This window comes from Panthera pardus, unplaced genomic scaffold (assembly GCF_024362965.1).
Source record: "Panthera pardus isolate Hobbes unplaced genomic scaffold, ASM2436296v1 HiC_scaffold_6, whole genome shotgun sequence".
In the NCBI taxonomy this organism is placed as follows: domain Eukaryota; kingdom Metazoa; phylum Chordata; class Mammalia; order Carnivora; family Felidae; genus Panthera; species Panthera pardus.
Genome location: NW_026526991.1, coordinates 66,254,763 through 66,326,851, shown reverse-complemented (window position 1 = coordinate 66,326,851; position 72,089 = coordinate 66,254,763). Strand labels below are relative to the sequence as shown.

Here is a 72,089-nt window from a genome sequence, read left to right as displayed (position 1 = left end):
TTGCTTGCATGGTTTTAATGGGAATTCTCCTGTAATTGTTTTATTTTTCCTTTAAAAGGTTTTTAGTATTGAATTTTTGTCTTTTTATTTTTTGACCCCTACCTGTTTCTCCCATTCCCCAACCCCCCACCTCTGGCAACAACCAGAGGCTGCTGTTATTCTTATATTTGTACCTCCCAGGTAATGTATATTTTTTCTCTGTCTAGCACAAATTCCTGCTCTTTTCCCATGGGTAGTACTCCACTTTTCCCCCTCTTTTATTTTCCCCAAGGTGCAAAGAATTTTACCAGTGCCCTCAACTACAGGTTTTGATATACTCTGTGCAGATTAAGGTTTTTGTTCCATAAGGGAAATAGAGAAGGGTCTAGGTGGAGTTTCTGCAATGACTGCTATTCCCTTACCCCCACCACAGGGAGGCTTTTTTACAGTACTCTTTTTTCTTTACATTTCTCAGAGGAAAAGTCTGAAAGTGTGAACCTCCAGTGTCTGCCGCCCCCAGAGTCTTCATATTCTCACACTAGCCTACACTCAGTCTTTGGGAATTGATAAAAATTATGTTGTATTTATTCTTCATACCAGTTTAGATGGTTTTCAGTAGTATCTATCCTAGTTAAACCTTGTTACCCTTGCAGGTGTTTGTCTCTCTCTAGATTTCAAATTAGCCATTTGCCCTGTAACCTGCTTAGGGGCTCAAGAAGCACAGGGGCACCTGGATGGCTCAGTGGGTTAAGCTTTCAAACTTACAGTTCGTGAGATCAAGCCCTGAGTCATGCTCTGCACTGACAGCATGAAGCCTGTTTGGGATTCTCTGCCTTCTCTTTTCTCTGCCCCTCTCCTGCTCTCTCTCTCTTAAAGTAAATAAATAAACTTAAAAAAAAAAAAAGAAAGAATTGCAGTTGTTAATCTGAAGTGTGTCCAGTTATTTTCTTCTTGCAGTGATAGGAGCAGCGTTCTTTCTAGCTCTCTATCTCTGGGCTGCAACAGGAAATTCTCTCTTCATCAGTCATCCACCATTTCACTCTATTTAATGTGAATTTTTCTCTTTCCTTGAAATACTTGACAAGTTATATCTTTCTTAAATTATGCAAAATTTGTTACAATAATTTCTTCAGATTTTGCCTCTTCAGATTTTATCATTTCCTTGATTCCCTTAAATCCCTCTACTAGAAGAATTCTGGAGTCTCTTAATAACTCATGTATATCTTTAGTATCCTTGTGTCAGTGTGCTTTATTATGTATGAATTTCTCACTATGATTGTCCTGTCTTTGGCAACATTGAGGTAGTCTAATAATAAAATGCAATCTAGGGCTTATTTCAAATATTAATATTTTTATTTCACTGGTCACATTTTTTCATTTCTAAAATACTAGTGAAATATTTTATATCTCTTTGATCATGTTTTGTTTCTTCCTGCTTTTGTTAGTAATTATCTATTTGTTGAAAGTGGAAATTATGCTTTTGTTTAACACTTTTGAGTGTCTTAAATATATCTTTTAAAATATTTTTTTTTCAGAATAGGTTATAATATGAATTTCTTATAGAGTTATTCCTCTTCTGATTATTGATTTTTTTCTCTGTCATTCCTATTATGTTTTGGAATTATGGCTTACAAACTAATTTGAACTTTTTTTGTTTTCCTATTAATTTTTTAATTAATTCCAGTATAGTTAACATACAGCATTATATTGGTTTAAGGTACACAATACAGTGATTCAAAAACTCTATACATTACTCAGTGCTCATCATGTTAAGTGTACTCTTTAATCCCCATCACCTATTTCATCCACCCCCCACCCACCTTCCTCCCTATGGTAACCATCAGTTTCTTCTCTTTAATTAATAGTCTGTTTCTTGCTTTGTCTCTCTCTCTCTCTTTTTCCTTTTGCTTGTTTCTTAAATTCCACATATGAGTGAAATCATATGGTATTTGTCTTTCTCTGACCAACTTATTTCATGTAGCATTGTACTCTCTTACTCCATCCATGTTTTTGCAAATCGTGAGATTTCATTCTTTTTTATGGTTGAATAGTATTCTCTTTTTTTATATACACCATTTCTTCTTTATTCATTTATCTACTGATGGACACTTGAGCTGCTTCCACATCTTGGCTATTGTAGATAATGTTGCAATAAACATAGGGGTATGTGTATCCCTTTGAATTAGTGTTTTGGTATTTTGGTGGTAAGTACCCAGTAGTGTGATTATTGGATTATAACGGAGTTCTACTTTTAATTTTTGAGGAACCTAAATACTATTTTCCAGAGTGGCTGTGCCAGTTTGCATTCCCAACAGCAGTGCAAGAGTGATCCCCTTTCTCCATATCCTCCCCAAAACTTGTTTCTTGTGTTGTTGATTTTAGCCATTCTGACAGGTGTGAGGTGATATCTCATTATAGTTTTGATTTGTATTTCCCTGATTATAAGTGATGTCAAGAATCTTTTCATGATGTATCTGTTAGCCATCTGGATGTCTTTGTTGAAGAAATGTCTGTTCATCTCTTTTGCCCATCCCATTTTTAAATTGGATTATTTGCTTTTTGGGTATTAAGTCATATCAGTTCTTTACATATTTTGGATACTAGTCCTTGATCAGATATGTCACTTGCAAATATCTTCTCCCATTCAGTAGGTTGTCTTTTAGTTTGTTGATTGCTTCCTTCACTGTGCAGAAGCATTTTATTTTGATATAGTCTTAATAGTTTATTTTTGCTTTTGTTTGTCTTGCCTTGGTAGACATATGCCTGTGGTCTCTTCAAGGATTTTTATGGCTTCAGGTATCCATTTAGGTCTTTAATCCATTTTGAGTTTATTTTTGTATATGGCATAAGAAATTGGTCCAGTTTAATTCTTTTGCATATAGCTGTCCAGTTCTCCCAACGCCATTTGTTGAAGAGACTTTTTCCTATTGTATATTATTTCCTCTTTTATGAAAGATTAATTAACCATACAATTGTGGGTTTATATCTGGGTTTTCTATTCCATTGCATTGATCCGTGTGTCTCTTTTTGTGCCAGTACCATACTGGTTTGATTACTACAGCTTTGTAATATAACTTGAAGTCTGGAATTGTGATAACTCCAGTTTTGTTTTTCTTTTTCAATACTGTTTTGGCTGTTCATGGTCTTTTGTGGTTTTATGCAAAATTTAGGATTGTTTGTTCTAGTTCTGTGATAAATTCTGTTGGTATCTTGATAAAGATTGCTTTAAATCTGTAGATTACTTTGGGTAGTATAAACATTTTAATAATATTCATTCTTCCAACCCATGAGTATGGAATGTGTTTTCATTTCCTTGTGTCATCTTCAATTTCTTTCATCAGTGTCTCATAGTTTCAAAGTACAGGTCTTTCACATCTTTGGTTAAGTTTATTCATAGGTATTTTATTATTTTTGATGCAAGTGTAAATGGGGTGGTTTTCTTAATTTCCCTTTCTCCTACTTCATTATAAATGTATAGACATGGAGATGCCTGCATGGCTCAGTTAAGTGTCAAACTCTTGATTTCAGCTCAAGTCATGATCTTACAGTTCATAGGAACGAGCCCCATTGTCAAGCTCTGCACTGACAGAGTAAAGCCTGCTTGGAATCCTCTCTCTCCCTCTTTCTCTCTGCCCCTCCCTAGCTCATGCTCTCTCTCTCTCTGTGTGTCTCTCAAAATAAATATTTTAAAGAATGTATAAATGTATAGAAATGCAACATATTTCTGTCACAGACTAATTTGAATTTGAGTTTTGTTTGTTTGCGTTGTTTTGTTCCCTCTCTCTACTCTTCTTATTTCTCTGTCTGGCAATTGCCTTTACATGGACCTTTGTGACTTCTTCCACAATCAATTAGACTATTCAGTAGGGTATTGACTCAATGGCAGAGAAAATTAAACCTTGACTAAACACTACTCTGGTTTTACCTAACAAAGTTTTAAAACAAGACCTGAAAATAACCTAACTGCTCCCAGAATAAAGCTCAATAATACTTTTAGGAATTCAAAAATATCAACCATCTGGCAGGGTAAAATTCATAATACATGGTATCATAATATCACAATAAAAAGCTCCTAGACACGGCAATCCCTATCAAAATAACACCAGCATTCTTCACAGAGCTAGAAAAAACAATCCTAAAATTTGTATGGAACCAGAAAAGACCCTGATAGCCAAAGAAATATTGAAAAAAAAACCAAAGCTGAAGGCATCACAATCGCGGACTTTAAACTGTATGACAAAGCTGTAATGATCAAGACAGTATGGTACTGGCACAAAAACAGACACTCAGATCAATGGAACAGAATAGAGAACCCAGAAATGGACCCACAAATGTATGGCCAACTAATCTTTGACAAAGCAGAAAAGAATATCCAGTGGAATAAAGACAGTCTCTTCAGCAAATAGTGCTGGGAAAACTGGGCAGCGACATGCAGAAAAATGAACCTGGGCAACTTTCTTACACCATACACAAAAGTAAACTCAAAATGGATGAAAGACCTGAATGTAAGACAGGAAGCCATCAAAATCCTTGAGGAGAAAGCAGGCAACAACCTCTTTGACCTCACCTGCAGCAACTTCTTACTCAACACATATCCGGAGGCAAGGGAAACCAAAGCAAATATGAAGTATTTGGACCTCATCAAAACAAAAAGCTTCTGCACAGCAAAGGAAACAATCAGCAAAACTAAAAGGCAACTTATGGAATAGGAGAAGATATTTGCAAATGACATATCAGATAAGGGTTGGTATACAAAATCTATAAACAAGTTATCAAACTCAACACCCAAAAAACAAATAATCCAGTGAAGAAATGGACAAAAGATATGAATAGACACTTCTCCAAATAAGACATCCAGATGGCCACTGGATCATCCGGGAAATACCAGATGGGAAATCATCTGGGAAACACCACTCATCATCCAGGAAATACAAATAAAAACCACAAGGAAATACCACCTGACACCTGTCAGAATGGCTAACATTAACAACTCAGGCAGCAACAGATGTTGGCGAGGATGCAGAGAAAGAGGATGTCTTTTGCACTGCTGGTGGGAATGCAAACTGGTGCAGCCACTCTGGAAAACAGTATGGAGGTTCCTCAAAAAATTAAAAACAGAACTACCCTACAATCCAGCAATTGCACTACAAGGTATTTATCCAAGGGATACAGGTATGTTGTTTTGAAGGGGCACATGCACCCCAATGTTTATAGCAGTACTATCAACAATAGCCAAAGTATAGAAAGAGCCCAAATGTCCATCAATGGATGAATGGATAAAGAAGATATAGTGTGTGTGCGTGTATGTGTGTATATATATGTGTATATATATATGTATGTATATATACACACATACACGCGCACACACACACATACATGGTATATGTGTATAATACATACAATGGAGTATTACTCAGAAATCAAAAAGAATGAAATCTTGCCATTTGCAACTACATGGATGGAACTAGAGGGTATTATGCTAAGCAAAATTAGAGAAAGACAAATATATGACTTCACTCATATGAGGACTTTAAGATACAAAACAGATGAACTAAGGGAAGGGAAGCAAAAAGAATATAAAAACAGGGAAGGGGACAAAACTTAAAGAGACTCATAAATATAGAGAACAAACAGAGGGTGGCTGGAGGGGTGTGGGAGAGGGGATGGGCTAAATGGGTAAGGAGCATTGAGGAATCTACCCCTGAAATCACTGTTGCACTATATGCTAACTAGTTTGAACATAAATTAAAAAATAAATTAATGTTAAAAAATTATAAACATTAAAAAATAAAATTAGAAAATAAAAATTTAAAAAAACTCCTAGGTATGTAAAGAGTAAGGAAAATACAACCCATAATGAGTAAAAAAAAAAAATCAGTCACTTGAAGCTGATCCAGAAATAACAGAGTTTTTAGATTACTGGAATGTTGGCCAGGTGTGAAAAGGAAGGATCACAAAACAGCATGAGGACACATTTCAGAGTGATGGATATGTTCATTATATTTACTGTGAGGATGGTTATGTGAGATAGATATAGAATAGACATGGATATAGATATCTCATAGCTTATGAAATTATATAGTTATTATATACAAATTATGACTCAATAAAACTGTTAAAATTTAAATTGTGTAAGACTTTGACCTAGAATTTTTACTTCTATAAATCATTCCTAAAGCAATAGCTACCTATATATGAGAGGTGTATGGTCAAAATACATTAGTAATTTAGTAAGAACAATTAAAAACAACCTAAAAATATGAGTAGATTAGATTAATTAGTTACTGTACATCCATGTAAGTATATCATGCAGTTATTAGAAAAATTGTTCCTAATCTATATGTGGATGAAACACGTTTACAAGAAATAGTAATGGTAAAGAAAGGAATTTGAAGAATACCCTTTTCTTGCTGTATAGCAGCCTAGATACCCTCCAGTGACCATTGTGACTGACATAGTACATAAGCATATATACTATGTATAAACATATATATATATATATGTATGTATATATACGTATGTATATGTATATATGTATAACGTACCATTTTCCATCTGCCTCTTCCCCCTCCCCAAAATAAAATTTTAAAATATTAAAAGGGGTGCCTGGGTGGCTCAGTTGGCTGAGAGTCCAACTCTTGATTTTGGCTCAGGTCATGATCCCAGGGGCATGGGATCGAGCCCTGTGTCAGGCTCCAGGCTAAGCATGGAGCCTGCTAAGGATTCTCTTTCTGCCCCTCTGCCCATCTCCTCTGCTCAAGCGCTCTTGCTCTCTTAAATTAAAAACAAAAACAAAAAAAACAAAACTTACCATTTTATATACATTTCTGAATTTGCAAAAAGAGGATTCTGCAAAGTCAAAAACAAAATGAAATCTGAAATCCAATGAATTAAATGAATACCAAACCTGACTTTTACCCCAAGGATTTCTGTTGAATCCCAGAAGGTCCACTCTAATGACTATTGTTAACCATGGCCGTCCCATAGTAGGGACTTTAATTTAGACTCCTGTATAACCTGAGACCCCAAAGATGGTCAGTAAGTGACAGTGTCACCATTAGTTCTGAGTTAAAAAAAAAATTTAATCTTCGTAACATCGAAGCAAGTTTCAAAATTCCAGCTTCTGATATGATTTTAAACATGTCAAGCGGGAAATTTAATTTAAAATAGTTCCTTCAGGTGTTGTACACTGAGCATGGAGCCTGCTTAAGATTCTCTCTCCTTCACCCTCTCTGTGTTCCTTTCCCCAACTCATGCTCTATCTCTCTCTCTGAAAATATAAAACAAACAAACAAACAAGAAAGGATAAGAACCATATGATCATTTCAATACATGCAGAAAAAGCATTTGACAAAGTACAACATCCACTCATGACAAAAACCCTAAACAAAGTAGGGACAGAGGGAACATATCTCAACATAATAAAAGTCATATATGAAAGATCCACAGTTATTACCCTCAATGGGGAAAACCTGAGAGCTTTTCCTCTACGGTTGGGAACAAGACAGGGATGTCCACTCTCACCACTGTTATTTACCAAAGTACTGGAAGTCCTAGCCTCAGAAATCACTATTCACTATGACATGATACTCTTTGTAGAAAACCCAAAGACTCCACCAAAAATTGCTACAACTGATACACGAATTCAGCAGTCACAGGATACAAAATCAACATACAGAAATCTGTTGCATTTCCACATACCATAAGAAGCAGCCGAAAGAGAAATCAAGGAATTGATCTCATTTTCAATTGCACCAAAAACCGTAAGAAACCTAAGAATAAACCTCACCAGAGGTAAAAGATCTGAATTCTGAAAACTATAGAACACTTATGAAAGAAATCAAAGATGACACAAATAAACAGAAAGGTATTCAGTGCTCAGGGATCAGAAGAACAAACATTGTTAGAATGTCTGTACTACCCAAAGGAATCTACACATTTAATGCAATCCTTATCAAAATGCTAACACCATTTTTCACAAAGTTAAAAAAAAAATCCTAAAATTTGTATGGAACCACAAAAGACCCCAAATAGTCAAAGCAATGTTGACAAAGAAAAGCAAGGCTGGAGGCATCATAATTCCAGACTTCAAGCTATATTACGAAGTTGTAGTCATTAAATAGTAGACTGGCACAAAAACAGACATGTAGATCAATGGAACAAAATAGAAAGCCCAGAAGTGGACCCACAGCTATATGGCCAACTAATCTTTGACAAAACAGGAAAACTATCCAATGGCAAAAAGACAGTCCGTCCAGCAAGTGGTGTTGGGAAAACTGGACAGCAATATGCCAAACAATGAAACTGAACCACTTTCTTATACCATACACAAAAAAATAAATTCAAAATGGATGAAAGGCCTAAATGTGAGACCAGAAACCATCAAAATCCTAGAGGAGAACACAGGCAGCAACCTCTTTGACCTCAGCTGCAGCAAAATCTTACTAGACATGCTGCTGAATGCAAGGAAAACAAAAGCAAACGTGAACTATTGGAATTTCATCAAGATAAAAACTTCTGCACAGTGAAGGAAACAATCAACAAAACTAAAAGGCAACCTTTGGAATGGGAGAAGATATTTGCAAATGGCATATCTGATAAAGAGCTAGTATCCAAAATCTATAAAGAACTTGTCAGACTCAACACCCAAAAAACAAATAACCCAGTAAAGAAATGGGCAGAAGACATGAATAGAACACTTTTCCAAAGAAGACATCCAGATGGCTAACAGAAACATGAAAAGATGCTCAACATCACTCATCATCAGGGAAATACAAATCAAAACACACTGAGATACCACCTCACACCTGTGAGAATGGCTAAAATTAAGAACACAGGAAACAACAGGTGTTGGTGAGGATGTAGAGAAAGGGAAACCCCTCTTGCATTGCTGTCTGTGAGTGCAAACTGATGCAGTCATTCTAGAGAATGGTATGGAGGTTCCTCAAAAAAAAAAAAACTAAAACTAAAAATAGAATTAACCTACAATCCAGCAATTGTACTAAGTATTTACTCAAAGGATACAAAAAATACAGATTCGAAGGTGTACATGCACCCCAATGTTTATAGCAGCATTATCAACAACAGCCAAACTACGGAGTGAGCCCAAATGTCAATCAATTGATTAACAGAAAAAGAAAATGTGGCATATATATACAATGGAACCTTATGCAGCCATCAAAAAGAATGAAATCTTGCCATTTGCAATGGTGTGGATGGAGGTAGAAAGTATTATGCTAAGTGAAATAAGTCAATCAGAGAATGACAAATACCATATGATTTCACTCATATGTGGAATTTAAGAAACAAAACAGATGAACATACGGGAAGGGAGAGGAAGAGAAGAGATAGAAACAAACTACAAGAGACTCTTAATGATAGAGAACAAACTGAGGGGTGATGGAGGGGAGGGAGGAGGATGGGCTAAATGGGTGATGGATATTAAGGAGGGCACTTGTGATGAGCACTGGGTGTTTTATGTAAGTGATGAATCACTGAATTCTATTTCTGAAATCAATATCACACTATATGTTAACTAAAATTTAATTTTAAAAAAAAGTCCTACCTAAAAAATAGCATGGAACAATAGGAAACTAACTAACCCTAGGTGAAAGATCTGAGATGCAGTAAGGAATGGTGAAGTGATACCAGTGATCATCATGAAACAGGGCTGTTGCTACATAATAGGAATAATGGAGTAAATGTGTGGCACTCAGCTGAACCTCTAGGACATCTCTTGGCACTGCAGTTATAGGAACTACGTCTTGATAAGGACATAGAAACGAAGTTCTCATCTGCCTCAGGGATGAAGTTCTTATTCACTCAGCAGAAATGTGAGCTGATGGTGACAGGAACCTTAATGAGTGTTAGAGAAGGGAGATGATGAATATAATTTATGGTCTAGGGACTAACCACCACAGCAAGAACTGTAATTCCTACTAGCCTTATCCTTGTAGATTACGACAGACACAGAGATAAACTGCCCATATTCCACTTCAACAAGACCTACTTACTGCCCAGATGCAGGTAGTGTAGTCAGTACACACATTCCAGCTGTTAGATCCTTCAGTGTCTGCCTCAAATGCAGGGGGCCAACTTGCCTAAGGTCATGTCCTTCTAGGGACAGACAATACCACTGATTGAGTGAGATGGTAGCATAAGACCTGGCTGTTTTGGTCTGATCAGAGACAACTCTGATGGTCAATACTCACAGGCTTCCTGTGGATTGTCTAAACCTTGCATCACTGTCTAACTCCTCCTTATGCCCAATCATGTTTATCCTCTAACTTTCATAGGTGTTAATCTCCGATAAACCACCTTGCCCCCCAAACTCCAACACAGCATCTGCTTCTAGAGAACCAAAATTATGATAGAAGTTTTCCCCCAAGAAATTAGGACCCAAATAATTTTTATAGGGTTTTGGCACAGTGGAATTAACTTAGTATAAGGAGTATGTAAATCTGAGTGGTACAATGGATACCCTATAGTGGGCACTGTCATGTACCTCTTAAGAACCTCTTGGATTCTTGTTACATATTCTCTGCACCTTTTTCTCAGCTTCTATGTGCTTTCTAACAGTGTGCACCTTTAATCTTTGAAGGATTCTCCTTGGGTCACAGGAGCCATTTCACTCAGATACATAGAAAGTTGGAATTACCTGGGAATTTATACCCTGGTTCTTCTCATTTTTTAATGTTTATTTATTTTGAGAGAGACAGAGAAAGTACAAGCAGAGGACAGGCAGAGGGAAAGCAAGAGAGAGAATTTTAAGCAGGCTCCACATTCAGCACAGAGCCCGATGTGGGGCTCAATCTCATGACCGTGAGATCATGTCCTGAGCCAAAATCAAAAGTCGAATGCTTAACCGACTGAGCCACCAAGGCACCACTTTTCTCACTTAAACAGTTTCTCTCAGGCTCATTTCTTTAAAAAAAACACATTTACATGAATCTTCATCTCAAGGTCTGCTTCTGAAGAATGAACTTAAATTACATCAGCTATAATTTTGGACTTGATGGACCCACCCTGCTTCCAGAACATCTGGTAGATAAAATGGCATACATAATCTAACAAAAACACAAGAATATCCTTGAAACACAAATGGAATAGAAATGCAAAACACTGCATTGCACTTAAGTAATAAGTCTTCCAATCTCTAGGTACAGCTCTGATTAAGTTCATATAGGATACTGGGAATTAAATGTGCTCAGCATGAGATAGATGACGAGATTTATTCAAACTTGAAGTGAGTGTGTGGGGTGGAGTCACCCTATTCCTTATAGAAAGCTAAGAACAAATGAAACTTGCCAAATTTCTAGCCAATAACTTTATAGGAGTTTCTGGAACAAGCATGTCAGGAAATCATAAACAAAACCTCATTAGGAAGCACTGAGACAATCTGCTCACTGACAGGAGTCTTAATTAGTCATCACCTAATATCATCACCAAGCAAAAGCTCCAAAAGGAGTGAAAGCTGGTTGTGGATTCGAGGCTGGGGCAGGGGCAGGGAGACACAAACTGACAGGGAAGAGTTTGCACAGAGAAGGAGAAGGAGAAGGAGGGAGAGGGAGAGTGGGAGAGAGAAGAAGGAAGAAGGACAAAGAAGAAGAAGGAGGAGGAGGAGGAGGAGAAGACGAAGATGACAAAGATGATGAAGACGATGAAGACAAAGATGAAAGAAACAATCAAATCCTGCCTATTAAATGAGTCAGTCTGCTTACCAAAATTCCAAAACATATGAAAAAAGTTAGTGCTAAAATTCTAGCCAACAAAATCATCAATTTGCTACTATTTTGGAACCTTATCACATAGACATCAGCATACATGTTTTTAAGATACAAAAAGGGATTGGGGCGCCTGGGTGGCTCAGTTGGTTGAGTGTCCAACTTCAGCTCAGGTCATGATCTCATGGTTCGTGAGTTCGAGCCCCGCATCAGGCTCTGTGCTGACAGCTCGGAGCCTGGAGTCTGCTTCAGATTCTGTGTCTCTCTCTCTCTCTCTGTCCCTCCTTCGCTCGCACTCTCTCTCCCTCTCTCTCTCAAAAATAAATAAACGTTAAAAAAATTTTTTTTAAAGATACAAAAAGGGATAAATGAATAACACAGTTTAAATATTACAATTTTCTGAAAAATTGAGGCAAAATAAAACAAAATCAAACAGCTACTAAGATAAATTATTAGCTATCTTTAAAATTATTCTCATTAAAATTAAAACTATAATGGATGGAATAATCTCTATACTACATTGCTTATATATTAATGGGTGATTGTGAAGATAGTACTATGAAATTCTCTCAGAACACAACATAGAAAAATAAAACATAAGAAATTAAAGCTTTAAGAGACATAGAAAATAGGTTGAGAAAATGCACATATTATAGAGCCCTAACGAGACTGTTCAAAAATTCCAAAAGGCAAATAAATGAAAGAAAATTCATACTTGAATAACCAGAGAATTTTCCATAAATAAAGATATATTTTATTCATTTTAGAAAGTATATTATCAACATCAAGCAAGATAAATAAATATAAATTTATAGTAAAGCATATTCTGGTAACTCTGAACATCAAAGATTTTGTTTTGTTTTGTTTTGTTTTGCCATTTTAGTCATTTTTAAAAGTATGGTTCAGTGACCTTAAGTACATTCTCAGTAGTGTGCAACCATCACCACCATACATCTCCAGAACTTTTTCATCTTAGCAAATTGAAACTGTAGTTATTAAACAATAATTCCCCATTCTCTCCTCTCCCCATCCCTGGCAACTAACTAACATTATACTTTGTGTCCCTATGAATTTGGCTATTCTAGATACCTCATGTGAGTGGAATCATACACTATCTGTCCTTTTGTTCCTGGCTCATTTAACTTAGCATAATGTCCTCAAGGCTCATTCATGTTGTTGCCTGTGTAAGAACTTCCTTCATTTTTAAGGCTGAATTATTTTCCATTGTATGTATATCCACATTTTGTTTATTTATTCCTTTCTGGACCAATATTTGGGATGCTTTGAATTTGGGCTATTATGAATAATACTGCAATGAACATGGGTATAAAAATATCTGTTCAAGTACCTACTTTCAAATTCTTTTGGGCGTATAACCAAAAGTGTGATTGCTGATCATATGATAACTCTATGTTTAATTCTTTTGAGCAACTGCCATCCAAACTATTTGCCATAGTGACTGCACTATTTTATATTCCCACCAATGGTACACAAGGGTTCCCTTTTCTCCACATCCTCACCAACATTTATTTCTTGTCTATTTAAAAACAAAAATTTTTAATAATCTCTACTCCCAACGTGGGTCTTGAACTCACAACCCCAAGATCAAGAGTTGTATGCTTTACCAACTGAGCCAGCCAGGCACCCCTCTTGTCTTTTTGATACTAGTCATTCCAACAAGTATGAGGTGCTATCTCACAGTGACTGTGATTACGCATTTCTGGTCTGATGTGTCATCTAAGGCCAATGTCATTTGTGTATCATTTGTGACAACATGGATGGACCTTGGAGGCATTATGTTAAGTGAAATAAGTCAGAGAAAGAAAGACAAATGCTTTCATACAGTGATGACACTGTATGACTCTGTTTATATGATTTTTGTAAAAAGCAAGACCAGTCTATAGTGGAAAACGCAGTTCAGTGGCTAACAAGTGGTGAACAAGAATTGACTGGAAATGGATATGAAGTCATCTACTTGGGTGTTGGTAACTTAATATCTGAAAAAGGCTGACTTACACAGCAGTTTACATTTATTAAAATTAACTGAATAACACTCTTAACATTTCAGCATATAGATTTCACCTCAAAAGAAAAAAGAAGTAGTCAAATTTTGAATTCTAGTTAATGATATACATGCTGAAATATTTAGGGTGAAATATACTAATTAGGGTGAAGTGTACAGATATAATTGTAACTTTTTTTGAAATGCATTTGAAAAAGGTACATTGATGAATGGATAGACAGGTAGATGATAAGGCATGCATAAGAAAATGTTAATAATAAAATTTAGATGTGATTTTGTAGATGTTCACTTGTAGAATTCTTTCAACTTTACTGTATGTTTGAAATCTTTTATTTCAAATTAAATGAATGCTGGAAAAGCTTGAAAACAATATTTGAATTTTATAAGTAACAAAATACCAATGAAATTAAAAACATTAAGAGAAAATAGAGAAAAATTAGAAATCACTAAAATTGATTCATGTACAAATATGAAACCCAAATATACCATTAATTACTAAAGAAATTAAACTGGCAATCAAAATTTCCCCTCCCTAATAACAACAAAAAGCTAAGTCCTCAAAATTCTAAAAGCAAATTTCATAAAACCTTCAAGGAAGTGATAGCTCCTTTTTTATGCAACTATTTTAAGAAAATACAAAAATGAAAGAAAGCATACTACTAATGCCAAGATTAGATGTCTAAACAAATTTATATAGGCAAAAAGCAGATTAGTGACTGCTCATGGCCAGGGTTGTGGGGAGGGAATGGAGAGCAGCTGTCCATGGGTGCTGAAGTTACTTGAAGTAATGAAATGTAGTGATGGCTGCACAGCTGTGAATGTGCCAAAGACCATTGAATCGTATGCTTGGTTTTCTTTGCTTGTTTTCTCCTTTCAGAGATTCTCATTTATTATAAAATGGTTTCACAAAATTCCAAAAATATGCCAAACTTCCCAGTTGCCACCATGTGTGTGAGACCATTTAAAATACAATCCTGCTGCGAGACACCTGGGTGGCTCAGTCGGTTGAGCATCTGACTTTGGCTCAGGTCATGATCTCACAGCTCATGAGTTTGAGCCCCATGTCAGGCTTTCTGCTGACAGCTCGGAGCCTGGAGCCTGCTTTGGATTCTGTGTCTCCCTCTCTCTCTGCCCCTAACCCACTCGCATTCTGTCTCTGTCTCTCTCAAAAATAAATAAACATAAAAAAAATTTTTTAAATACAACCCTGCTGCCACTGACCATTCTGTGTCCCATACTGGCTGAACCCCAGAACTATGGGCACATACACACATGCTTGAGACCAGAACTTCCTTTTGGAAACTCTCAAGCCAAAAGGTGACAATCAGGTACCCTAGCTCAAAGGAAATGAGTGGCAGGAATTTGCATATTTTAAAAACTTGAGGGGCACCTGGGTGGCTCAGGTAGTTAAGCCTCCGACTCAATTTTGGCTCAGGTCATGATCTCATGGTTTGCGAGATCGAACCCCATGTTGGACTCTACACTGGCAGTACAGAGCCTGCTTGGGACCCTCTGTCTCCCTCTCTCTCTCTCTGCCCCTCCCCTGCTCATGCTCTCTCTCAAAATAAATAAATAAACATTCAAAAAAAGTTGAGTCAAACTCATCTGGGCTATAGCCCAAATTTTTTTACTCTAACTGTGCAAAGAACAGGACTTGGATTTGGAGTGGGAGGTCAAGACTGTCCTTCACAGAAGCAAATGAAGGCAACTGTACCTTGCAGCAACAGGCTCAGAGTCTCCCTCCAAGGCAGGGTCTGCCCAAGAGGCTACAGGGTTGGGGGGGGTGGGCGGGGTTCCTAACATCAATCTTCCCTGGGCTGGCTCTGTGCAGGTCCTGCTGGGGTCAGGCAACGGCTCAAAGTCCAGGACAGACCTACGTCACCCATGGGTAGCACCTGCCCCACAGGGCCTCAGCAGTCTCCCCTGCTGCAGCTTCTCTGCAGAGCCCTGCTCCTCACGGCACAGGCTTGCACATTTCTAGGTTAGCAGTGGTGCTGGAGCTCCTCTGGTAGCAGCCCCTCCCTGAGGGTGCTCCGGGTGCCCAGGATGAGGTGCGGGACTGGGTCCATGCCCCACTACCATAACCTGAACTGTATGCTTTGAATAGGTGATCTTTGTGATTTGTGAAACATAATCTCAGGAAAGCTGATGAAAAGACAACACCAGGTGAATGTAAGAAAAAAATCATACTATCTGATTTATGAACATAAATGGGAAATTCCTAAGTTAAATATTGGCAAAAGTTCATTCAGTCTTTACTACTCCACCTAAATAGGGTGATTTGAGGAATGCAACGATTCTTCAATACCAGAACACCTACTGATACCATTTAGCATTAAAAAAAATAATAAAACCATATAAATTTTAGGATTGTTTGTTCCAGCTCTGTGACAAATGTTGTTGGTATTTTGATAGGGATTGCATTAAATGTGTAGATTGCTTTGGGTAATATAGACATTTTAACAATATATGTTCTTCCAATCCCTGAGCATGAATGTTTTTCCATTTATCTGGGTCATCTTCAATTTCTTTCATCAATATTATCAGAGTATAGGTCTTTTACTTCTTTGGTTAGGTTTATTCCAAATAGCTTATGAGTTTTGGTGCAATTATAAATGGGATTTATTCCTTGATTTTTCTTTCTCTGCTTCATTATGGGTGTATAGAAATGCAACAGATACCTGTACACTGGATTTTGTATTCTGCAACTTTACTGAATTCGTGTATTAGTTCTAGCAATTTTTTGGTGGAGTCTTTTGGGCTTTCTATGTAGAGTATCACATCATTTGCAAATAGTGAAAGTTTTGCTTCTTCTTTGCCAATTTGGATGCCTTTTATTGCTTTTTGTTGTCTGAATGCTGTGGCTAGGACTTCCAGTACTATGTTGAATATTAGTAGCGAGAGTAGACATCCCCTGTGATCCAGTAATAACACTACTAGGTATTTACCCAAAAAATACAAAAACACTAATTCAAAGGGATACATGCACCCCTATGTTTATTGAAGCATTATTTATAATAGCCAAACTATGCAAGAAGCCCAAGGGTCTATCAACAGATGAATGGATAAAGAAGATGTGGTATATAAACATACAATGGAATATTAGTCAACCATAAAAAAGAATGAAATCTTGCCATTTGCAACAACATGGATGGAGCCAGAGAGTATAATGCTAAGCAAAATAAGCTAATCCAAAGAAAAACAAATACCATATGATTTCACACATATGTGGAAACAAAACAAATGAGCAAAGAAAAAAAAAAGAGAAAGAGGCAAACCAAGAAATAGACTCTCAACTATAGAGAACAAACTGATGGTTACCAGAAGGGTGGGGGGCACAGGGATAGGTGAAACAGGTGATAGGGATTAAGGAGTGCACTTGTTGTGATAAGGACCAAGTGTTGTATGTAAGTGTTGAATCACTAAATTGTACAACTGAAAATAATATTACACTGTATGTTAACTAACTAGAATTTAAATAAAAACAAAAAATAAAATAAAACTATATGACTATTTCAATAAACTTATTTTTATTCAACATGTATTTATTGCATGCCTATTATGTGACATATACTATACATTAGTAAACAAAAGAGAAAGGGTCCCAGTCTTCAATGGAAACAGAAAAAGCATTTGATAAAATTTTACACCAATTCTTAGTAAAATGTAGTTAAGAGAGAATTATTATAAGTGAATTCACTTATAAGTGTATTATATATCTTATAATGTAAGATATATTGATCAATAACAGAACAAACATCATCCTTAATGTTGAAACATAAGTTTTTTCACTGATCCCAATAAAAAGATGTTTGTACCAGAGGTTCTGGCCCATGGATTAACTTTAAAAATGAAAAACGTACAACTCAGCACCAAATAAATAATCCAATTAAAAATGGGCAGAGGACCTGAATAGACATTTTTCCAAAGAAGACATTCAGATGGCCAACAAACACATGAAAAGATACTCAACATCACTAATCATCAGGGAAATGCAAATCAAAACCACAATGAGATACCACCTTAAACCTGTCAGAATGGTTAAAATAAAAAACACAAGAAATAACAAGTGTTGGCAAGGATGTGGGAAAAAAGGAACTCTCTTCCACTGTTGGTGGGAATATAAACTTGTACAGCCACTGTGGAAAACAGGATGGAGTTTCCTCAAAAAAATTAAAAACAGGTGTGGCTGGATGGCTCAGCCAATTGAGCATCAGACTTTGGCTCAGGTCACAATCTCACAGTTCATTGGTTTGAGCCCCACATAGGGCTCACTGCTGTCAGCACAGGGCCCATTTCGGATCCTCTGTCCCCTCTCTCTCTCTCTCTGCCCCTCCTGTGCTCATGCTCCCTCTCTCTCAAAAATAAACAAACATTAAAAAAAATAGGAATACTATATGACCCAATAATTTCACTACTGGGTATCTATCCAAAGAAAATGAAAACACTAATTCAAAAAGATATATGTACTCCTATGTTTATTGCAGCATTATTTATAATAGTCAAGATATGGAAGCAACCTAAGTGTCCATCAACAGACAGACACACACATACACACACACACACACACACACACACACACACACGAATACTACGCAGCCATAAAAGGATGAGATCATGCCATTTGGGACAATGTGGATGGATTCAGAGAGTATTATGCTAAGTGAAATTGGCCAGACTGAGAAAAACAAATACCAGATTCACTCATATGCATAAACTAAAAAAAACAAACAAATGAAGAAACAAACAAAAAAGAAGAATCAGACTTAATAAATACACAGAAGAAACTGATAGTTGCCAGAGGGGAGTGGGGTCAGGGGATGGGCAAAATGGGTGAAAGGGAGAGGAATATATGAGATTCCAGTTTTGGAAGGAAAAAGTCATGGGAATAAAAGGCACAGCATAGGGAATATGTCAATGATATTGTAAAAACGTTGTATGGTGACAGATGACAGCTACACTGTAGTGAGCATAGCATAACACATAGAGAAGCTGAATCACCTCTGTGTTGTACACCTGAAACTAATGTAATACTGTGTGTCAATATACTCAAATAACTTTTTTAATTTAAAAATAATAAACATAAAAAATAAAAATGAGATACATAAAAATTAGAAACAGAAAAAGAAAATTATTTGCTTTTATTCAAGATGAAATCATTAAAATGTAATTTTAAAATCCAATAGTATTTATAAATAAGCCATTAGAAATAGGAAGATAGTTCGACAAAGTTAACAGATATAAGATTAGTATACAAAATATCACAACTTTCCTATGTACTAGAAATAACCAAGTAGTAAATGTAATTGAATTTTTAATTCATAATAGAAACAAATAATGGAAAAATATCTGGTACTATATCTAACAAAATTTGTGTGTGTCACCTTTATGAAAATAAGTTTTGGGATGCCTGGGTGGCTCAGTTGGTTGACCATCTGACTCTTGATTTCAGATCAGGACATGATCCCAGAGTTGTGGGATCAAGCCCTGCATAGGGCTCCACACTGGGCATGGAGCCTGTTTAGGATTCTCTCTCCCTCCCTCCCTCTCTCTCTCTCTTTCTCTCTCTCTCTCTCTCTCTCTGTCTCTCACTCCCTCTTCCCTCTCTCCCACTCTATAATTTAAAATATTTCTAAACAACAAAAAAAAAAGTAATAAGTTTCATCAATGGTAACTGCAGAATAGCCTTTGTGAATGAAAATGTTGAACCTTTGCATAAACACCATGCCCAGCCATGGCTACACTGCAAATTCATGGACCAGAACTAGGCTCACCAGGAAGGAAGAGATTGGCATTCACATGGTAGACTATTCTACGCATGATTATTTCAAACTGCTTTGGCAGTGGAGTCCTTCTGGTGAGAACTCACCCTATATATTTTCTCAGTTTCTTTGCCTATAATTTACACAATCAAAATACATTTACTGTGAAACATACATGTTTGAAACTATTTTATATTCTTGAAAAAGTAGTGAAGATTGGCAGAGATCAAGATTGCCCTTGATCTCTTTAAGTTTATATTTTCTGCTACTGGGCAGTACAAAGTGAAGGGTAAGTAAGTAAAGTAAGTAAGTAAAATCTAAAAGGTAATTTCAGGGTCGTCTGGGTGGCTCAGTCAGTTAATCATCCGACTTCAGCTCAGGTCATGATCTCCCGGTTCATGAGTTCACACCCTGCATCGGGCTCTGTGCTGACAGTTCAGAGCCTGGAGCCTGCTTCAGATTCTGTTTCTCCCTCTCTCTCTGCCCCTCCCCCACTCGCACTCTGTCTCTCCCTCTTTCAAAAATAAGCAAACATTTAAAAAAATTAAAAGGTAATTTCAGAAAGAAATAATGATTTTTGACCTTGATAACTTTAATCTCCCAAATCTCCTTCTCAGTAATCCTCCAATTGTATTTCATGATCCAAGGGGCTTTTGCTGAAAATCTATTGGTTTCTTTTTAGAGTTTGTCATAGGCACAGTGCAGCATTTGCTCTGCCATTGACTCTCTCACATTCTGCCATTTCTGTAGCATTATTAGGGCTGAGTGGCAGAGCTACTTGTCCAGCAGTGTCTCCCTCTCACAGCTGTAGAGACTACAATATATAGAGATAGATAGATAGATAGATAGATAGATAGATAGATAGATAGATAGATATAGATGATATAGATATAAATATATAGATATACATATAGATATACATATACATATCTTTTCTTTGCAAATGACAGAATCTAACTCTGACTCACTTAAGTGAAATAAAACAAAACAACAATAACAAAGCATTAAAAGGGAAATTCATGAATTGGGTCTGGGGTAGCTCATAGCACCAAAGGGACAGTCAGTGTGTCAAGGTAGTAAAGAAAACAGGCTTTGGGATAAGTCTATTTGATTCCAAATTCCACCCCCACCACTTACCTCTCTGAGTCCACATTCTCTTTTCTGAACAAGGATAACTAAAGTATTTACCCAAAGCATTTGTTGGGGTATTTAAGTGAGATAATATATGTACAATACTTAGCACAGTACCTGACATGATGCAAATATCTAATCACGTGCTTTTAATATAATTCGTTTATCAATCTTCCTTGAAAGTACAGAATCTAGGATAACAGTGATCTTAGCAGCAGAGGCACTGGGATAGGCTATCAGAGTGCTGCAAAGAGAAAGGCTGACCTCTGTCTCTCTGAATCTATCCTCAAGATTAAAATTTCTAAGGGAATGGATGGTCTGGCACTGACCATGTGCTCATTCCTATACCAGCCACTGTCTCAGGAAGAATGAGTGAATAATGAGTGGGGGAGGAAAGAGGATTTGGGGACACCATAATTAACAGTCTCTCTAGAACTATATTGAACAACATGGAGTTTAGTTACTGGAAGGATAGTAAAGATAGTTTAAGCAGGCAATAACAAAGTCTACCTTACTGTCTATAATAAATTAAATATTTTGTAAGAAAAATTGTAAGACAAGAGGTTTATCCATCCATTTTTCTCTGACTAGGACAGAACAACTATCATTCCAAGAAAATAATCCCACCTTTTCTTGAGCATTTTAAAGAAACAATGTAAGGTATCTTGCAAATCATGATTATCAGAAAATTCTCCTTAATATTCATGCACTATTTATTGTGGTTCTATTCATTTCTTCCCTCATCGTTCTGATTTTGTAGTCTATCAATTAGAACGCTAGACACGTTTTCTCAAAATTCTTCTCACAGCTGCCTTCACCTCTTTGTTCTTTAGGCTGTAGATGAGAGGATTCAGCATAGGAGTGACCACACTGTACTGCAAGGAGAAGATTAACTCTTGAGTGGATCCTGAATTTGGCATGAGATAGCGGAGTAATCCTGAGCCATAAAAGAAGATCACTGCAGTGAGGTGGGAGGAGCAGGTCGAGAAGGCCTTGTTTCTGCCTGTGGTAGCATTGATACTCAGGATGGTGAACAAAATGCAAACATAGGAGAAAAATATCAAGAGGAAATTTCCAAAGAAATGCAGGAGGCTGGAGGAGAGCAGGGCAGTAAAACTTGCAGACACATCAGAGCAAGACAAAGGGTAGAGAGAAGGCAGTTCACAGCTGAAGTGGTATATATTTTGAGCCCCACAGAAGTCTAAATTGAGAGCTACAAGGATATTGATAAGAGCATCCAAAAAAGCCACGCTCCATGAGCCCCACACCAGCCCCATACACAATTGTCTGTTCATCATCTGGCCATAGAGCAGAGGGGAGCTGATGGCAACATAGCGGTCATAGGCCATGACAGTGAGTAGGCAGGATTCAGTGCCCCCAGTGGCAAACACAAAGAAGGCCTGAGCCAGGCAGCCCTCTACTGAGATGGTTTTCTTCTCAGACAGGAGGTTCTCCAACAGCTTGGGCACAGTGACAGAGGAGTGGCAGAGATCCAGGAAGGACAACTGTCCCAGGAAGAAGTACATGGGGGTATGGAGGAAAGAATCAGCCTTAATCACCAGCAGCAGCGTCAGGTTCCCCATCAGGGTCAGGAGGTAAATAACAAGGAACAGTACAAAGAGGAGAGCCTCGATCTGGGGGTCAGCAGACAGCCCGAAGAGGATGAACTCAGAAACAACACTGTGGTTTCTCATTGCCTTCAATATTTCCTTTAGAATGTAAGAAATAAATCAGATAAAGCCTCTTCTTCTAACAAATATTCAAGTGTTTTAATGTTCTTCTCCACTCAGAAAGTTTCATACCTACTCAAAAATTTATGCTCTGAAATGATAAACTTCCTTAAGTCTCTAGATTTCCTAAAATCTGAAATAATCTTTTCTACAGGATTCCAACCCTAGATCAACTCCCTGTTCACTTTTATTGTTCTTCCTTTTAATGTCTTAGAATTTATTTTTTGTTGTTGTTTTATTATTAAAGCTACTGGATGATGTTTTGTAAACTCTTGGTAATAATCCAGTAGAGAGGGAGAAATGGCAGGAGGAATAAGAGAAAATTGCAGAAATAGTGTCTGAGAGCAGCTGGGTTGCAGAGCAGAAGCAGAGCATGGCCTTAGGTGGGAGTGGGTTTACTTCATCCATCAAACATACATAGATTTGTTGTTGGGAAGGAGCAGTTCCCATCTAATGGCTTGTTTTTTCAATAAATATTTAAATGGGGTCATTAATGGGAACTGAAGATGAGTAGTGACTAGAGATTTGCAGAGTGAGGAAAAAGTTCATGAATTAGAAAGAAGGGAGCATACAGATATCCCAGATGCAATACAACTGATTAAGGGAAACTGTTGATGAATATGGGAACATACTCTGGTAATAATCTCTATCCCCAGTTTGTGTCATCTATTCAACTTCAGCTCTAGTCTGTTGCCCTTATGCCATTTGAAAATATAGACTACCTACTCACTTTCCAAAGCTTAGCTTTCTCTATTTCCTACTCTGGACTGACAACCCAGATTATAACTACAGACTCAGAATGACTCTCCAACACCACTGACTATATCATCTTGACCCCTCATGTCCTGCTCTGTCTCTTGCACTCATACTCCAAGACTGGCACATTGAATTTCTCAAAGAACTTATTATTTCTTTCCCATTATTTATACAAACGACACCTAGAATTAAAGCTACTCTTAGGAATCAAGTCCCCATCACCTGTACCTAGGTGACCAATAACTAGCACAGAATTAAATGAAAACCTTTTCAAATCCAGTGATCCAGAAGACAAGTTTGAATGTCAGTGTGAGAATTCAGTGTTAAGGTGGAGCTTGAAAATTCCTGTTGGATACAGACCTCTCCCTTGATTTCTAAAAGAGGGAATAGTATATAAACCACAATTTCTTTATCCATTCATCAGTTGATGGACATTTAGGCTCTTTCCATAATTTGGCTATTGTTGAGAGTGCCGCTATAAACATTGGGGTACAGGTGCCCTATTGGGGGAGGGGAAGGAAAAAAAAAAAAAAAAGAGGTTAGAGTGAGAGAGAGCCAAAGCATAAGAGACTGTTAAAAACTGAGAACAAACTGAGGGTTGATGGGGGGTGGGAGGGAGGGCAGGGTGGGTGATGGGTATTGAGGAGGGCACCTTTTGGGATGAGCACTGGGTTATGTATGGAAACCAATTTGACAGTAAATTTCATATATTAAAAAATAAAAAAAATAAAATAAGAAAAAAATAAAAAAATAAAAAAAAAATAAAAGAGGGAATAGTAGGCTAAGTTTTGTGTATTATTTCTAAAAACCTAAATACTTCCAATCATGTAATGATTGCATTTTCCATATAATTTTTTTCTTTTACTCACCACTGTAGTTCTAGCTACAGCAACTTGGATTCATCCTGAGAGCAGAACATCATTGGCAGAAGATGCCGGAAAAGCAAGGAACCAAACCATGAAATGCAGACAGAGAACCACCCATTATAATTTTGGAGGGCACCAAAAAGAAAGGCTCCTCATCTCTAAATGGAGCCCCACTTACTAGCACTAGAAACTCCTTAAACTTTGGGGAAATTTTCTCTCTTAGAAATAAAGGCAAAAGGACATTTTCATGAAAGATAAACCTAGAAAGTATGCCCTATCAGCAGCCATACTTCCTCAAAAGTATATAGGTGTATTGTAGTAGAGTTATTTGAGGGATCACATAAATAAATAAAATCACTTCTATTTTTACCTGGTGCTGCAATTTCATTACTCTCGATGTTTCATTTATTCAGACTGTGAGTACAAATTTAGAACAGAAACAGCTCTGAGAACATTACCGCTATAAGTTTTCAGTTATTATCACAATTAGGTGGAGTTAGCTGACTAGATAATTTCCAAAGAATAGCTGCCTAAGAGGAGCTTTTTTTAAGATGAGACATACAAAAGTACCTAGCATTATAACTGCTCCAAAGGATAAAAATGAATATGTGAATGAATGAATAAGTGAGTGAAGGAAATTTAGGGGAAGAATAGTCTAGGGTTTTACTACTCACAGGGAACAGATCTGATTAGGAACCAGTAAGGGATTTGGACGGTCGAGGCTTGCATGAAACCAGATGTATGAAGGGCACCGAAAAATTTTGCCAACTGGAAATGTTTGCCCCATTATAGTGTCTCATGCCCTGGTCTGAACCTCCACATACCTCAGAGCATATAATTACAGAGAATACCTATAACTAAAGATGTAATTAGTTTCTGGACCCATACATTTGGAGTGCTTGAAGAGAGTTATTTTTGAGTCACAAAGTACCCAAAGTCTATCATTGATGTCCTATCCCTTCTCACCTCTTACAGACAGCTCTCAGCCTTCCTGAACTTCCAGGTTTCTGGTATAATGTGGCCTTTGAGCACCCCCAAAACAAGGAATAAAGCTAGATATAAAAAAGATCTTGTCCCAGTTGTCCCATATGTAAAATGAAAGCTAAAAATTATTACCTTGAAGAGTTGTGAGGACTTAAGAATCCTGAAATGTTGAAGACTCATTAGATTCTCTTTTCTTCACACCCAATGCAAGCGTTTAATTTTCCCAAAAGAAGGAAGAGAGGTGATTTTAAGGAGCAGACCAAACATTTCAGGTCTCAGAAATGAATGCCATGTCAGAGAGAGACGGGGAGGCAATTATATCCAGCCCAGGGGAACAGAGAGGAGATGAGAGCTATAAGAAAGGAAGTGCCTGATGAGGGGGTAACAAGAAGCAGCAGTAATTGAAGCAGAAAGGATCCTATACAGGGAGCACAGAAGCAGATAAATTCATCAGAGAACAGATGAAAAATATTACCACGTGTCTGGGTTTTTCTGGTGCAGAATATGTCCCGTTTTTCTGAGTTGGTGGGCATGCCACTGAGCTCAGGAGAAATTCACAAGAGAGAAAATGTGCCACAACTGTCCAGTCATGTGAACTGGCATTGCTTTTTCTATTTAAAAACTTTCTGTGCATAAAGAGAAACATGTAAGCTCAGTCCTCAAAAGCCTCTGCAAATAAAGGCTTCAGAAAACTCTTCTAAATTTTGACAGCATCTTTACACCTATCCCTTAGTGATTCCATAAAATGACAAAGGAAAACTTGAAAACTTAAAATTCCTAACAATAAAGCAATTTCTTTCGTATTTCCCCCAGCATAATTACACAATAATTTCTGCACATATCTCTCTGTATGAGCGTTAATATATTGCTCAGAGCACCATCCTGACAGAAGAGGCTTAGGTCTAGCCTTTCAGAAGGGATTGTGGGTTAAGGTGGCCAATGAGATGGCAAAGTATGACCTGACAGCCCAGGGGACATTGTGGGTCCATCCTGATTGCTGGAAAGCTCAGCTTGAAGCTTGCTTTAGACTCATTAGCTAAACATGGTTACTGAATGATCCCTCTGGGAATTCCTACTAAAGTGATTCACAGCTTCCCTTTAGGTCATTTTTCTAATGTTGTCATGTATTTGATTGTTACATTTATTCAAATGTAATTATTATATATGACATCATCATTGTTACTACCACCGCCACCACCACTACTACTACAACAACAACAACAACTACTACTACTACCAACTACTACTACTACTACTATATGGTCAATGATAATTTAAATTTACCAACATATTTGACTTTTATTTGCTCAATTTTTTCTATGGCACAAAAACAGACACATAGACCAATGGCATAGAATAGAAACCCCAGAACTAGACCCACAAATGTATGGCCAACTAATCTTTGACAAAGCAGGAAAGAATATCCAATGGAAAAAAGACAGTCTCTTTAACAAATGGCGCTGGGAGAGCTGGACAGCAACATGCAGAAGATTGAAACTAGACCACTTTCTCACACCATTCACAAAAATAAACTCAAAACGGATAAAGGACCTGAATGTGAGACAGGAAACCATCAAAACACTAGAGGAGAAAGCAGGAAAAGACCTCTCTGACCTCAGCCGTAGCAATTTCTTACTTGGCACATCCCCAAAGGCAAGGGAATTACAAGCAAAAATGAACTACTGGGACCTTATGAAGATAAAAAGCTTCTGCACAGCAAAGGAAACAACCAACAAAACTAAAAGGCAACCAACGGAATGGGAAAAGATATTTGCAAATGACATATCGGACAAAGGGCTAGTATCCAAAATCTATAAAGAGCTCACCAAACTCCACACCCGAAAAACAAATAACCCAGTGAAGAAATGGGCAGAAAACATGAATAGACACTTCTCTAAAGAAGACATCCGGATGGCCAACAGGCATATGAAAAGATGCTCAACGTCGCTCCTCATCAGGGAAATACAAATCAAAACCACACTCAGACATCACCTCATGCCAGTCAGTGGCCAAAATGAACAAATCAGAAGAGTATAGATGCTGGAGAGGATGTGGAGAAATGGGAACCCTCTTGCACTGTTGGTGGGAATGCAAATTGGTGCAGCCACTCTGGAAAGCAGTGTGGAGGTTCCTCAGAAAATTAAAAATAGACCTACCCTATGACCCAGCAATAGCACTGCTAGGAATTTACCCAAGGGATACAGGAGTACTGATGCATAGGGGCACTTGTACCCCAATGTTTATAGCAGCACTCTCAACAATAGCCAAATTATGGAAAGAGCCTAAATGTCCATCCACTGATGAATGGATAAAGAAATTGTGGTTTATATACACAATGGAGTACTACGTGGCAATGAGAAAGAATGAAATATGGCCCTTTGTAGCAACATGTATGGAACTGGAGAGCGTTATGCTAAGTGAAATAAGCCATACAGAGAAAGACAGATACCATATGTTTTCACTCTTAATGTGGATCCTGAGAAACTTAACAGAAACCCATGGGGGAGGGGAAGGAAAAAAAAAAGAGGTTAGAGTGGGAGAGAGCCAAAGCATAAGAGACTCTTAAAAACTAAGAACAAACTGAGGGTTGATGGGGGGTGAGAGGGAGGGGAGGGTGGGTGATGGGTATTGAGGAGGGCACCTTTTGGGATGAGCACTGGGTGTTGTATGGAAACCAATTTGACAATAAACTTCATATATTGAAAAAAAAATTTTTTTTCTACTAAAATTGGAAAGTTTGATAGCTGAAACTGCAATGGATGAGTTCAACACAAATCAGACAAAGCTGAAGAGGTATTAGTGAATCAGAAGATAGGTCAGAGGAAAATAAGAACTCACACCTTTGAGCATTTTCTTTCTCCTAGAACTTCTTTTAAGTTTCATTTAGTGCAATTCTTCTTCATGACGTATTTATCGCATCTTCACTCTTAAATGATGTTTGACCAGGCACAGAATCCTAATGGGGAAGCTTTTGTTTGTTTATTTGTTTATCCAGTACTTTGAAGATATCTTCTGTCATCTGTCTTTTGTCTTCTTGTTAGTCTAATTCCTCTCTTGTGAAGGCAGTTGTTAATCTAATTGTACTTCTCTGGAGTTCATTTGTCTTTTTTCTCTCTCTCTCTTTCAGGTTTTAATATTTTCTCTTTTGATTTTTAGTAACTTTATTATGATATGACAAAGTGTGACTTTCTTTTTTTAATTTATTTATTTAAATTCAAGTTAGTTAACATACAGTGTAGTATAGGTTTCAGGCTTAGAACCCAGTGATTCATCACTTACATATAACACCCAGTGCTCATCCTAACAAGTGCCCTCCTTAATGCCCATCACCCATTTAGTCCACTCCCCTCTGGCAACCCTCAGTTTGTTCTCTGTATTTAAGAGTCTCTTATGGTTTGCCTCCCTCTGTTTTTATCTTTATTTTCCTTCCATTCACCTATGTTCATCTGGTTTGTTTCTTAAATTCCACATGAATGAAATCATATATTTCTCTTTAACTGACTTATTTCACTTAGCATAATACCCTCTAGTTCAATCACATTGTTGCAAATGGCAAGATTTCATTCTTTTTGATTGCCAAGTAATATTCCAGTGTGTGTGTGTGTGTGTGTGTGTGTGTGTGTGTGTGTGTGTGTGTGTGTACACCACATCTTCTTTATCCATTCATCAGTCGAAGGACATTTGGGCTTTCTCCATGATTTGGCTATTATTGATAGTACATAAACATGTATAGATAGATACATATAGATACATAGGTAGAAACATATACATATTGATAGATAAACATAGGGGTGCATGTGACCCTTCCAATCAGCATTTTTTTTCTTTTCATTTAACATACTTGGGATTTACTTATAGGGCTTCTAGTATTTGTAGTTGATATACTTTTTTAGTTTGGAACATTTTCATCCATTATCTTACATGTTGCCCTATTTTCATATATATTACCTTATTCTCTCTCCCTTCTCTGTAATTCCATGTACATGTATGTTATCCTTACCATTCTATGCATTAGGTATTTTATATTCCCTTGTTTTTTTCTTTATTCTTTCTGTACCTTACTGAATACGTTTTCTTCTTACCTACCTTACCTACTAATATCCTTCAAACTTATCCATTAAGATCTTAGTTTCAGCCACTGAATTTTCTAGAACTTTCACTTAGATTATTTTTATAGTTTCCAGAAATATTATGCCAAATTCTCAATCTTGTCTTTAATCTCCATAAATATTTTAAGTTTATTTGTTTTAAAGTTATGTGTCTGGGTCTGTTTCTACTGTCTTTAGTTTTTGTCTCCCCATATTGTTTATTTTTTTCTATTGAGAACAGGATGTTATTATGAAAATTATAGAAATAATTTAAAGCTCTGGCTTATATTCTCTTCCTCCAGAGAAAATTTTCACTAGCTTCTGTCAGACAGCCATGGATATTCACAGTCCTGGATCATTCTCATGTAATTCCAGGGGCTGAGATGAAGCTGGGCTTCAGTCCTTATGAAGTTGGGCTGCTTCCAATCCACTTTTATTTCAGGGTATTGCCCTTCAAGGCTCCAACCCACCCCCTTGGTGGTCCCTGCATTCCATTTTTCCCACTAACTTTAGGAAACTGTCAAAATAACTTTTCACATTCTCAACGACCTCTTCATGATGCACTTATGTGAAAAAGAGATCCCCGAATGCTGAGCTTGCTTCTCTAGATTTTCTTTTCTTTGGGATGATGGCTCTAAAATTCTTCACTGCTTTCTTAGTTTTAAAATATCTTCAAAGCATATATTAAAAATATGCTTTTCAAATAAAGATCCCAGAAATAAACCCATGCTTATATGGTCAATTAATCTATGACAAAGGAAGCAAGAATATACAATGGGAAAAAGACAGTCTCTTTCAATAAATGGTGCTGGGAAAACTGGACAGCTACATATAAAGGAATGAAACTGGGACACTTGCTTACACCATACACAGAAATAAATTCAAACCAGATCAAAGACCTAAATGTAAGACCTGAAATCATAAAAATCCTAGAAGAGCACCAGGCACCAATTTCTCTGACATTGGCTGTAGTAACATTTTTCTAGATACCGTCTCCTAAGACAAGGGAAACAAAAGCAAAAATAAACTATTGGGACTCCATCAAAATAAAAAGGCTTTTTACACAGCAAAGCAAACTATCAACAAACAAAAGGACAACCTACTCAATTGGAGAAGATACTTGAAAATTATACCTGTGATAAGGGGTTAATACCCAAAATATATAAAGAAATTATATAACTCAACACCAAAAAAATAAAATAAAAACAGTCCAACCAAAAATGGGCAGGGTACCTAAATAGACGTTTTTCCAAGAAGACATACAGATGGCCAACAGACACATGAAAAGATGCTCATATCACTAATCATCAGGGAAATGCAAATCAAAACCACAATGAGATACCTATCAGAATGGCTAAAATCAAAAACACAAGAAATAACAGGTGTTAGCCAGGATATGGAGAAAAAAGAACCCTCTCGCACTGTTGGTGGGAATGTAAATTGGTACAGCTACTGTGGAAAACAGTATGGAAGTTCCTCAAAAATTAAAAATAGAAATACCACATGATCTGGGGTGCCTGGGTGGCTCAGTTGGTTGAGGGCCCAACTCTTGATTTTGGCTCAGGTCATGATCTCATGGTTGTAAGACTGAGCCCCATATAGATTGAGATTCTCTCTCTCTCTCTCTCTCTCTCCCTCTGCCTCTCCCCCAACTAAGCACATGTTATCACTCCCTGTCAAAAAAAAAAAAAAAAAAGTTCCCTACTGTGCCCAGTTTGCAGACTTCTATAAATAATCACTGAACTTTTTAAAATTTTTCTTAACATTTGTTCATTTTTGAGAGACAGAGACAGAGTGCAAGCAGGGGAGTGGCAAAGAGAGAGGGAGACACAGAATCTGAAGCAGGCTCCAGGCTCTGAGCTGTCAGCACAGAGCCTGATGCGGGGCTTGAACCCACAGACCACAAGATCATGACCTGAGCTGAAGTTGGCCGCTTAATTGGCTGAGCCACCCAGGCGCCCCTCACTGAATTTTACTGAATGTCTTTTTGTGTCTGTTGAGATAACGTGGTATTTTTTTCACTTAAAGTTTCAATTAGTGGGTTTAAATAAACTTTTTTAAAGCTTGAATTAGAAAAGTCTTGCATTCATGGTATAAATCCAACCACTTTAAAATTAGAGGATTGGAGAAAAAACAATTCCTTCTAAATATATTCATAGTCAAGGTTCAAATAAATTAATTTTCCCAAACCTTGTAACTAGAAATTGAAAGGTATTAAAGAGCAAGGATTAAAGTTTATTTACATCTAAAATACTTTTCATGTTGCCTGTCTCAAACACACACACCATTATATATGAAACATGTAAGTGAAATATCATATACCTCTCTATCCATCTCTCTCTCTCTCTTTCTGTCTCTCTGATCTATCTGTGTATCTACACAGACACACACACAGAGACACACACACAAACGTCACTTGTAGCTCATTTGCTCTGTCCTTGGGAAAAAAAAAAAAAAGGAAGGTGACATTTCATTCTTCCGCTAAACTGAAACCAGAAATGCCTTATTTTGATTTACATAAATTGGCATTAGAGGCTGCTCCTGTAACCCTGGAGCATAATGGCATTATCAGGTCACACAACTCCTGTTGTTGTTGAGAAATAAAGCAGGGGCTCTAAGTTACAGGAAATAAAATGAAGATAGTTCCTCTAATTAAATCAATCAGATTCAACAGGTGGCACAGCCATTTTTACCTGAGAAAGAAACAAGAGAGAAATGATCACAAACTGTAAGCACATTAGGAAGGTCTGGGAGATACACGGAGTTTGGCTGAGCAAGTCTGATAGCTGAGAATAAAGCCCATTGACTACTTTTTCTCTTCCTACCCCTTTTTTTATTTCCTTCTTCTCTTAATGCAACCTAAAATTAAAGGTAATTAGAATAAGCTAAGAGTTAAGAGAAAAATACAAAATTATACCTTGACTTCCTTTTTTAAATGTTTATTTATTTATTTTGAGAGAGAAAGAGACAGCACAAGCAGGAGAAGGACAGAGAGAGGGAGAGAGAGAATCCCAAGCAGGCTCCATGCTCAGCCTGAAGCCAGACACGGGGCTCATTCTCAAGAACCCTGAGATCATGACCTGAGCTGAAATCAAGAGTCAGACACTTAACAGACTCAGCCACCCATGCACCCCATTGACTTCCTTTTTAACACTTAAATAATTCCTTTTTAACATTAATTCCAAATATCATATTTTAAAAATAGTGCCTGAGTAACCACTGCAACAGATTTACATTTTTTTTGTAAATGACATACGGGAAGCTCAAAGTCATAAATCATGGAGGCATGAGAGTAAAGAAACCAGCTGGTTCAGACCAAATGACTAAGACACCACTGCCTCCTCGTGGCACAATTCCAGAATGACAAGTGATGATTAGTGGAAGGTGTTTTGTTTTTTCAAATCAGAGTTTCGACAGCCAATGTCACAGAAGCCATGGCTTGGAGTAGAAAGAGAGTTGCTATAAAGATCCCAGAAAGACATGAGAAGAATAGCAATTCTGAAAAGAGACAAAACCAGAGGAAAGTTATCCAGGTTTTCTTTCAGGTCTCCCAGGTATGGGGGCAGAGAGGTTAAAAAAGACTTGAGTAATAAGAAAAGCTGGACTTCAGTAGTTCCAGAATGGTATGCAGTAGAGGGAGATTGTACAGAAAAACCAATAGACACTTAAATCAAGTCTACATTACAGGCGTTGCTCTTTTCTGTATCATGTAAAATTATATATATACACATATACACAACCTGGTATTTCTTCATAAATATATAAAGACCCAGGCTCAAAAACAATGTCATTTATTGTATGTTTGCCTATGAATAAGTTACTTAATCCTCTATTAGTTTTCTTATCTATAGGGATAATCATAGTAACTACTTCAGTGAGTTTTTGCAACTCAGTTTAGTGAGTTTTGCAGTTAAAAATGTTAAAAAAAAATGTTAATAATAAAAATAATGACATGATTGAGTCTTTACCATGTGCCACAGGCTATTTTAAATGTTTTACTTTATCTTATTTCTTCTCAAGACATTTATAAAGCATGCAAAGCTCTTAGCTAATACTATGTCAGCAGTTTGTACTCAATACACAATATTTTTAAAGTCTGTAAAGCATCCTCTATATCTCAGGTCAAGTAGGAGGAACACGTTTGTTTATACAGTTCAGCCAATAAGACACGTTGTCCAGGCACTGTACTGGGCTCTGGGAATATAAGGATGAGTAAGACAGAGTCTCTTCCTTTAAGACATTTATATTGTGTGGAAGTTGTAGTAACAGCTATAACGCAACATAGTAATTTATATTACAACAGTGTGACAAGATTGCTATGGGAGTTCTGAGGAGGAAAAAAAAATTATTCTTCATCAGATACCTATTTGACTTTGCCTTGTCTAGATCACTTAATTTTAGGAAGAAAAGAAAAAAAATCTTCCTGGAAAAAGAAACACTTTATAGTAAAGGGAGAGAGATGTAGACAGTAACATTTGAGATTAAGAGGATGAATTTTGGAATTAAACAGAGTTGAACTGAAATCCCAGCTCTGCTCTTCACCTGCCTTCTGACTTTGGACAGGCTACTGCTCTTTCTCCTGTTCCCTTGCCTATAAATAGGATGTGACAATCGTGCCCTATCAAAGGTTGGTTGTGAGAATTAAATGAGATGTTCACATAACATTTGGCACATTGTCTAGCCCATTAGTGTTGCGTTGTTATTAATATATTTCCCTCTAAGTTGTCATTTGCTGAAAAAGGAAAACCACCTACTAATTGCTAATTTTTTTTTGACGAGCAGAATTAACCATGTTAAATGGACTGTAAGATGCATTTGTATTTCAGAAACACTAAAATATGAAAAATGTCCATCTTAGAATCAAAGAAGATTACATTATCATAATTATGAGGACAGTCTGCAAAGAATCTTTAATGCTATCCGGAATATTCAGATTTGAGCCTACTGTTAAAATCCTTCCCTTGTTGGTGGTTTCTAGACATTTTGTTTATAGTTCTTAAATCACACCTTAAGGTTAATGTTAACTTTCTGTTTCGTGTGGTCTCTAACATGTCCTCAGCAAATAGTGGATATTCCAAAGAGTATGGAATTAAATGGGATCTGACCAACCCATGAAAGGTGACCATCAGGTTCTCATCTTCGAACTCAAAGGAATAAGCCATAAGATCAGTACAAAATGAGTACAAAAGATGCAGTTTTTGCCTAAACCCAATAGCTGATAGATAACTCACCTCCTCCCACTGTGTGCTTGTTTGTTTAACAAAAACAAAAAACAAAACCAACTACAGCAGTGGTAACTACATGTTAGAGTGCCTCTGAATCATGTGTTGTTAATACATGGATTGCTGCCCACACCCTAAGAGTTTCTCCTTCAGTAGGTCCAGGGTGGAGCCCCAGAACTTGACTTGTTAAACCTGGTAGGCTAGTACTGATGAATCTAGTCTGCTACACTTTGAGAACCACTCAAGTAGAGGCAATTGGGCCTCCAGAGTCTCAGCCAGGCACAATTATTCAGAAAGGTCCTTGGCTCGTCTGACCTTCTCTCTGGTGGGTTGGGTAAGTCTGCCTCAATGCCCAGAAGCCTGTGAGGCCTCTCCAGTCAGCTGCCTTCTCTGGTTCTGGCTCTTCTCTTTGTTTGGCATTCTCTACATCCACGATAACATTAGATATTGTCCTGGGGAGAAGGAACTGTGCTCCCACTGAGCATTATTAGCCATAGAGAGAGATGAATGGGAAGTGAGATTCTGCCAGGTATCTCGGGGTCTTGTTACTGCAAACTACACTTGTCTCTTTAGACTCCGGCAGCTTCTGCCTCCTCTGACAGATCATAGGAGGCTTAGTTAAGGAAAATTTGTGGAAGGAGCTCCCCAGTGTCCAAGCTCAGGAACAACTGCTGAACTTTAGCCTCCCTCATCTAGAGACCTCTGAAGAAATTGGCCAGCTGCCCACTTTGTCTTCAGCTTCCTCTCAGCAAAAGTATTAGAAATAAAAGAGAGGGGATACCCTTGAGGCATTCCTAGTGAGCTCGAACCTGACCTGCTACAGCCAAATGCAAGCATAAATTGTCTTCAGCCTCACTAGCTGGGATTGTTTAGAAGCTAGCTGGATTTAGAAAATATTTGTTAACTGCTACAGGAGAGGGATCACACCAGTTAAAACCCTGAATTATAAACATTTAAAACACATAACTCAAGTAATTAAACATACATGGCATTTTGTTATTGGGATGTCTGAACAGAATAGACTCCTCCTTTCCATTATAGTTCACACATCCTTTCTACTGCTTTGTTATTGTAACAGTGACCACCCTATTGACCTCCTCCCCATTAACATGGACATTTACTGCATAGCTCATCCAAACATTACTGCTTAACTACAAAAGAGCTACTCAAGGACTTGGACCACCTCCTCCAGCTATTTTACTCCCAGTTTCCATCCTAGTAGCCAAGACACAGCAGGTGCTTAATAAACATTTACAGAACAAATAATGTTAACATCAACCTCCTGATCTCTCTTCATTGTTGTTTTATCCCTGATACCCTTTCCCTCAGGATACCTCATTGTTTTTTTTTTTAAATAAAACCCCTATCCTGATACCTCTTTTCCTATTTTAGAAAGATGATTGAGATGTTTCAGCATGAATGAACAGACTCAAATACTTCTAGTCTTTAACAAAACATGTAAATCTTTTAGTTTTCAAATACAGATTTTAAGCAGTTTAGCAGACTTATCAAATCTTTCTCTTCTTTCTGTTGCTGTGTTTTTCAACAGCATGTCCAAGTATAATGACATTACTTCCCACCCATCAATTCTTTTCTTAAAGCCCATTTTCCCTGAAAGCTGGCTTCCGTCTCTCCTCCTTCTCGGGAACTACACAGTCTGTGCACTAAAATCTTACTCTTGACAAATCTTAACTACCACTTTCTTCTTTGATTTCTATACCTTCATGAATATTACAAAATTGCACTTTCCCTGTTTCCTTATACTTCTTGTAATTCTTTTTGTCTGCTTAATAGATCCTATTTTAAATGGTAGATGCCTCAGGCCAGGACTTTTAGAGCTTGCAAACGCTGAAGTAATTAGCAACGCTCTTCACCAATACTCCAGTTTTCTATCTAACAGCATGATAGGAGGGAATTTCTGAACCACCTCAAAGCTAAGAGTGTCTATGTCTTGCTTGAACCAATGAAATATGAGTTGGGGGGCCTGAGTGGCTCAGTTGGTTGGGCATACGACTCTTGATTTCTGCTCAGGTCATGATCCCAGGGTCGTGGGATCCAGCCCCACATTGGGCTGCACACTCAGAGTGGACACTGCTTAAGATTCTCTCTCTCTCCCTCTGCCCCTCTCTCCTGTTCCTGATCTAAAACAAAATGAAATAAGTGGAAGTTACATGTTTAAGGAAAATGTTTTTAAAACAGGCACAATTCATCATGTTTCTAGTTTGCTGCATCAGAAATTGCTGAAGCATGAAGAAGAAACTTCCTCAGCTTGATTACTTGAGTGAGGATGATACAGAGTAGGGCCTTTCCCCTAAAGCTCCCCAGAAAGGACAGGTAATGTGAACAAAACCAAAACTTCCCAGTTTTAAACTGCTGAGATTCGGGCGTTATGTTGGGAGTCCCAAGAGTACCCTCAGGCTTGATGACTCACCAGAAAGACTCACAGGACTTCAGAAGTGGTCCTAATTATGGTTACAGTTTATTACAGGGTTAGGATACAAATGAAAATCAGCAAAGGGAAAAAGCACATGTGGCAAAATCCAAGAGAAACCAAGCACAAGACTCCAGTTGTTCCCTCCCGGTGAAGTTGCATGGGGACCCGCTTAATTCTCCCAGGAATGATGTGTGAGAACACACGTGAAGAGTTGCCAACCAGGAAAGCTCACACAGGCTATGAAGTCCAGAGTTTTTATTGGAGGTCAGTCTCATGCAGTGCCTATGTGACCAGCCTCAACTACTCAGACTCAAGTCGCCTCCGGATCAAAAACATTCACCATAAATGTAAACTTATTTGGTCAAGCTAGTACACCATGGCTCAAAGCCTCCGCCTACAAAAACATTCTTGTCAGGCAGAATATTCCAAGGATTTGGAGATTATCTCCCAGGAGCCAGCCAAGGAGTCCTAAAGACAGGCCTTTCTTTGGAATATGTAGGGAATGAGAAACCCAGGCCAGCGGAGTTAACTCTTTACTGCCCAAGGAGTTAATCTGGGGGGGCATACAGTCCCCAAATCATCCAAATCATCCAAATTCCAAATCATCCAAATAATTTCCACTTTTGAAATACTTGTTAAACTAGAAAAATTAACAAATGTCCAAAAGTTTAAAAATATCATTACCAGGAGATCTGTACCGCAAGAAATTTAAAGAAAATTCCTTTGGTGAGAAGGAAATGATACCATATGGAAATCTGGATCCACATAAAGAAATTAAGATATCAGAAAGGATATTTACATGAGTAATTATAAAAGACTGCTTATTCTTTTTAAATCTCCTTTAACAATAATTGACTATTTAAAGCAAAAAATATAATGTATTTGGGGGGTTATAACAAAAGACAACAATAGTATAAAAGCATCAGGGGATAAATGAAAGTATATTGTTATAAGATTCTTATACTACACATAAAGTGACATAATGTCACTTGAGGGTAGTCCCTAATATGTTAAAGATATAAACTATAAATCATAAAGCAGCCCTTAAACTAAAACAAAAAGAGCTACAGCTAATAATCCAACAAAGGGGATAAAAGAAAATCATAAAAATACTCAATTCACAAAGACACAGAAAAAGAGGAACAAAGGAACAAAGAATAGCTAGGACAAATAGAAAACGTAGAGCAAGATGGCAGCCTTACACCCAAATGTATCACAAATCACATCAAATGGATGAAAAACTGGACAGCAACATGAAAAAGAATGAAACTGGACCACTTTCTTACACCATACACAAAAATTAACTCAAAATGGATGAAAGACCTAAATGTAAGACAGGAAGCCATCAAAATCCTCAAGGAGAAAGCAGGCAAAAACCTCTTTGATCTTGGCCTCAGCAACTTCTTACTCAACACGTCTCCAGAGGCAAGCTAAACAAAAGCAAAAACGAACTATTGGGACCTCATCAAAATAAGAAGCTTCCGCACAGCGAAGGAAACAATCAGCAAAACTAAAAGGCAACCGACAGAATGGGAGAAGATATTTGCAAACGACATATCAGATAAAGGGTTAGTATCCAAAGTCTATAAAGAACTTATCAAACTCAACATCCAAAAAACAAATAATCCAGTGACGAAATGGGCAAAAGACATGAATAGACACTTCTCCAAAGAAGACATCCAGATGGCCAACCGACACATGAAAAAAAGCTCAACATCACTCATCATCAGGGAAATACAAATCAAAACCACAATGAGATACCACCTCACACCTGTCAGAATGGCTAACATTAACAACTCAGGCAACAACAGATGCTAGCAAGGATGCGGAGAAAGAGGATCTCTTTTGCATTGCTGGTAAGAATGCAAGCTGGTGCAGCCACTCTGGAAAACAGTATGGAGGTTCCTCAAAAAACTAAAAAGAGAACTACCCTACGACCCAGCAATTGCACTACTAGGTATTTATCCAAGGGATACAGATATGCCGATTCGAAGGGACACATGCACCCCACTGTTTATAACAGCACTATCAATAATAGCCAAAGTATGGAAAGAGCCCAAATGTCCATCAATGGATGAATGGATAAAGAAGATGTGGTATATATATGCAGTGGAGTATTACTTGGCAATCAAAAAGAATGAAATCTTGCCATTTGAAACTATGTGATGGAACTAGAGGGTATTATGTTAAGCAAAATTAGTCAGAAAAAGATAAATATCATATAACTTTACTCATATGAGGACTTTAAGACACAGAACAGATGAACATAAGGGAAGGGAAGCAAAAATAATATAAAAATAGAGATAAAAAATAGAGAGGGGGACAAAACATAAGAGACTCTTAAATATGGAGAACTAACAGAGGGTTACTGGAGGGGTTGTGGGAGGGAGGATGGGCTAAATGGGTAAGGGGCATTAAGGAATCTACTGCTGAAATCACTGTTGCACTATATGCTCACTAGTTTGGATGTAAATTTTTAAAAAATTTAAATTAAAAAAAGAAAAAAAAAGAAATTGAAAGCCAAATTTTTCAGACCCTGTTTTGCAATTCAAAGTTAAAGGTGGATTCTGCTAAGCTCCTTCCTGCTGTCTCTCAGAAGCACTGGATGTTTAATGCAATGGGTGGAAGGCAATGAAGCAGCCAAAAATCGTAGAAATTAAAATTTTACATTTTCTCATTCTTTCATCATTATCATTTAGATTGAATGGAACCCGGGCTGAGGCGGGGGGCGGGGGAGAGCCAATTGTCTCAGATCTATGATGTCACAGCTGAAGTCACAGAGAGTTGAAAAGGGCAAGGTAGATGGGGAGCAGATGAGATGGGATTGTTGTGAAATGGGGTTCAAAGAGGAGAAATTCTAGGGGGAAAGGGGTGGGACAAAGTATGACTTGGGCAGCGGAGCTGGGTAACTTTCTGGGCATAATTGGCCTAGTTCTGACTGGGGTTTGGAGGAGGGGAGGATAAGAGCAGGAAAAGGGGAGGCAACTTTTCAGAGGAGGGTTGAACTCTTGTCTAGGTCACTGCTTTGGCCTTTCAACCCCATGTGTTTTTGACACTATCAACTATGAGGTTTCCCTCTTCCTCCACAAAGCACTTGAAGGCTGGGGCTGCCAGACTTCCAGCCTGCAGTGTTACCCTTAGATGACCATGAAGATTCTGACTGTGGGGTAGAATGGGATAGGGAATTTTCCTATCTTCAGTTCATTACACACTACTTCCTATCCTTGCTTTAAAGTCCATCTTCACCTCAAGGGGACTCTAGCCAGCTTCTTAGCCCCAATCTCAGCCAGCTATTATTTTTTACTCAGGTTCTTTTTTTTTTTTCACCTACCTTCTCACTGGAACTTTCTGTTCTTACTTACTGAAAAAGACTTACCTGGGGCTACACTTCCTTCCTCTCACCCTTATCTTTCTTTACACTTATGTGCACGTGCACACACACACACTCACACACACACACACACGCACATTCAAAACACAAATGCTTCGTGTACTACTGAGACCTCTGTCCTTGTGGGTAAGTGCTTCTCTTCTCACTATACACCTGCCCTCTCTCCCTATCATTTGTGCCTCCCCAGGGCCTAGAGCTATCTCCAACTTCAGCTCCAGAGTCTCTGGTTTCTGTTCAAGGACAAATGGCACAGCATACTTTCCAAGATCAAGAACAAAGGACCTCCATACAGCAGAATAGGTAAATGGGGGTAATGATGATCGTCAAAAGTCTTTAGATTAGATATGCTGCGTGGGAGAAAAACTAGGGTCACCTGTCTACCATCCCCCTTCTGATACACTTACTTCCTGACAGAGGAAGTTGGGGGGGGGGGGGGGGACTTTCATGTATCCTCTCTTCTCCACCTCCTCAATGTTAGAGACATTAGTAGACCTTTGTCATTTCAATTTAGAGGGTTAGCTTCAATCTGAAATCCCTCTAGGAGTTAGTTGAGTATACAACGTAGGGACATTTATCCCAGGGTAAACGTTTGTTAAGAAGTCCTTATGTGATCTACAGTTTAAATCAAGGCCAGCCATCCAAAACCATGCTTCCCTTGGACTAGGGTGGAGAGGAGGGCCAGAATCTGCTGTATGAAACTGAGTATGAGACCCAGGCAATGTTATCCATAAAGTCAGAAGAAAGGAGGCTTGCTATGAACTTATGGGTCAAGAAAGCTTCAGAAAGGAATTAGGACTTGGCTTGAGCTTTTGAAGTATGCAGATGTTTTGACTTAAGAGTTGGTAGGGGGGCGCCTGGGTGGCGCAGTCGGTTAAGCGTCCGACTTCAGCCAGGTCACGATCTCGCGGTCCGTGAGTTCGAGCCCCGCGTCAGGCTCTGGGCTGATGGCTCGGAGCCTGGAGCCTGTTTCCGATTCTGTGTCTCCCTCTCTCTCTGCCCCTCCCCCGTTCATGCTCTGTCTCTCTCTGTCCCAAAAATAAATAAAAAACGTTGAAAAAAAAAAAAAAAAAAAGAGTTGGTAGGAAGTCAGGAAGAAAGAGAAAGTGTCTTCAAGGTTTCCAAGTTACCTATCTCTAAAGTGCTCAGAATGGTCAACTGGACCTCAAGTCTGAGAGCCAGTGAGGAATTGAGAAGCCTGAAACTTGTAGGAAGATGAAAATCTGTTCCAAGAGTATAAAGTCTCTTGAAGACAGCTGCAGGACTATGAGGAGAAATAGTGAGTAGATATTGGAGTCTCTGCGAGTTCTATATAAGAAAGCATAAAAACCACACCAGAGATGTCTGCTGACAGGTGTTCTGACGGTAGAAGCAAGCAAGACACTGAAAAATAGTGATAACAATATTTAAAATGAACTTTACAGTTACAAAGGCTTTTATATAATCTAACCCCAAACTCAGTAAGGTAAAGATCATTTCTCCTACTTTTTTTACATGCGGAAATAAATTTATACAAAGAGACTTGACAAAAGTCCAAGAACTAGAACACAATGAAGCTGGAATTCAGACAAACTCTTCTTTCTCCAAACTCCAAATTCTTCCTACTGCAGTGTAATTAGGCTTTCAATAACTCAGTATAAAACAAGGAGGACATGGGGTGCCTGGGTGGCTCAGTCGGTTAAGCAGCCGACTTCGGCTCAGGTCATGATCTCGCGGTCCGTGAGTTCGAGCCCCGTGTCGGGCTCTGTGCTGACAGCTCAGAGCCTGGAGCCCGTTTCAGATTCTGTGTCTCCCTCTCTCTGACCCTCCCCCGTTCATGCTCTCTGTCTCAAAAATAAATAAATTAATTAATTAATTAAAAAAACAAGGAGGACATAATATATGCTCTCTTAGAGAAGCCATAACAAAGAATATATTCAAACTGACTGAGTGGGAATTAGCTTTTTTTATTACTATTACTTAGCATGACAGAGCTTCAGTTTGCTGTAAAGTAAAATGCTTCCCCCACACAGCAGCCCTGTTTGAGGATAAAAAATGTGGATCAAAGCACCCACCTCAGTGCCTGGTTCATGGAGGCTCAATCTTCCTCAGCCCCAACTTCCAAGAATAAATTGCTAAAATTCTACCATGACTGCATCTTTTCTCTCTCCTCTTTCTCCCTTGTTGCCCTCCTTTCTCTTTCTCTTTCCCTCTATCTCTCTCTCTTTAGATAGATAGGTAGATAGATGGATATTGTTTGTTTTAATTTATTTAGCCATTGTTTATTAAATAATTTAATCAATTTGTGCTTATCCAATGATCATTACATAGCAATAATTATTTACTATTGCCATTTTGTTGTATCCTGAACATATTGTAATTCCATTGCTTCTCTCCTCTTGCTATCTTTGTGATTTGTTGAATCTTTCTTTTAGAACAAAATAAGCTGTTTAGTTAGGATTATATTTTCAGAAATTGCAAATAAAATTGTAACATTTATAACAGGAATATATATGAATACACACACACACATACACAGAGACAAAATGTAATTCATTCAGTGGAGACAAGAATGTTCATTTTTAGAAGAAGTTCATTTTAGCCTAATCAATAAGTATAATGGCAAGTACAATCACCTACAATACATAACAACAACAACAAAAAAACATTTTACTAAACCTGTCAACAAATTCCGTGAAAAATGTTCAATAAAAAGAAGTTGCCTAAAATGACCCATAAGTAAACAAACCTAAAACTAATAGGACTAATATTCACTGTCAAATAACCAAAGGCCCTTTCTGCTTCCATATATTCTGTAAGAACGATGAATTGTGAAAGAAAATCAAAGTTTGGAATTTCAATAAAATGTCATTTAAAAACTTTACAAAAATGGCTCTTATATATTAATAAGAAAATAAACTAGGTGTACAATCCCCATTACTACGTTAACAAAACTAGGAAATGACTGGGAATGAATTGTTGAATTTTTCTAGTGATATACTTTGATTCCTTTCTCTTTATCTTTTGTGTATGTACTAGAGATTTCTTCTTTGTGGTTACAAGGAGGTTTACATAAAACATCTTATATAGTATAAGTCCATTTCAAGCTGATAAATTTGATTGCATACAAAAACTACATTTTACCCCTCCCCTATGTTTTATATTATTGTTGATATTTACATCTTTTTTTTTTAAGATTTTGTTTTAAGTAATCTGTGCATCCCACGTGGGGCTCGAACTCACAACCTGAAGACCAAGAGCCGCATGCTCTACTGACTGAGCCAGCCAGGCACCCCAATACTCACATCTTTTCATAATGTGCATCCATTAACAAGTTATTGTATCTAGAGTTATTCTTAATACTCTCGGGTTTTAAGGTTTATATTAGCATTAAAAATGATTTAAGCACCAACATTACAGTATTAAAGTATTCTGAATTAGACTATATACTTACCTTTTCCAGCAAGATTGACACTTTCATGTTTTCATTCTACTGTTTAACATCCTCTCATTTCAATTTGAAGAACTCTCTTTAGCATTTATTTTTTTAAATTTTTGTTTTTACATTTATTTATTTTTGAGAGACAGAGCACAAGTCGGAGAGGGGCAGAGAGAGAAAGAGACACAGAATCCCAAGCAGGCTCTAGGCTCTGAACTGTCAGCACAGAGCCCAACATGGGGTTTGAACCCGCAAACTGTGAAATCATGACCTGAGCCAAAGTCGGATGCTTAACCGACTGAGCCACCCAGGTGCCCCTAGCATTTATTGTACACCAAGTCTAGTGGTGATGAACTTGCTTAGCTTCTGTTTGTCTGGGAAAGTCTTTGTCTCTCATTTATTTCTGAAGGATAGCTTTGCCAGGTAAAGTATTCTTGGTTAGCAGTTTTTTTCTTTTGATACTTTGGTGTGGGATGCCTGGGTGGCTCAATTGGTTAAGCATCTGTCTCTTGATCTCAACTCAGGTTGTGATCTCATGGTTTGTGAGATAGAGCCCCACTTCAGGCTCTGTGCTGACAGTGCAGGGCCTACTTGGGATTCTCTCTCTCCCTCTCTCTCTGCCCCTCCCTTGCTCTCTCTCAAAATAAATAAAGAAACTTAAAAAAAAAATACTTTGGCTATTTCATCCTACTACCTTTGGCCTGCAAGGTGTCTGCCACGAAGTCTGCTAATAGTCTTCTGGAAGTTCCTTTGTATGTGGCAATTCACTTTTTCTTGCTGCTTTCCAAATTCTCTTTGTATTTGACTTTAGACAATTTGATTATAATGTCTCAGTGAAGATCTTTCAATGTTCAGCCTTTCTGAGATTTTTGAGTATCCTGAATCAGGATGTTTATTTCCCTTCCTAAATTTGGGGATTTTTCTGGCATTATTGTTAAATAAGCTTTCTGCCCCCTTTCTCTTTCCGTTCCTTCTCTCAAAATGTCATTGTGTCATTTGATGGTATCCCATAAGTTACACAAGGTTTCTTCCCTCTTTTGCATTCTTTTTTCTTTTTGTTCCCCTGCTTGAGTCTGCTGTTGAAGTTCTCCATAGAATTCTTCAGTGCAGTCATTGTATTCTTCAGCTCCAGAAAGTGTTTGGTTCTTTTTTTTTTTTTTTTATGGTTTTTACCTCTTTGTTGAACTTTTCCTTTTGTTTATGTATTGCTTTCCTGATTTCCACTAATTGTCTGTGATCTCTTGTAGGTCACTGAGCTTCTTTAATATGATTATTTTGAATAGTTTTCAGACAATTCCTATGTTTCCATTTCTTTGGTGCCTGCCACTGGAGCTTTGTTCTTTTAGTAACACTCTTCCTTGATTCTTCATGTTCCTTGAGTTCTTCCATTGCTGTCTTGGCATTTGAAGAAGCAGTCCCCACTGCCAATCTTTACTGACTGGTTTCAAGAGTGAAAGACCTTCACCAATAGCCCAGCTAAAAATGGGGGTGGGGGGTGTCTCTCAGGCCTTTTTTATGGATGCACTACGCTTACCTTCTTGTTCCCTCTTGTGGAAGGTTTAGGATTTTGTCTTCTCTTCCCATAAAGCTAGTCTGGGTACTGAGAGCCTCCTATTTATTTTCCCCAGGATGGTGCCCTGGTGCATTCCAAGATTGTATGTCTTCTCTCATTCCTACATTATTGAGCCAGCTGCTGACATCTACATACTGTAAAATGCTTGCACTTGCCATCTGCAAAGGCCTATGTGCACCATCTTGGGGTGTGTGCAGAGTACTGTGGGCATTTGTCAGCCAATTCCAGGGGTAGGGGGACCTGCAGATAAGGAGTCCCATAGAGTTCATGCGTGGTCCTCTTGGTAGAGCCTACAAACCAGCTAGTAGGATCTGCAGCTGGTTTCTGAGATCCATGTGGTGGCCTCTGTGAGTGTCCACTCCTTTTCTTTGTTCCCAGATTCCCTCAAACTATTTAGCTGTGCCAATAACCTCAGTGACCTGGGTGAGGTGAAGCAGAAATTGGCCTCTTATGCAACGTCTCACAAGGCTGGGGAATCAGACTGCTCATTTCACTCTCACTTTTCCCCATGGGAGAAATCACAGGCTAAGAGTGTTTCTTTTGACACTGAGTTATGCTGCCCTTGGGGAAGGGTGACATAGGTAAAGTGAAACTGTTTTTCTTAACCTCTTTAATGCATCTACTTACGGATATTTTGCTCCTGCAAGGTGCTGGAATCTCTCCACTAGACTCCTGGTTTCCCACAGAGGTTTTCCCATTCATGGTGGTTGTCAAAATTGATGTTTCTGTGGTGGGTATGAGGACTGGAATCTCCTTTTCTGCCCTCTTGCTGACATCACCTACCCAGTGCCTCATCAGATTTATATTATTCTTTCCAGAAAATCCACTGATGACACCATGCAACCAAAGGTAGGTAAGACTTCCAAATAGACTGGTTCCTTTCGGGTTTCTCATTCCTGGGGAAAATGGAGAAGGGACTGTAGCTAGGAGACAGGAATGCTGCCTAGTAAGGACCATATCTTGGAGGACTTGGGCATTATAGTTCAGAGTGCTCTTGACCAGCTGGTGGATCACTGTCTACCAAGACTAGGTAATACCTTCAATGCTACTACTACACTAGATAACTCCAGGGGCTATGTGGATGTTCATAAGGGAAAAATATGAGACTATTTATACCTGTCACCCACCAGATAGATCAAGAGATGACACAGGAGATATGGCCTGAAAATGACTCAGTAGGGCTGAAGGAGACTTTGGGATGTCTGAAAAAATAGGGTGACTTCAAGTGTCCATCTCAATTCCAAAAAAATATCTTGTATTATATCAGTTTCAGGGTGTGTCTTCTGATTCTGGGAGGATTAGGGTAATATTCCCAAGATATGTCTCTTATTTCAACAGGAAATACAGCTAACAATAACTGAAGCCCTCTGGGACCAAGTAAGTACAAAGGGGTCATCTTCGACAGCATTGTGAGAGGCAGGAGAAGGGACAGAAGACTTAAGAAAGGAGCAAACTTCTTTCTTTCCCCTTGAGTAATTACTGATTGATAGTGAAGGATTCCCATGCTCTCTTCCATCTTGTTCTATTACCCATCCAGTCCTAAATCCTCAGAGACTCCTCAAGTTTGTGCACTTCAGCACTCTTCTAGAGATCCACCTGTCCATTAGATAATCCCAGCGTTTTAATGACTGCAAAATGAATAATTTAAATCTCATCCACGAGCAAGAACCTTAGGGGAAGTATTGAGAAAGCCATATACTTTAAATCTCGGATGAGAAGAAGGCAAATTTACCATTTTGTTAGGAAAATTAAAGATCTTAACTCCATTTATGATCCAAAAGAAAGTTATTTTATCTTTGGAGCTACTCAACTTGTCCAATAACTACTTGACTGTGGCCCTTGATTCCTATATCATAAAATGTTTTCTGAAAGATTTGGCCCCTCCAGAATAAGTTAGCTCCAAAATAACTGGAGAGTGTGATGCTAAGTGAAATAAGCCATACAAAGAAAGACAGATACCATATGGTTTCACTCTTATGTGGATCCTGAGAAACGTAACAGAAACCCATGGGGGAGGGGAAGGAAAAAAAAAAAAAAGAGGTTAGAGTGGGAGAGAGCCAAAGCATAAGAGACTCTTAAAAACCGAGAACAAACTGAGGGTTGATGGGGGGTGGGAGGGAGGGCAGGGTGGGTGATGGGTATTGAGGAGGGCACCTTTTGGGATGAGCACTGGGTGTTGTATGGAAACCAATTTGACAGTAAATTTCATATATTAAAAAATAAAAAAAGAAAAAAGAAAAAAATATATAAAAATATATTCAAAGACAAAAAAAAAAAAAAGTTAGCTCCAAAATAAACGTCTCAAAAAATAAATGAATCAACCTGAAGAATAGAAGTATTTAGTTTTATCCATTTGAATGCCAAATTAAGCCCATTAAAAAAATACTAAGTTTCCTATAATTGCTAGTGAGTTTCAGAGAGTAACATGCCAAGTGATCCCATTGCTTCTAAAGGTCTTGTCTGGAACATGATTGGGGTTTTGTCATTAGCACAGAGGAGGATTATTTTTTCCCATTGGCTATGGCTGGCAGGTCTATATCAAGACATTAAAAGACATTAAAATTAGATTGTCATTCAGATACAATTTCAATATTTGGGATGCGATTCTCCTCTGCATTATTTATAATAGGAAATTGCGTTATTACTAATGCATTTCTAGCTGTTGTGAATTTCTTTAGAGTATTTTAATAAAGATTTTGGAGAAGCACAAATGCCAGATTCATCCTGTGGGATCAGAGGCTGCTAATAAAAATGTTTTAATGCTCCAAACTGTCCTACACATTCCCAAATTTATTGACAGTAGTTTAAATGGGAATAATGGCTAATAGTAGAAAACCATGCTGAAGCTTTCCTGTTCTTTATTAGATTTGAGAGATTCAGACCCGCTTTTTGTTGATGACTTCTAAAGTGTTGAGAAGTAAATAAATAGAAGTCTGTACTTTGGATAGGAACATGAATTGCCATTTTTGTGGTTAGGAAAAGAATGGTCAGGAAAACCATTTAAGTTGATTTAAAGAAATCCAGTCAAAAAATGTCTTCCTTTGTTAAATCAAATGTTCTATAATAATGAAATTGTTGAATCCAATTAAGAGTGTGTTTTGGAATTTGACAACTATGAGTTGAAAACAAAAATAGGCCCATTAGGTCACCAATCTGAATTTGTTGCCTTCAGTCTTCTAATGAAGCAATGCGATGAGTGGTTAGTCTCAGAATCTACATTATTAAGTCTTGCTTTCTGAAACTGCTTTACAATAGACATGAATTTAATGAATTTGAAAGTAGCTTCTTTTAATTCTATAAAAACTGATGCCTTTTCCATTTTCACGAAATGTCCTTGGTTTCCCAGCTATATGAAAACAACAAGGTGGCCAATTCTCAAACATGAAAATGCCAGGTTTCACTTTATATTTCAATGGCCTATCAGTGCAGAAGCTAAGTATTCCCACAAGGCAGCCAGAGCAAGCTGTTGTGAATTCAAGAACACAGACGCTATCTGGAGTTTCTCAGGACTTCCCAAAAATATCAACTACTTCAGCTTCCAAATCTTGACATTCTAGTTGCATATACATTTAAACTGTTAGATAGAGATGGGAATTAGAGGACAATTGATCACTTTGAACTTATATGTTTCCCATACTGCGCCAAGCAGGAAAAGACAATTAAATTAATGACTCTGGATTTTTTATCAAAAAATGAGAAGTCTCGCTAGCCTCTCCTGCAAGCTCCCAATGAACAATATTATATGAAATGAGTAATGTGATCAACTTTTTTATTCTCTGTGATTTACAATGACTCTTCCTGTAAGTTTTACAGAAGAAAGTAATCTTCTTAATTTAAAATGGATAGAATAACTAATGTTCTTATAATTATTGTATTAAAAGAGTGAGTTGCTTATGAAAGCCTCAGAAAACCATCCTGTTGAGAACCAATACATAATTGGATACCTATGACATAAAAAAGGATATGATAAAACAAAGAGTGAACAAAGGTAGTAAGCTGGTAACTGGCATAGTCTACCCCGCTGACCATCCAGCTTCCATATGCACCTGCACACACCTGTTGAAACTCCTGAATTTCAACAAAAACAACTCTATATTTCTACCAAACAAGACATAACTATCTATCTCAAAGGCTTCATCCTTCTCCCAAAATGATGCAACTCAGATTTCTAACAGTCATTCTATCCATCCATGGCTAGGTGTGAGGGTAGGTACATAGTCAGTTTTACAAGAACTGCCAAAGCTTTTTCCAAAGCGAATATACAATTCCACACTCCTTCCAACAATGTAGGAGAGTTCTGACTGCTCTGTATCCTCACCAATATTTGGTGTTGTCCTCCAATACAAATATGTGTTGACTTTAATAGCTATGCTTAGCTTCAGAACAAGGACCAATTAAACAAAGTATAATAGGTTTCACTTATATTCCTCTCACAACTCAGCCCTCTTTAAATAACTTCCTGCATTTCACCCATTTACCATATGGAGAAATGGTGGCCCAGATATATGTAGAGAAGTCAATGGGATCTATTGCTAAAGCTAGGAGGCCATGGTCTCTTGGCATTCACACCCTACAGCCTAATAGCTGGAAGATTCTATATATATAATCCCTTTGTAATAAAGTCTATAACATTAATTTTTTCACAAGTTTTGTGTCTTCTTTCAGGTACTAATGGCTTTTAGGGATATACAAAAAGAGGTGAGATTAAATTTCAATTTTCTAAATTCCCTGGCCACGTCACTTTTCCCTTGCTCCCATGTTTTCCATACCCTACTGTGATGTTGACTCTGATCAAAGTTTAAGTTTCAGTCCTTTATCTAGTGAATTCTCCCTTTAAAGAGCAGCACTGGCTTGTCAATTCAGGAAGCTAAGGGAAGAAGATGCCTAACAATCCCCTCGTGGAAATATGACAATAGAGAAAATTGTATCTACCAGAACTTCTCTGAGCAAGAATACTCTGTGTAATTATATGAAACACTGATAAGTGACTGAGTTAGGAAGAGTCCCCAAGTGATGTGGTAAATTCCTTATTAGACAAGTATGTCTATTCACTGTAGGGAAGTGCAAATTAGAGGTCAGAGCTAAATGTCTCTGCTAAACAGAAACATTCCTCCTCCTCTGCTCTTCCTCCACATAGATTTCAGTCTTTTTCTATACAAATACTGATCAAACATTTTAAAAATATACTCAAACATGCACTGTCCCCAGCTTGCTCAAGGTGGTGATATATCTGGGTCCTACCAAGCCTGCTGTCCCGCCTTTTTTTTTCTGTCTGTTACAGTGGACAACAATAGGCACTGTCTACACAATTACCTATCAGTAGACTATTTACATAGGTAAACACATAACTTAGGACAGGTACTAATATTATAAAACCAAAGCAAATGGGAAACTTCTACACAGATTCTTAACTTTTATTCCTCTGAATAAAGACACAATTTCATTAAAATTAGCATCTAAGTATAATATGAGCTTCCAGGGGTCTCAGAAACAGTATCTCTCTTTCTAGTTGGCCAGAAGTCATGTATAAATTGATTGAGAAAGCACTGAAAATAAACCTCTTCTAAATCACTATCTTCGCCTTAGAACTGAGCCCCTTCTATGGTCCCAGGAAGCTATGTCATTGTATCCTGCTGCTATGTCCAGGACTTACTCTAGGGAAAATTAGAGCAGTCTTTGCCTCCACCTGGCTGCAAGTAAAAGGCGGCACCAGGTAGAGATAAGAAACTTGATATTTTCACCCAAGTTTTGCCTTAGGGTCAGGGTGCCTCTACCCTCCCCAGAACTTTAGTCCCCTTAGGCCTGAGTCTCCTCCAGATAACACTTGAATTAGTAAGAGGAGAAGCCTATCTATAAGTGAGACTTGTGTGTGTTGATTTCCATCCTCACAAGGCTTATATATTAAGTTAAAAGTCCCCTCTGATGTCCTCTATGCTGAAGCTCTCTTCTAGCGCTTCTTCATGGGATCCACCAGATAAATCCCTGTCTTCATAAATTCCCCCAGGCTGATACAGGCAAACATACTCCTTACTTACAGACTTATTAAGAAAAATTTGTATACTTAAATACTGAGAGAAGAATGTCAAACAAAAGATAGCAGAGAGGTAGAATTAGAATGTACTTTCTTTTTGATTAGGCAAACCTTAGGACCCATGCTTAGAGCATCGTTAGGTAGAAAGATGATCTACCAGGCCCCTGTTTGCTCAGGGGTCCCAAAGTGTATCAGCAGCAGCTGTTCACTCTAGAGTGGGTAAAAAGGATTTTTTTTTAAGGTCCTTCATAGATATTTAATAGTTCTCCTCAGAGAACCACTGGAGATGCAGAGAGGAGGGGAAAAGGGGGCCAGAAAAGGGAGAGCAAAAAAAACATAAAAAAGTAAAAGAGAGTAATGAATTGTGTGTCTCCCACCCCTAAAGAGGCCACATCTTGTCCTATTTATTTATTCATCATTCAACAAACATTTATTGAGCATATGCTGTATGCAGGGCATTATGTTAAGTGGTTTGGCGTGAGGGATATAAAAACAACACAAAATTCTGCTTTCAGGAAACTCCGAATTTAATTCCAATCCCTAAAAGCCCCTATTTTCCACATAGACATTCCTACAGTTGACCAAGTAAGTGTACAGCTGGTACACTGAAGTTTCAGAGGAGATGGATGGCCTCTAAGTCTCTGACTCTCTCTGAATTCTCATTATCTTTCAGCTGCAGGAAGATGCTCGGATTCGAGGTAAAAAAGCAGTATTTCAAGGTTTGGATAAGCCAAGAGTGGTGGGAGGGAACAAGAGGGAGTTCAACCCAAAGTCTCATCTTTCCTTTGGGTAAGAGCTGGAGTCGAGATCCTCCTTTCTTTTCCCCCTTCAGCCAAGTGAACATGGACTTTCCTTGAACTTGCAGGAGCACTGCTAGTCTCTCCTCTGTCCAGCCCAATTACCGAGATGGGCACAGAGGGATCCTTTTCTCCCGTGGGATGACTGCTGAGGACCTGAGGATACTCTCAACCCTCAGTGAGACCTACCTCTTTTCAGCAGAGGAGGGGCAGCAAGCATAGAAGTCTGCTGTATGGGCTTACTAGGGCTGGCATAGGGCTTAAATAGTGGGGACATCAGAACAGAATGCTTATTCATGGTGGTCAAATTTTAGTTCTAAACTACAGTCCTATGCCCAGAAGAAAATTTTAGTGTTACAGGAAAATATTCAAAACACCCAGAAGCCTAGAATTATAGCATAAAAGCCATATCTGGAGTTCCATCCTTCACCCATCCAAGAAGAAATTTATAAATCAGGGCTTTTCAAACTTTTGCATGTATACAAATCACCTGTATACCTTGTTAAAAAGCAGATTCTTATTCAGTAGGTCTAGCGTGGGCTTGAGATTCTGTATTTCTAAGAGAGTACCACATGATGCCAAAACTGCTGACTCGTGAACCAGACTTTGAGTATCAAGGATATAAATAACTTGGCCCAGTGAAATATCCTCCAACGTCAGAATGAAGTAAGATTTATTTCAGGGGTTTACAAGTCCCATCACTTCAAATATGGGTGGAGTAATCACAGGGAGGAGCAAATCAAAAGGAGATTCTGACTAGCCTAGGGGACTTTCTGAAAATTAAAACTACTCTATGCTTTTCTAGACCCTCCCCAAAACAGAGCTCATTAACAGTCCGAAACTTCTTGAGAATCTTTAAATATAACAAGTCCAGAAAGAATTGCTCTGATCTTTCCCCAAGCCTGGTCAATCACCTCCATTCCAGAATGATAAGGAAATAGGGCCAGGCAGAATCCATCATGAGATATAGAGGAAAGTTCTTGGCTGCCAATTCCCTAAGGGTCAACAGGTCAAAAGTGCCAAGTTTACCTCAGCTTAAAGGATACTCTCCTTTATCCAAGAAAGGCTGATTTTCAAAGAGGTCACTGCAGGACTCTGGGAATACCCACCTGATGACCTAGGATGTAACTGCTGCTGTTGTTAGTTTTCCTAAAAGGTGAGGGAGAGCAGGAGGGGGTGGGGGTAGGGAGGAGAGACTCAGAATAGGATGAGGAGAATTAAAGTCTCATTGTATCCATTTTCCATACAAAAAAAAGTAGATAAGAAGTGAGAAATCAAGGACCTGCTCTAGTGGCAGTGCCCAGGGACTGAGACATTTGGCTAACTCCTAATGCCCAGCACTGCTTAAACACAGAATCATGGTGGCCATGATTTGCTCTGCTTTGCAAATGACCATATGTCTGGTGCAAGCAACCAGGATGGCTGGTGCCATAATCTGCATCTGCCTCTCTTTAGTTTCCCCATAAGTTCCAACCTCTCCTTCTTTGGCTATACTCCAAACTAAGGATGTGAGCAGGGCTCAGGGCCCTTAGGGAGACATTTCTAGATCCTTATAACAAAATGACTCCTTTGTGTGTCCACCTCAGGGATGAGCAACTGCTCCATGATACCCAGGTCATTTGCATTTGGGACTGGGTAAGTAGCCCTCTTTTGATAATCCCCAATGGAAATGGTATCCACCCAGATATGGGTATAATGGCTAGGAATATAGCTGGCTCTGAGCCTTGAACTTTCAGATGCCTGTATTTCCAATATACATCTCTTCTAAGGGGGGAGGAAGTGGCCCCCCACCACTCAACTAATAGTTAACTACAGAACCAGGGGTTCTTCCTCCATCCTCATCCCCATCAGAAATCCCTGTAATCTCAGGATCAGTCCTGGACCTCACCATAATAGAAACGGGGAGATTCTCATCATTCAATTGAGGGAGTAAGGGAACATCAAAAGAATGTCAGATAAGAAAATAGAGTCATGAGAAAAGAATAAAAAATTATGGAGGTACAAGAAAGACTTAGAAGAAGAAAATTAAATTAATAAAAGTTTGAAAGTCCAATGCCCTAACATGGGGAGATGTCAATTTCTTTTCCAAAAGAAAAATACCAGGATTGCTCAGCTGGGAAGACGGCAGGGTAGGAGGACTCTAAGCTCACCTCATCCTATGGATACAAATAGATAACACTCACGTTAGTATAAATAACCAGAAAATGATCCAAAGCCTGACAGAACAAACTCCACAACTAAAGGTAGAGAAGAGGCCACATCAGGGCATGCAGGAAGGGTAAAACATGGTTTGAGAGTGAAACAGACCATGGCTATCCAGGTAGGGAGAGAGCTGGTAGTGCAGAGAAGGGCAAAAACCAGACTTTCACACCAGAGAGCCTAAGAATGGGGAGGACAAATCCCCATAACATTTGCCTTTGAAAGCAAGAGGAGCTGAATTTCATGAGTTCTTACAACCAGCAGGACTTAAAGCCTGGAATTTTAAAAATCAGCCAACTCAGGTCTGGCACAGCCCAGAGGGCATTAGGAAGCTGAGTCCCTAAAAAGATAGTACAGCAAACAACCTGTGCAGATACAGCATAGAACCAGCAGTGTGAAAAATGCCAGGGCAGAAGAGAGAGAGTGATTTACTCATCTCAGAGCATGGCCTGGAGAGACAGAGAAAACAGAGAGACCCCTCCAGAAGCAAAAGAGCTGGCAGGCACCATTTCCCTCCTCAATACAACAGCATAAACAACGGCCACCTGTAGGAACCAGCATGGGTCAATACTCATTACCTAATTTGTTTGCACCAAGTCTCCCACCTACTTCACTTCAGCAGATCCACTCTTCCCAGTCCCACTCCCATTGGTCCCGTAGCTCCAGGCCTCCTTCCCCAGAAGAACAGCACAGAATATCTCCCAACCTACACATTTTGAGGGACCTCAGTTCCATCGACAAGGCAGATCTCATTTCACAAGCATTTCACCACACATGTTAAAACGCACGCCACCCCCCACCACCCTGCTGGGGACCAAACATTGCCCACAGTAGGCAAAGAGAGCCTCTGCAGACAACCGGACTGAAGTAAAAAGAGGCCAAGACTTAACAGCAGAGCAAATGCAACACACATAGGAGACATTCCCTGAAATTCCAGGCCCTGAGGAACAGGGGACACTGCACTGCAGAGTTCTACAGGACCTCTTCTTCATACAGCTACTATTAAGAGCAAGAGGTAGCTGACTTCTCTAACACACAGTAACAGGCACAGAGAGTTAGACAAAAGGAAGAGACAGAGAAACATGTCCCACATGAATGAACAGGACCAAACCACAGCAAAAGACTTAGGGGAAACAGATATAAGTAATATGACTGATAGAGAATTTAAAGTAATGATCATGAATATACTCACTGGACTTGAGAAAAAAGTACACAACATCAGTGAGACCCTTAACACAGAGATAAAAAAAAAGAACCAATCAGAGATCCAGAACATAATAAATGAAATTAAAAATACACTTGAGAGAATAAATAGCATACTAGATGAAGAAGAGGAACAAATTAATGACCTGGAAGACAGAGCAATGGAAAGTAACCTAGTTGAGCATAGGAGAAGAAAGTTATGCAAAATGAGAATAGTCTCAGAGAACTCAGAGACTCCATCAAGCATAATAACATTTAGATTAGAGGGATCTCAGAAAAAGGGCAGAAAAATTTTTTCAAAATAACAGGTGAAAAGCAAAAATGAATTACTGGGACCTTATGAAGATAAAAAGCTTCTGCACAGCAAAGGAAACAACCAACAAAACTAAAAGGCAACCAACGGAATGGGAAAAGATATTTGCAAATGACATATAGGACAAAGGGCTAGTATCCAAAATCTATAAAGAGCTCACCAAACTCCACACCCGAAAAACAAATAATCCAGTGAAGAAATGGGAAGAAAACATGAATAGACACTTCTCTAAAGAAGACATCCGGATGGCCAACAGGCATATGAAAAGACGCTCAACGTCACTCCTCATCAGGGAAATACAAATCAAAACCACACTCAGATATCACCTCACGCCGGTCAGAGTGGCCAAAATGAACAAATCAGGAGACTATAGACGCCGGCAAGGATGTGGAGAAACGGGAACCCTCTTGCACTGTTGGTGGGAATGCAAATTGGTGCAGCCACTCTGGAAAGCAGTGTGGAGGTTCCTCAGAAAATTAAAAATAGACCTACCCTATGACCCAGCAATAGCACTGCTAGGAATTTACCCAAGGGATACAGGAGTACTGATGCATAGGGGCACTTGTACCCCAATGTTTATAGCAGCACTCTCAACAATAGCCAAATTATGGAAAGAGCCTAAATGTCCATCCACTGATGAATGGATAAAGAAATTGTGGTTTATATACACAATGGAGTACTACGTGGCAATGAGAAAGAACGAAATATGGCACTTTGTAGCAACATGGATGGAACTGGAGAGTGTGGTGCTAAGTGAAATAAGCCATACAATGAGAAAGACAGATACCATATGTTTTCACTCTTATGTGGATCCTGAGAAACTTAACAGAAACCCATGGGGGAGGGGAAGGAAAAAAAAAAAAAAAAAGAGGTTAGAGTGGGAGAGAGCCAAAGCATAAGAGACTCTTAAAAACTGAGAACAAACTGAGGGTTGATGGGGGGTGGGAGGGAGGGAAGGGTGGGTGATGGGTATTGAGGAGGGCACCTTTTGGGATGAGCACTGGGTGTTGTATGGAAACCAATTTGACAATAAATTTCATAAAAAGATAAATATAAATAAATAAATAAATAAATAAATAAATAAACAAACAAATAAAATAACAGGTGAAAATTTCCCTAACCTGGAGAAGGAAACAGATATCCAGATCCAGGAAACACAGAGATCCCCCAAAATATTCAATCCAAAGAGGTCCACACCCAAACAAATAGTAATTAAATGATAAAAGGTAGTTATAAAGAAAAAAATATAAGCAACAAGACAAAAGAAGACAGTTACATATAAGGAAAACCCCATAAGGCTATAAGCAGATTTTTCAGCAGATACCTTGTAAGTCAGAAGGGAGTGGTATGATCTATTCAAAGTGCTGGAAGGGAAAAATTTGCAGCCAAGAATAGTTTATCCAGCAAGGCTATCATTCAGAATAGAAAGAGAGATAAAGAGTTTCTCAGACAAACAAAAACTAAAGGAGTTCATGACCACTAAACCAGCCCTATGATAAATATTAAAGGGGGCTCTTTGAGTGGAAAAGGAAGACCATAAGTGAGAGTATGAAAAGTAAAAAACACAAAAGCAGTGAAATATGTATTTCTGTAAAAATCAGTCAAGGGATTCATTAAAAAAAAAAAAAAAAAGAATGTAAAACATGACATATACCTAAAACATGGCAGTGGGGAAGAGTTAGAAAGATTTCAAACTTAAGCAAGAATCAGTTTAATATAGACTGCTATATGCAGAAGATGTTATATACAAACCTACTGGTAACCACAAATCAAAAACCAGTAATAGGTAAGCAAAGAATAAAGAGAAAGGAATCTAAGTATATCACTAAAGAAAGTCAACAAACCATGAAAAAAGCAAGAGAAGGAGGATCAGAGTAAATCTATAGAAACAACCAAAAAACAAGTAACAAAATGGCCACAAGTACATATCTTCAATAATTACATTGAATGTAAATAGACTAAAGGCTCCAATCAAAAGACATATAGTGACAGAGTAGATAAAAAAAAAAAAAGACCCATCTATATGCTACCTACAAGAGACTCATTTCAGACCAAAAGACACCTGCAGATTGAAAATCATTTATTATACAAATGGAAGTGAAAAGAAAGCTTGGGTAGAAATACTTATACTGGAAAAACCAGATTTTAAAACAAAAACTGTAATATGAGACAAAGAAAGACACTATATAATAAAAAGGGGAGAATCTAACAAGAAGATACAACAATTATAATATTTATGCACCCCACATGAAAGCACCCAAATACATAAAACAGTTAATAACAAACATAAAGGGAAATAATCAATAGTAATACAATAATAATAGGGGACTTCAACACCCCACTTACACTGATGGACAGATCATCCAAACAGAACAGCAACAAAAAAAACAGTGGCCTTGAACGACACACTGGACCAGATAAATTTAACAGACACATTGAGAACATTTCTTCTGAAAACAGCAGAATATGCATTCTTTTCAAGTTCATACAGAACATTCTCCAGAACACATCACATATTAGGCCACAAAACAAGTCTCAACAAATTCAAAATGATCAAAGTCATACCATGCATCTTTTCTGATCACAATGCTAAGAAACTAGAAATAAACCACAAGAAAAAATCTGGAAGGACTACAAAAACATGTACATTAAACAACATGCTACTAAATAATGAATGAGTTAACCAAGAAATCAAGAATAAATGCAAAAGTAAATAGAAACAAATGAAAATGAAGACACAACAGTCCAAAACCTCTGGGATGCAGCAGAAGTGGTTCAAAAGAGGGAAGTTTACAGCAGTACAGGTCTACCTCAAGAAGCAAGAAAAATCACAAATAAACAACCTAACCTTACACCTAAAGGAGCTAGAACAGGAACAACAAGTAAAACCTAGAAACAGCAGAAGGAAAGAAATAATAAAGATCAGAGGAGAAATAAATGAAATAGAAACTAAAAAAAAAAAAAAAAAAATACAACAGATCAATGAAACCCAAGAGCTCATTCTTGGAAAAGATCAACAAAATGGATAAACTTCTAACCAGACTCATCAAAAAAAGAGAGAGGACCCAAGTAAACAAAATCACTAATGAAAGAGGAGAAATAACAGCCAACACCACAGAAATACAAAAATTATAACATAATATTATGAAAATCTATATGCCAAGAAATTGGACAACTTAGAAGAAATGGATAAATTCCTAGAAACACATAATGTACCAAAACTAAAGCAGGAAGAAATGCAAAATTTGAACAAATTACCAGCAATGAAATTGAATCAGTAATCAAAAAACTCCCAAAAAAACAAAATTCCAGGAACAGATGGCTTCATGGGTGAATGCTACCAACCATTTAAAGAAGATGTAATACCTATTCTCGAACTATTCCAAAAAAAAAAGAAGACAAAGGAAAACTTCCAAATTCATTCCAAGAAGTCTATTATCACCCTAATACCAAAATCAGATAAAGACACCATGAAAAAAGAAAAATACATGCAAACATCTCTCACAAATATAGATGTAAAAATCCTCAAATTATTAGCAAACTGAATCCAAAACTATATTTTAAAAAATCACACACCATGATCAAGTGGGATTTATTCCCAACATGCAAGGTTGTTTCAATATTCACAAAACCACCAACATGATATGTCACATCATTAAGAAAGGATAAAAATCATATGATTTGACAGATGCAGAAAAAGCAGGTCACAAAGGATAACATCCATTCATGATAAAAAACCCTCAGCAAAACAGGTCTAGAGGGAACATACCTCAACATAATAAAGGCCTCATATGAAAAACCTTCAGGAATATCAACCTAATGGTGATAAAACTGAGAGCTTTTCCCTTAAGGTCTAGAACAAGATAAAAATATCCACTCTTACCACTGATATTCAACATAATATCAGAAGTCCTAGCCACAGCAATTAGACAACATAAAGAAATAAAAGGCATCCAAATTGGTAAGGAAGAAGTAAAGTTCTCATTATTTGTAGATGACATGATACTATACAGAAAGAACCCTAAAGACTCCACCAAAAAAACTAGAATTGATAGCTCAGTAAAGTCACAGGACATAAAATCAATGTACAGAAATCTGTTGCATTCCTATATACTCATAATGAAGCAGCAGAAAGAGAAATTAAGAAAATCCCATTTACAATGGCACCAAAAATATCTAGGAATAAACTTAACCAAAGAGGCAAAAGACTTGTACTCTGAAAACTATAAAACACTGATGAAAGAAATTCAAAATGACACAAAGTGGAAAGATATTCCATGCTAATGTATTGGAAGAATGAATATTATTAAAATGTCTATACTACCCCAAGCAATCTATACATTTAATGCAATGCCTATCAAAATGCCAACAGCATTTTTCACAGAAATAGAACAATCCTAAAATGTGTATGGAACCACAAAAGACTCCAACTAGCCAAAGCAATCTGGAAAAAGAAAAGCTGGAAGCATCACAATTCCAGACTTTTAAGTTATATTACAAAGATGCAGTAATCAAAATAGCATGGTACTGACACAAAAATAGACACATATCAATAAAAGAGAATAGAAGCCCCAGAAATAAACCCACAATTATACGGGCAATTAATCTTCAACAAAGGAGGAATGAATATACATGGGAAAAAAATCTCTTCAACAAATGGTGTTAGGAAAACTGGACAGCTACAATGCAAAAGAATGAAACTGGACCACTTTCTTTCACCCTACACAAAAATAAACTCAAAATGAATTAAAGACCTAAATATGAGACTTGAAACCATAAAAATCCTTGAAGAGAGCAAAGGCAGTAACTTCTCTGACATTGGGCATAGCAACAGTTTTCTAGATATGTCTCCTAAGGCAAGAGAAATAAAAGCAAAAATAAATTATTGGGACTACATCAAAATAAAAAGTTTCTGCAGTGAAGGAAATAATAAAACTAAAAGGCAAGCTATGGAATGGAGAAGATATTTGTAAATGATATATCCAATAAAGGATTAGTATCTAAAATATATAAAGAACTTACACAACTCAACACCAAAAAACAAATAATCCAATTTAAAAATGGGCAGGGGCACCTGGGTGTCTCAGTTAAGCAGCTGACTTCAGCTCAAGTCATGTTCTCGTGGTTCGTGGGTTCAAGCCCCTTGTCGGCTCTGTGCTGACAGCTCGGAGCTTGGAGCCTGCTTCGGATTCTGTGTCTCCCTCTCTCTCTCTCACACTCTCTCTCAGTCTCTCAAGAATAAATAAATGTTAAAAAAATTTTTTTAAATGGGCAGAAGACATGAACAGACATTTCTCCAAAGAAGACATACAGATGGGCATACAGACACATGAAAAGACGCTCAACCTCACTCATCATCAGGGAAATGTCAATCAAAACCACAATGAGGGGTGCCTGGGTGACTCAGTCTGTTAAGTGGCTGACTTCAGCTCAGGTCATGATCTAGCAGTTCACGAGTTCAAGCCTCTCATCAGGCTCTATGGTGATAGCTCAGGAGCCTGCTTCAGATTCTGTTTCTCCCTCTCTCTCTACCCCTCCCCCACTCACACTCTGTCTCTCTCTTTCTCTTAAAAACAATTTTTTTCTTTAATTTTTTTAAAAACTACAATAAGATATTACCTCACACCCGTCAGAATGGCTAAAATCAACAACACAAGAAACCACAGGCAAGGATGTGGAGAAAAGGGAACCCTCTTGCACTATTGGTGGGAATGAAAACTGGTACAGCCACTGTGGAAAACAGTATGGAATTTCCTCAAAAAGTTAGAAATATAAGTCCCACGTGATCCAGTGATAACACTACTGGGTATTTACCTAAAAAACAGGAAAATACTAATTCAAAGGTTACATGCATCCCTATGTTTATTGCAACATTATTTACAATAGCCTAACTATAGCAACAGTCCAAGTGTCCACTGACGAATGAATAAAGAAGAGATGGTGTATATATATAGTGGAATATTATTCAGCTATAAAAAAGAATGAAATCTTGCCATTTGCAACACCATGGATGGAGCTAGAAAGTATAATGTTAAGTGAAATAACTCAGAGAAAGACAAATACCATATGATTTCACTCCTATGTACAATTTAAGAAACAAAACAAACAAGCAAAGGAAAGAAAAAGACAAACCAAGAATCAGACTCTTAGCTATAGAGAACATACTGATGGTTACCAGAGGGGCAGTGGGGGGGGGGGGGGGGTGGAAATGGGTGAAACCGGTGATGGGGATTAAAGACTACACTTATCTTGATTAAAAAAAAAAAAACAGAAAAGAACATGTTGGCTCAGTTCATTAAGCATCCAACTTTGGCTCACGTCATGGTCTCGTGGTTTGTGAGTTCAAGCCCCTCATCGGGCTCTGTGTCGATTACTCAGAGCCTGGAGCCTGTTTCAGATTCTGTATCTCCCTCTCTCTGCCCCTCCACCCCCAAATAAATAAACATTTAAAAAAAAACATTAAAAATAAATTAAAATAAATTTTTTAAAAAACGGAAAAGAACAAAAAAAGACTAGGGAAAAAAAGATCAGACTACAACACCAGAGATTTAATTTAGACATTAGGAATAACTTTCCAATAATGACAACTAAGAAACAAGAGGACTGGGTGGTCAAGAAAGATGGCAACATCATGTTCTGCAGAGGACTTAAGAGATTCTTTTTTAAAAGTCAGTTTGATATATTTCAGATACAGTCCTTCCTGAACCAGGAAATGAAGGCGAACTCCCTGACCCTGTTTGAACCAAATTTGATCCTTTCTCAGACAGCTGGCTCTAGTGAAATAAAAACCATAAGAGACAGATCATTATACTTTAAATTGATCAGTGCTAAAACCATGAAAGGAGTAACTGACCGGTAATCTCATCTTTACATACATTTTAAGTGTAATTACTGTCAACTTTTATAACGAGAAGCACTTTTGTTTGGTAAAAACCATATTGGACCTATCATTTTACTTAATTTTAATATTCCTCTGAGGCAAGCATGAGGAACTATCCTGACTTTCCTGATGAGGACACAAGCTCTCATAAGCTATGACACTACATCTCCTAAGACCTAGCAAGGGCTATTCCCTGTGGGCCACATGATCACCAGAGAATTGCAACTCCCAGAGCTAGTGATTCCCATTCCTGGTGGAATGTGATGAGAAAATCCTTCAGGACAGTGAAAACCAGGACAGGGGGGAGGGGTGGATGAGATCACTCTCTGCCATATATTCACAATCACAACCTTGTCTTATTGGGTACAAAAGCATCAGGCCTCCAGATTCTGGGATGACCCTAAATTTGGGAAGCACTGGAGAACAGCCATCCAGGGCGCAGGCCCACAACCTAAGAAGACAGTTCTCTGATCAATCAGCTTGCTACCCTGGACCCTAACCCTACAATCAAGAAAAGAAGGTCTCTCTTCTGCTTCTGCCAGGTTTCACCCACATGGCCTTTCCCCTGAGGTCTCCCCTGCCCATCCTTCTATAGTCAAGAAACCACGCCTCATGGGTCCTCACTCGAACATGAGAGAGCAGCGCCAAACCAAGCAGGTATGCTCCAACCCAAGGGACAAGGAGTTGGGGTGCCTGGGTGGCTCAGTTGGCTAAGTGTCCAACTTCGGCTCAGGTCATGATCTCACAGTTCGTGAGTCCAAGCCCCGTATCAAGCTCTGTGCTGACAGCTCAGAGCCTGGAGCCTGCTTCAGATTCTGCGTCTCCCTCTCTTCCATTTCCCCACTCACTCCTCTCTCTCTCTCTCTCTCAAAAATAAACATTTAAAAAAATTAAAAAATAAAAGGGACAAGGAGTAAGAGAATGGAAGCCTGAGGGCAGGGCCAAGCCATGACTTCTTGGTCTCTTTGAACAATACAAAGAGCCAAAGTATGTCAGGTGTGGATGGTTCCATATAGAGAAAATCATGGAGAAACAAGTATAGGATAAAGAGATAGAAAGGTAGGAGAGCTTAAACACAAACTAAGAAATGTGAGGCCCATTATTCCTTTCTGGAAAGTGCTCCAGAAACTTGCATTACCGTGAGGGCTTAATTCAGACTCAAGAGTTAAACACAGTAGGCCCACAATAGACTCCATTGTCAAGATTTTCATCAATAAAGTACTGGAGTAGGCTGCCCTCAAAGGCACTGCTTGAGTGACAGGTCATTTTCTCAACCTTTTTAAGTTCCCTACTCCCTAGTTTCATCTGACACCTAATATCATATGGAGAAGAAGACTGTCTCAGATGTTCACCTGTGGCATATACAGTGCTAGCCACACTCTCTATATGGTCCGATCTGTGACTTACTGGGAATTCCTCTTAAGACAGAGTCTGAGTGATGGGTGATGAAGAAAAGTGGGCATATCTGCATATGTCTAAGTATAGTAACTGTGTATCTTCTTGAGTAGTCCCCTTTCAAATACTTTATCCCATATTTATCCCCCATAGCAACAAAATACACAAAATTTTCCAACATTTTGGCAATAAGATTACATCTTTGTGAAAGAACACATACACTGACAAAACCTCGGTCATCATTCAAAACTCAATTTGGTTCAGAAATTAAGGCAGGGAGCTTCCTTTCTCTTCAGTGCCACATGGGCAGCAATGTAAGATAGCAAAGAATGAACACTGCATAGAAAGATGGTATGCAACCAGTGGATCTCCTCCCTTACTTCATGTTAGATATCCTGGGATAGGATCGTGAAGGCAGTGCCACCTGCTTAGTGAACCAAATCTCTTTTATTTCCATTCATGTGACAATGACATCTAGGGCACAGCTTAGGTTGCCTGAAAAAAAGAGAAGTTACTCGGCAGACATCACCTCTGACCCAGAAGAGAAACTGACCCTCATGGACAAAGATACCATGATCTTCGGCCGCACCTGGTAACTTGGAAATTGAATGAGACCCAAGCACATCACAACTGCCAAGCAAAGAAACCAGCAAACAAACAACCAGTAAAATAAATGTGATATAAAAGGCACTCACTTTATCAGTTCTTACTGGGTAGTGGAATATAGTGATCAGATGTCCAAGTTTGGTTCATAGAACAGCACTGTAGATTAGAAGAAAATATGAATTATAAGGTCACAAACCCACTTCGACTTTGAGTTATTCTTTTTTATGGACCTCAGTTTCCTCCCCTGTAAATAATGCAGCATAACTGGAAACTACTGAAGGCTCCTTTCATTTTTAATATCCTATGATCTAGATGGTCTCACAGTCTACAATTCCAACATAGCTATTCTCCAGACTTGAAAAGCCATCTCATCCAAAAATATTTCCTACAAGGAAGGAATATTTAGGATTTTATCAAAGATGGTGGCCTTTGAACACACAAATGCACATATTACATGACAGAAAATGTAGAGTTTTTTTAACTCTTTCCTTCCTAAACAAAATCTAAACAAATGAACATAACGTACTAAAAATTATACAACATAGCACTAACCCAGGACTTAAAATTTGTCATAACATCAGTAAAATAATAAGCAGAACACATTATAGCAACAAAACAAGTATTAAAAAAACATCAGGGCACCTGGGTGGCTCAGTCAGTTAAGCACCTGACTTCCCCTCTAGAAAATAGAGATTCCTCAAAAAATTAAAAATAGGGGTGCCTGGGTGGTTCAGTCAAACACCTGACTCTTGATTTCAGTTCAGGTCATGATCTCATGGTTCATGAGTTTGAGCCCTGAATCAGGCTCTGCACTGACAGTGTGGAGCCTGTCTGAGATTCCCTCCCTCTCTCTCTCTCTCTCTCTCTCTCTCTGCCCTTTCCCTGGTCATGCTCTCTCTCAAAATAAATAAACGTTTTTAAAAATTAAAAATCAAACTACCCTACAACCCAGCAATTGCACCACTAGATATTTAGCCAAAGGATACAAAAATGCCAATTCAAAGGGGCACATGCACCCCAATGTTTATAGCAGCATTATCAACAATAACCAAATTATGGAAAGAGCCCAAATGTCCATCGACTGATGAATGGATAAAGATGTGGTGTATGTATGTATGTATATATACATACATACACACACACACACACACACACACACACACATACATACAATGGAATACTACTTGGTGATGAAAAATAATGAAATCTTGCCATTTGCAACAACGTGGATAGAACCAGAGTATATTATGCCAAGCAAAGTCAGAGAAAGACACATATGATTTCACTCCTATGTGGAATTTGAGAAACACAACAGACGAACACAGGGGAAGAGAAGGAAAAATAAGATAGAAAGAGGAAGCAAACCATAAGAGACTCTTAAATACAGAGAACAAATTGAGGGTTGTTGGAGGGGAGGTGGGTAGGGGGATGGGTTAAATGGGTGATGGGCATTAAGGCAGGCACTTGTTGAGATGCGAACTTGGGTGTCATATAGAAGAGATAAATCACTGAGTTCTGCTCCTAAACTCAAGACTACACAGTACGTTAACTAACCTGAATTAAAAAAATAAATAAATAAACAGCAAAACGGGCACATTATGGTGATACAGAGGTGTTAATTACAGGAAGTAGCTACCCTCCTTAGGGCTAGGGGAAAAAGATGAAGTTGGATTGCCAGCCACTACAAGCCTGCAAGAGATTCTCTGTGAGCTGGGACTCACTTCCCTGAAGAGGCGTGCTGCCTGTCCGTGCTGCTGTCTCAGGAGTTCAGAGGAGGGAGCCTGTGGAGCTGAGAAGGGGAACTTTCTTGCTGAGAGGCCATAAGGAGACCAGTTCTGGGAGTGCCAAGAAAAAGCTGGAAAGTGGAAGCCCAGCTACTGCTGGGCTGCTAACAGAAACAGCAGTCTCCCGTTAGTGCCGGAATTTAAGAGAAGTCTTGTTGTCAAATAAGCTTTCCAGAACCCACACTGCACACAATGGTGGGTCTGAAGATGAGAGTTGCCTAATAACTACTATGAACCTCCAGCAGGATAAACGCAAAAGAAACCACGCCTCAGCACTGCATAATAAACTACTGAAAACCCAAGACAAAGAAAATTCTCAAAACAGACGGAGACCAAGGACAAATACCTTTAAACAGCACCACCTTTAGACCCAGGCAACTGTGGCCCGGGGCCTAGACTTAGGGGTTCCTGTTTGGCTTCCTTCCCACCCGTCACCCTCCACAGGGTGAGGGTCCTGCAGAGTCCCGCAGCCAGCACACTGTGGAACTCAGGCTCCAAACAGAACTCTGGGCCCTCAGAATCCCCTGCCCGCACAGCCTCAGGTCCACCTCCAGCGCTCGCAGCCCTCTTTGCACCGCAGGGCGCGCCCCAGGCCTGAGCGCCCAGAGCTCTACGGTGCGGGCTGAATTCCTTAAGCATGCAGACCCCCCACCTCCATTCAGGGACGACCCAAGGGTGGGGAAAGAAAGGCACCTGGGTGAACGGCCTCCATTTTTTGGTCAGGGCGGGCCTGCCTCTCAAAGGACCATCAGGTGCAGCCGACTCCTCCCAGTCAGGCGGTGGGCGGTGCGAGGGAAGCAGACTGCTGGGAAGGCGGGAAGTTTAAAAGGCCACTCCCCCCAACCCCGCCCCCCGGCCTCCAAGAGCTGGTGCTGCCCTACCAAGAAACGCGGCAGCTGCGCGGGCCTGCGCAGCCACCCGGCCACGTGACAGCATGGAGGCAGCAGGCTGTGAGGACAGCCTCTACCTCTTCAAGGTGGTGAAAAGCCTCTACGACCGACTGTGAGGCCGGCATCCCGGAGGACGGGCTGGCGGCACACATCCAGAACCAGAGGAGTGAGGAGAAGAAGCTGCACCCCGGGTGCGTGGCATCCTGCGAATCATGAAGCCCTGCAACCATGTGCTCAGCCTGCTGGTCCCCATCCCGAAAGACAACGGCTCCCCAGAGGTCATCTGGGGCTATGGGGCCAGCACAGCCGGCACTGCACGCTCCCGTTACAACCAAGATGTGAATCTAGGGAAGATAAGTTTTGGCTTCCCTTATGACGTCTAAATGTGCTGTGGTTGATGTGCCATTTGGAGATGCTAACGCTGGTGTTAAGATTAATCCCCAAAACTACACCAGTAAGGAAGTGGGGAAAGATCACAAGGGGGTTCACCGTGGAACTAACAAAACAGGGCTTTCTTTATTCGTCCTGGAATTGATGTGCTTTCTTCAGAAATAGGCAATGTGAGTGAGAGATGTCCTAGATTGATGACACCTATGCCAGCATCACAGGGCTTGCATAGCGCATGCAAATTAACGCACATGCCTGCTATCCTGGTAAATCCATCAGTTGGGGTCTCATCCGCCGACATCTCCGCTACTGGCCAGTGTTTTACATGGGATTGAAAACTTCCTCAGTGAAGCTTCTTTCATGAGCATTTTTGGAATGACACCAGGGTTTGGAAAGAAAACATTTCTTATTTAGGGCTTTGGCAATTTTGCACTCTATAGTTACATTATTTTGCTAAATGTGTCGGTGTTGGTGAATCTAATGGGAGAATATGGAATTCAGATGGCATTGACCAAAAGGAACTAGAAGACTTTGAAATTGCAACATGAATCGGAGCACCTGGGTGGCTCAGTCAGTTAAGCGTAGGACTCTTGGTTTCTGCTCAGGACATGATCTCACGGTTTGTGAACTCAAGCCTCACATCAGGCTCTGTGCTGGCAGTGCTGGCAGTGTGGAGCCTGCTTGGGATTCTCTCTCCCTCTCTCTCAAAATAAATAAATAAACTTAATTTTTTTAAAAAAATAAAGTTGCAATGTGAATCAATTCTGGGTTTCTCCAAGGCAAAGCCCTAGGAAGGAAGTATCTTGCCAGCAAACTGGCATACTTATTCCTACTGCCAATGAAAAGCAGGTAACCAAGTCCAGTGCACCCAGAATGAAAGCCAAGATCATTGCTGATGCTTCCAATGAACCAACAACTCCAGAAGCTTATAAGATTTTTCTGAAGAGGAACATTACGGTCATTCCTGATTTATACTTGAATGTTGAAGGAGTGACAGTATCTTACTTTGAGTGACTAAAGAATATAAATCATGGGGCACCTGGATGGCTCAGTTGGTTCACCCATCTGACTCTTGATTTCAGCTCAGGTCGTGATCCCAGGCTTGTGAAACTGAGTCCCTCACCAGGCTCCATGCTGAATATGGAGTCAGCTTGTTTGTGTGTGTGTGTAGTCAGCTATGGCTCTTTGACCTTAAATATGAAAGAGATTCTAGCTACTGCTTTCTCATGTCTATTCTAGATAGTTTAGAAAGAAAATGTAGAAAGCACCATCAAACTTTTCCTGTTATATCCACAGCAGGGTTCCAAAACAGAGTATCTGAGAAAAGACATTTTACATTCTGGTTTACCTTACACTGGGGAGTTTTCTGCCAGGCAAATCATGTACGCAGCTGCAAAGTATAACCTGGGATTGAACCTGAAAACAGCTGCCTATCTCAGCACCATTGAGAAAGTCTTGAGGGTGTAGCTGGTTTGACCTTCAAATAAATGGAACATAGCTGACTACTTCACTACCATCTTTAACTGTAACTTCTGCAAACCTATCACATGTTTACATATAACCACAAAAAGATTTTTCTCTTAAGGACATCATTCTTAATAAGTCAGTCCAAATCACAGCAAGAAGCTAAGTGATGATAGAAGATACATGTAAATTGTGTGGAAGGGAAATACGGAGAAGTGAGCAAATTGCTTCATGAGATGGAAGAATGGAAAAGAGCAATATTCTAAAATAAATCTATTCTTTTAAAAATGTTATTTTAGGGGCGCCTGGGTGGCTCAGTCGGTTGAGCATCCAGCTTCGGCTCAGGTCATGATCTCGCGGTCTGTGAGTTCGAGCCCCATGTTGGGCTCTGTACTGACAGCTCAGACCCTGGAGCCTGCTTCGGATTCTGTGTCTCCCTCTCTCTCTGCCCCTCCCCCGTTCATGCTCTGTCTCTCTCTGTCTCAAAAATAAAATAAATGTTAAAAAAAATGTAATTTTAAACAGAGATGTGTAATTAAGTTAATGCATTACATATTATAAGTAGGAAAAAAAGATAAGTCAGTCCAAATCAGCCCTTTAAAAAGGAAGAAATTAAGGGTGAGAGATCACAGACACATTGATGAGTGTGAAAGTAGAAATTGCCTGTGCCAGAGGGCCACTTGGGATAATTTGCCTTTAAATCAAAAGCCTTTTCATCTAGCTATATGCTCCCAGCTCACAGTTTGTTCCCAACATGTTAATTACCTTTTGTTTCAGCTGAGCAATCAGTTGTTTGCCTAATTTTACTCTGGCCAAGTCTGAGATGGAACATGCTATAATTTTGATGCATTTAAAAAGTGGGCGTGTGGCATTTTCAGAAGGTAGTATTGTCCTAAAATTAGTTATTATTATTTCACATCAGCAAAATAGCTCGATTTTATAGGTTACAAACAAAAATAAAAGCTGTTTCTTCTATGCATTTTATTCTCTTAAGAAGACATAAGTACATGCTGCTGTACTAAAATTGCCTTTAATCATTTAACAAGCCTAACTTTGATTCAAACAGTAAGTGCTTACAAACATAAATTAAAAAATCTAGTATTTTATGATATAAAACAGCATTACTTATAGCTCATCAGTTGTGTATTGTCCAGCAAAAATAAAAAGCCAGATGGAGAATTATTATCTTCAAAACTACAGATGATGGAGGCTATTTTTATTGTGGCTATCTGAATTTGCTAAATATAATTATGACATATAGTCCAAATAATGCAGTGACCTGCTTACCATGTTAATTTTTCATTTCTTTAGGGATCCATTGCTGAGTAATTGAACAATAATTCAAGTGGAGTAACCCAGAAAAAATCTACTCGGTCTCCCTGTCTGGAATCTGGCTAACAATTTAAGCATTACTTGATTTTGTGTCTCTTTTCTTTTAGGAGGCTTCATATGCACACAAGCTTAATTAACAAAGTAGGACTTAAAACATTGGATTGAGTGTTTTGTTTGGGCCTTTTTTGGCCAGGATCTTTTGAACAGTGGTATACCAATGAAATACTAGACATTATGTATGTAATGAATGAGCCCTTTTTTTAAAACAATAAAACTCTCAGAAATTTCTAATTATTTTGTAACTTCATCACTTAACCTGGTTATAAAAACAGTTATTAAAAGTCTGCCTTTTAAAAATAATTGAAAGGGAAATATTTTCAGACAAATGACAGCTAAAGACAGCACCAGTATACATTTACAACAGAAATACTGAAAGGATTTCCTTTTATAGAGGCAATATGTTCCTAAATGGAAACATTGAAATAGAGGAGTGGATTAAGACCTACTGAAAGTTTGAACATGTGAGTAAGTTTGCATGACTATTGAACTGTATAGCAACAATAATGTCTTGAGGATTATACACATACATACATATATGTACATGTACACACACACATATAATCAAAATACATTTCAATAACAGCACAAAAAGTTGGAGAGGGGTAAAACATGTTAAAACTGTGCAATGATCCTTATATTGTCCAGGAAGTGGTAAAAGTACTAATTTATAGGATACATTTGGTAACATCCAGGGTAACAACTAAAACAAGACCAGAAGATTGCCTCCTAATAGAAAGGAAATAATGGAGTGATAAAATAAAAGGGGGGGGGGGATAATCCAAAATAAGGCAAGAAAGGAGAGAAAAAGGAATATAGAGCAGGTGTGACAGTGGTGAGGTAGGAAGTTAAATTCAATTACATGAGTAATTATGATAAATGTAAATGGACTAAATTCTCTGACTAAAAGAGAGGTAGCAACTAAATGCTACCTAAAAGAGTTGCACATTAAATATCAGGTACAGAAAGTTGAGAATAAAAGGGTGGAAGATGCTGCATCTTATAAATGATTAAAAAAAAAAAAAAAAGCTTATAAGGCGGCAATAGGAACCTCGTCAAAACCTCTCCTTTATCCATTCCCAGAGAGAGATGTGAGAGTTGGGGAGGTAAATCATCATAAGATTATTATAGGGTGGCACTTATAATCGATTCTACTTTGGATGCGTGAGGCAAGATCAATATTCAACCAAGACATGCCTTAGGAATAAATACAGTCTAATTCAAAAGAATAGATTATTTTGAGAAGCTACGTCCCCTTTACCTCAAACATGCAAATGTAGTCCAGGGCCTGGGACATTGGAGCTGACGACAACAACAACAACAACAACAACAACAACAAACTTTCCAATGTGCAGAAATCTCTTTAAAAGGGTTCTACATTTACCACTCTTCATTTTCTTGTGAGGCATACTTTCACCCAATTGAGCTAGGAATCTCTTTATGATCTTATCATGTCTTTAACAAAAATATTTATATTTCCCATTCTAGTTGTTCAATTAAGTCACTACTCCATAGGTGTTAAGTGTTATTTTGACCCATTTTTGTATAAGAGTCATATTCAAATGTGTTCCTTGATCCAATGAGGTGTAGGTTATGGCTCCAAATTGACATAAAATGCCTATTTCCATGACCTTAATGGTGTTTTAGCTGCTATTTCTGTTAAAGAGTAAGAAA

General features: G+C 38.5%; 2 protein-coding genes and 1 pseudogene across 9 annotated transcripts; 2 read left to right on the top strand and 1 right to left on the bottom strand.

The window, feature by feature from the left end:
• Window positions 1-21,394: 21,394 nt before the first annotated feature.
• LOC109249304 (olfactory receptor 8S1-like) lies at window positions 21,395-22,312 on the bottom strand. The gene has a single exon (XM_019419666.2). It carries the CDS (start codon window positions 22,310-22,312, stop codon window positions 21,395-21,397), a length of 918 nt encoding a protein of 305 aa, XP_019275211.2.
• A 17,205-nt stretch (window positions 22,313-39,517) lies between these two features.
• Window positions 39,518-64,585, top strand: CUNH12orf54 (chromosome unknown C12orf54 homolog). 8 transcript variants are annotated; one of them, XM_019419190.2, is made up of 9 exons: window positions 39,518-39,603; window positions 40,277-40,389; window positions 45,896-45,926; window positions 46,416-46,454; window positions 49,743-49,775; window positions 51,782-51,806; window positions 53,492-53,540; window positions 63,043-63,157; window positions 64,374-64,585. In XM_019419190.2, the coding sequence occupies exons 2-9, from the start codon at window positions 40,334-40,336 to the stop codon at window positions 64,383-64,385; spliced, it is 360 nt and encodes a 119-aa protein (XP_019274735.2). In that variant the 5' UTR covers window positions 39,518-39,603; window positions 40,277-40,333; the 3' UTR covers window positions 64,386-64,585. The 8 variants fall into 8 exon arrangements, with proteins under 8 accessions (XP_019274735.2, XP_053751477.1, XP_053751476.1 ...); XM_019419192.2 differs by lacking the exon at window positions 39,518-39,603 and adding an exon at window positions 39,719-39,865; XM_053895506.1 differs by lacking the exon at window positions 39,518-39,603 and adding an exon at window positions 41,229-41,365 and having other exon boundaries at window positions 40,275-40,389.
• A 2,634-nt stretch (window positions 64,586-67,219) lies between these two features.
• LOC109249281 (glutamate dehydrogenase 1, mitochondrial-like) lies at window positions 67,220-69,029 on the top strand (annotated as a pseudogene).
• Window positions 69,030-72,089: the final 3,060 nt, after the last annotated feature.

What these genes read in the sequence shown, in the direction of transcription:
- LOC109249304 (XM_019419666.2), bottom strand. Translation starts at nt 22,312, where the DNA reads ATGAGAAACCACAGTGTTGTTTCTGAGTTCATCCTCTTCGGGCTGTCT.
- CUNH12orf54 (XM_019419190.2), top strand. Translation starts at nt 40,334, where the DNA reads ATGGCACAGCATACTTTCCAAGATCAAGAACAAAGGACCTCCATACAG. An exon ending in TTAGGGATATACAAAAAGAG is followed by an intron (nt 49,776 to 51,781) that starts GTGAGATTAAAT and finishes ATTATCTTTCAG; the next exon opens with CTGCAGGAAGATGCTCGGAT. An exon ending in GGAAGATGCTCGGATTCGAG is followed by an intron (nt 51,807 to 53,491) that starts GTAAAAAAGCAG and finishes TGTCCACCTCAG; the next exon opens with GGATGAGCAACTGCTCCATG.